The sequence below is a fragment of the Gymnodraco acuticeps genome, unplaced genomic scaffold (assembly GCF_902827175.1).
Source record: "Gymnodraco acuticeps unplaced genomic scaffold, fGymAcu1.1, whole genome shotgun sequence".
NCBI classification, from domain to species: Eukaryota; Metazoa; Chordata; class Actinopteri; order Perciformes; family Bathydraconidae; genus Gymnodraco; species Gymnodraco acuticeps.
Genome location: NW_022989800.1, coordinates 1 through 56,983, shown reverse-complemented (window position 1 = coordinate 56,983; position 56,983 = coordinate 1). Strand labels below are relative to the sequence as shown.

Here is a 56,983-nt window from a genome sequence, read left to right as displayed (position 1 = left end):
CGCGTCATTCTCACACGCAATGAGTGGTGGGAGGGAGGAGGAGGAAGAGGAGGGTGCAAACACTCATACTGTGAATGGTTTCAGATACACTACTGGAAAATGGCTCTTTAGACATTTGGTTGATTGCTCATTGACTTACTGAAATAATGGTTAAACTAAACACTATACAATTGATTGCATTCTTTTTTAAAGGTTACAATTCCATTCATTTCCCTATAATTTAATTGTCGCTCCTAAATATGAATGTAAAAATGTATAAAGAAAGTTGAAGGGGGTGGTTAGAAAATGTATGCCATAGATGTAAGGAGATTCAGGAGAGTCATTTTATAAACTGAACCTCATTTTCCTTTTTTACTGCATGCTTGAATGCCAATTAAAGCATAAACCCACATTATTATCTGTTATTCTGTTATTACATTTTCGTGTGAACTTATGTAGTTCCAACTACAAAAAGTAAGGATTTAGACGAAGTGATACATATGATTTTGTTACGTTTTAGGGGGTTTAGCCCCTAAACATGGCAGATCCACCCCCATATATCAAGAGGTATAGTATTGTCAATTACAGTAATGTCATTTAAATACATTTCTGTTAAGTCATTTCATTTTCAAGATGTTAAGTCAGCAGATTTTAAAGTGTTATACCACTTTAAGAGAGCAAACAATACTGTCGGCATAATGTTATAGTAACCTTTAATTATAATCCATTTGTTTTATATTCATAATGAATACATAAAAGATGCTTCATTCGAGGTATGGTCCTACAACACCCACAATGCACTCTTGATGAACCATTTATTTTCTCAGTGTGCTATGTTGGCGTGAGCGCGCATCTGAACGGTGAGTGGAGCCCCCCATTCTCAAATGAGAGCTGCGCGCTCCCGCCGCAGGAGAAGTGAACGCGCTTGAGGGGCTGCGGTCCCATTGACGGTTCTGTCTCCCTGACAGCAGCATCAGCATCAGCGGCGGCTGCACAACCAGAAGAGTCCGCCTCGCCCAGCAGCCAGCAGCAGACTCAGCCGGGCCCCCCCTCTCTGCCCGACCTGAAGGAAGGAAGCGACATCCCACTCCCGTGTGCCATCATCCCGACCGACTGCTGGAGATATGTACTCCCCGTGAAACCGAGGTGGTGGAGGGGAGAGGCGGGCGGTGGGGAGGGGGTGGGGGGCGAAGACAGCGGAGCAGCGAGAGGGAGAAGGAGAGGCTGAAAACCGGGAACCGAAGTGCTACAATCACCGTCACCGCTGCTACTACTACTACCGCAGCTAGCAGCGACACATTGCTGCTCCCGCCGCCGCCCTGGGTGCCCCCCGCCGCCGCCATGGGAACTCCGCATCAGTCGCTCCAACCGCCGCTTTGTCCGTGGGCCATGTCGTGATCCGTGGGCTCCGCAAGCGGGTTTTCTCTCCGTGATCCCGACCGAGGCGAGGAGGCGAAAGGGAGGAAGAGGAGGAGGAGGGAGGGGAGGAAAGTGGTGGTGGGGAAGATGTTCGCCTCGGTGGGGCCTCGGGGCGCCCCTCGCCCACCCGTCGCCCCGGCCATCCCGGAACCGGACCTGAGCCATCTGACGGAGGACGAGAGGAAGATCATCATGGCTGTGCTGGCTCGGCAACGGGAGGAGGAGGCGAAGGAGGATGCCATGTTAAAGTAAGAGAAAGAGAGAGAGAGAGAGAGAGAGAGAGAGAGAGAGAGAGAGAGAGAGAGAGAGAGAGAGAGAGAGAGAGAGAGAAGAGAGCCTCTCTCTCTCTCTCTCTCCGTCTCTCTTGCTCTCTCTCGCTCTCTCTCTCTCTCTCTCTCCTGCTCTCTCTCTCTCTCTCTCAAAGAGAAGAGACTTGGCTTGATTTCCTATTATTTCCGTTGTCAACCTCAGGGTCCCTTCTTCATTGTTTTTCAGCATGTGGCAAGCATTGTTGTGTGTGTGTGATGGTTTGTGTGGTGTGTGTGGGAGTGTGTGTGTGTGTGTGTGTGTGATTGTGTGTACGTGTGTTGTGTGTTTGTGTTGTGTTTGTTCCTACATCATCTGGGTCCCTCCACTCCTCACTCAGCCCTGTAGTTGTTTGGGGGGGGGGGGTGTGGGGGGCATGTGTAACTTTGCTCAGGAGAGAGAAGAAGAGTTGGTGGGAGGATGAAGGGGTGTGTCACCACACCATCATCATCAGCAGCATCATGCTCCACTCAGATGAAAAAACAAGGTCTTATTTCTCATGAGAACTTGTCTCCCTAACATCAAGTGGCTGATTGACTTTTATTTCATTTATAGATGCAGCAGGAAATGGCAGAAGCCTCCCTGGCGTTGAGTGTAGTAAAAGTAAAAGCCCCTCTCTGTTGGTTTTCTCTGTGAGCATCCATCTCAACAGCTGCTGTTCCCAGCTCTGGGGTGCGGTTGAGCCTTTCCCAGCCGTATGCACTGTATGTAGGCCAGTGCTCTTGCAACACACACATTGCACAGGCTGTTATAGAACCAGTAGGGCCTGTAACAGTGTGAGGAAAGGTGCCTGTGTAATGTCATTCTGAATCAGGAGTGACTTACTGTATGTTCACTGTGTGCACCCCCCCCCCCCTCCTTCTCCTTTTTCTCTACCATCACTGTAATCGGTGTAGAAATCCACCCCCCCCCCCCCCCCAAGTTAAAACGATGCCTTTTCTCACGTTTTCGGCATGGTGTGCGTGAAGCTGCACGAGAAAGATAGACCGACCCACCTAAGCGAGGCGCTCCTCAAGCTTTACGTCCCTGTTCTATTTTAAGCCCTCTGTGCGGACTGGTAGCCCAGCGCTGGAACGGAAGATCGATTCATTGCATCTAAAGAAGGAAATGTCCAATACATGGCTCCGGCTATATATTCCGGCTAAGTGGCTATGCATCATTTTCAGTAGTTTATCAGCAGTCGTGGATTCATTCATATCAGCGGCTGCACAGAAGGCAGGCTGTCAGCACATACATGTCTTAACCTATATTTGCTTCAGCATCGTTTCCCCTCATCACTACTTGGATTGAGATCGCTGTAGCAGAGCAGTGTGTGTGTGTGTGTGTGTGTGTGTGTGTGTGTGTGCCTTTACGAACTGCACTGAAAAGCTTTGCACTGGTTGACTAATACATTCATGGTGAGTGTACTAGCAGTAGGGCAGTGTGGGTTGTAATGCAGAGAGGCAGGGAATAAACTACTCTTATGAGCATTTTTAAATACACTTACCGTCAGATGTGTTGCTTTTCATAGCCACTTCTTACTTCACTGATTAAACTATTAGCTCAATGGAAGTGAATTCTGGCATTGTCTTACAATCACCTCATGTCAGCATTAGCCTTAATAAGTCAAATGTATAATTTATTTAGATTTCACTGTGATAGTAAATGTCAGCACCCTCTTTTTGAAGGTAATATCATGTGCTGAATGTGTCTCAGTCCGTGATAAATACACAGGAAACACATTGATATCCATTGTTAAAGCTTAAGTGGATGAAAAATGTAAGGTGCGTGGTGTTTTTCGCATCTATTGACTATAGATGTGCAATTATACTCCCTATATTTCCTATATTTTAGATATTTTAGCTAATCTATCTACAATGCATAGCAAGGATTCAACAATATCAGTATTGTTTCAGAAGTAACATTACGGTATGCAAAATCCTGCTGGAAAAACCTATACCTGTGCTATCTGTACAATACATCTTTGTGTGATTGGGATATTTGTGTATACAAGGTAACAGAAGCCAAGGAATTGGTCATACACAGCGGACCCTTACGGCCCGTCCACACAGCGGCGTTGGAAGAAGCTTCCAACGCTTCTGCCCATTCACTTTGAATGGGGTGACGTCACTTTTCGCCGAACTGCATTGTGGGAAGCAGAGCGGAGCTTTCCTGGCGTTTCAGGCTGCAAAAGTTGAGCAATGTTCAACTTTTGAAGCTTCTGAAGCTTTCGGTGGAAGCGTCAGCCAATCAAATCATATGCCAGTACAAGCTCTAGCCAATCAAACCGCTGCTTGTGTGTCAGGGGCGGGAGATTCATGTGATTGGTTGTTGGTTGAGCTTCAGACACGCCCAGCTCCAAGCTTTTCTTGAAGCTGTAGTGTGGACGGGGCCGTTACCCTAACCTAACCCTAACCTGATATGAATGACTGGGACTGATAACGGAAACACAATTGTATTTAAAGATAGTGTATAAAACATGCTTGTTTTTGTTGAGGCCAGTATTGGTGCTGTTAGCAATCCGAAGAATATAAATGGTGCGTCTGTGGTCATTTTGTCAACCATGCTGTAGTATTTAAGAAATGTGAATGTATTTTATTCTGTCTTTCATTGGCTTCCTTTCATTTTCATTCAATTCAAGAAAGTAAATGAAAACCAATGGATCCTTAAATGTTGGAACACATACATGAATCACAATATAAGTATGCAATTTGGAAATAGGCAGCGCACTTTCCCAGAGTAATCCGAGGACGTCCCATCTACCTCAATCACTACTTATTTTAAAAATAGCATAACAATGCAGCGGGTGGTGAGAATCCTTAAGAAGCAAAGAGATATCACCGGTCCTGTTGCGCATAAAGTGTCTCACAATCAGAGGGGCACCTACAGTGTTGACGATGAAAAGACATGTATGCTTTAGAAAGCGTGGGTGTTGGCGGGGATTTTTCTCTCGAGTTTCCTCTGTGATCTGACGGATCAGAGAACACTGTTCATGTTTATGGATGAGATGGTTTGGAATCACATCGTGAATGTGTGAGCGGACATATTGAAAGCGTGTCATTGTTGTCAAAAGCTGGCCATCGACGCCTTTAGGTATATCTTTGGCGCGGCAATAAGATTTTTTTTTTTTTTTGGGTTTGTTTGGTTGGAACTCAGAAAACTATCTGTACTAGGCTGCTATGCGTTTCTAACCGAATGACACAATTCATAATAAGTAATGTCTTCCTCATTTCCTGTGTTTCAGAGAAGAGAAGCCTATCCAAGCAAGAACGGTGAACCTGGTTGGGCAGAAGAAACCTCCGCAACAAAATGATGTCCGGTGAGTGGCAACAGATATTTTTCGACCAATTTTTTTGTTTACTTGGACTTTAAAAAGAAATGAAATAGATGCTTTTGCGTCACTTTTACTTACTTCTGCCTGAGTGGTCCAAAAACAGCCGGCAATCAGGAGCTGGCAGTCTGTTTTTTTTTTGCCTCACATTCATGTTTTGTTGTGAAAGCTATTTTACACCTTGGATGAGTCAACAGTATAAAAGACAAACTGTTGTTCTGATGCTTTCTTATGCAAGCGTGAGTTAAGCCTTTATGATGGCATTTGTATGGTCGTTGAATGGCATTGCAAAGGCACCTCACCTACACTTTTTGATATTTACCAACTTTCTTGCCCTAGTTTGTTCCTACATGATCACAACAAAAGAAGAAAAAAGTAACATTTATGCATCAGATCTTCTGTAGGGTTAATATTTGGATTAAGGCAAACATTCAGTTAATATAGTAGTTTGACGTTAGCTTGTATAAAAAGTGGCAAGTGTGACGCATCACATAAGGCTAAACAAAAGCTTGGTTTTTCCACATGGGGGTGGAGACTTAACCCTAACCCTACTCACAATCGCTCTGTAAGCTAGTTTGCTGGCTGTTGGCTGAATTGGTCGCCTACCAGACTAGTCACGTTTTCCACCCCTTTGCATCAGATTACAATAATAGCCTGTTAGGACTAGACCGTTTTTGACAGTAGGAGGGATTATATCTATCACCTAGGGGTTTTTAAAGTAACTAAACTTGTGAAAAGATAGTGTAAGTGGACAAGCTATAGGAAAGTTTTCAGTATATGAAAGGTAAATCCAAACAGGATGGATAAAAAACCTAAGGTCGGCGTTAAGTAAGCGCTGCAAGCTAGCTCTTATTACAAAAGTCAACATGGTGGTTTGTAACCAGTTGTTCCAACAAACCAATCTGAATCTGCTAATCCTCCAGATGTTGTAGCAATAATATTTTAACTATGGCTACTTAGAATCTTGAGTACTGTAGTATTCCATGGTAGATGACAGACCAAACAGAAAATCTGTAACTTCTCAGAAACATTTGAATATTGGTTAAACTATACCAATAATATCGATAACGCATCATGAGGTTATCGAAGCAACCCGTGATGTTGACTGACATTGAAGTTGTTATAAAAAAGTGTACTCTAATTTGCAAGTTCACATTGGGAAATATACTTTCAGCTTCAGAGATGCCAACCTCTTTTCTCCTGTAAACATGCAAATCATGGATCTTTTCTATCGAAGCCTTCCAACTAGCATCATACTGAGGCAGGTGGTTAGCGGTTAGCTTACACTGAAATATTGACTCCCACCTTGTCTCAAATTAGTGGGGATGGATGCTTGATGGGTTGATCAGGAGCCCTTCTTTGTAACAGCTCAGCTTGGTCCCTCTCGCTTTGTATAAAGCCTGGTTATTTTGTTGGTGTTTTCTGAATTGGAGCCTTTTTTGAACAAGACGTCTCTTTCCCTCTTTGATGTTATGGGAGCATCCCTGTCCCCACTGGCTTACAAAATGCGAGTTTCCGCGCGTTTATGCTCGCAGTGACCTCTGCAGCCAGTAATGTCTTTTTTCCTGCCGCACAATGATCAAAGGATAAAGCTTGTTTATGTCTGCACTTAATGTGTGTTGGAGTGTGTGTGTGGTGTGTGTGTGTGTGTGTGTGTGTGTGTGTGTGTGTGTGTGTGTGTGTGTGTTTTGTTGGATCAGAGTAGAGTGAGGTGGGATTACAGAGTAAGTCAGCTGGAGCACATCTGCTTCTCTGAGGAATCCCACAATATGGCCCCCGTTTGTAACATTATATGCCTTTTCGGTGAGTATTCCCCACATTATTCACAGTCAGTATTTTATCACTGTGCCTTTTGCAGGGTCCATTCACAATATAATGTCATGACAGATATTTAAATGAAAACCACAATAAAACAGGAGAACTGTTTGAGGCTATTTTATGATTTCTAATGTTTTGTTTTGGACAGAAACTATGGTGTGTTAAAAAGTGTTAGCTTGGGTTTTCACTGGAACTTTCTGCATTGGTTCCCCCACATTGCTAACACTACGGTCTGTCTATCTTAAATAGGGAGAACTGATACTATGATATCAAGTCAAAGCTAAATATCTTTTAAATACATGACCATTCTTGTTTTTCACAAGTCCCCTTAGATTTGTCAGGACTCCAGACCAACCAGCGTCATATCATCCAATAGAAAAAGGGCCACATTGGACTCACTTTCAACTCTTCCACACCCAATTTTTTCTGCTAATTCTACATTCGAATAACAAATCCGATTTGAAATCGACAGGAGAGCTAATTAACTTTAGATGTAAGCAGCCAATACAAATAGGTTAATTATGGTTAGGGTTAGGGTTAAGGGGGTTTGATTCACACTAGAAATCATTTATGGTACATTAGATTACATTATATGTTATCGTGCTGACACTTTTATCCAATGAAAAAATCATAAATACAGTTTGAAAGAGATTTTTTCACCCAAATATAAAATAAATATGAGAGAGAATTATGACCTGTTTATTATTCTCACAATTACCAGAATGCAAACAATAATAAAAGAGAGTGTATCTTGAATGACATGGAATTCTAAATTTAAATTAAACATGTTAAGGTATCAAATGAGAATTTTTGGAGTCTTTTCTGGAATTTGTGTAAACTACTAATGAGATTTTACTTATTGTGTGTACATTTGACAGCTAATTTAAATGCAATGTATATTTCTGTTATTGTGACATCCCCAGTCTGAACACAGCTTTACAATGTTGGTTTAGAGTTATCTTATTGAACTGAATTTTTCATTCTCTCACACAGTATAACCAGTGAGTGAAAGGAACATAGAGTTAGCCTTCTTATTTTATTTCAATAGAGAAACCGTTGCAATTTGTCAGTAAGTTTAAGCTGGAAGTAAGCTGGAAAGCTGACAACAAGATACATGCAAATGTAATTCAAGATCGATTGCTTTCTTTTAAACTAGAGATTTAAGATTATTTGGCATCCTTGGAATTGACTTGTTCTAGCTGATAAAATACCAACGTGGTAATTTTATGAGCATGTATGGTTAGCATTCATAGCTGGGACTTAATTAACCCAATCCACATTTCTTAACGTCACTGGTCATTCCTGAACTAATTTTAGTAAGTGAAATGCAACAAAGCGCAGGGAAACTCTGGAAGGCAGACATGAGCTGATCGTTGTGTATTTCTCAAGGCATAATATTTATTCACAGATGTCTGAAGGAAATAAAGTGGGCAGGGAGAGCTGGCAGGTGATGGTCACTTCCTGCTAAGTGTTTGCCAGGTTGTTCGGCAGAATGGACTTCTGGTGATCTGTCGATGTAAACGCTCAAGAGAAAAGGCCTTGTTCTAAACATGACCCATTGTACTATTGAGTTCATCATCCGAGAGTTTTAAATAAGCCCAATAGTTGTAGAGGTTTCTGAGCCTGTAGGGGAACATGTAATCCTTTAGCTGTAGTTAATCATTATATGCAAGGCTTTCAAATGATAATATCACTGTGTTATTATCGAGCGTGCGTACCTGAATGCACTCTTATATGTTCTCTTGAAGGTCCACCATTCAATATATCAGTGTCACATGGAGTTTAATCAACTCATTTAGACCCCATTTACACGGGAACGTTTGCGTTTACGCACCGTATGCGTTTTCAAAAAAGTCTTCCGTTCACACGCATTTGATTCATTTAACATGTCCGTTCACACGAGACCGCTCGACCCGCTGGAAACGCTGTAGTACATATGCCGGGCCTGTATGTGGCGCTGCTGCCGCCACAAAATACACCAAAAGCAGCGAAGAAGACCCCGGAGCATGGTTGCCATGGTTGCCCTTCTGTTTATTCTGCGGGGTGAACGCATGGATGTATAATAAGAACTGGATACAGCGTGGGAGGCGGGGCCTCATTCATTCCTATGAGAGTTGCTCATTGGCGCATGATGATAAAATGGCCCAACTTTTGAGAGAGCGAAACGTCACAGATTACCCGACATGCCTGAGAAGTACCCGTATGTGAGCTCATAGCGCATGCGCACCTGTAACGTTGAGGTGACGTGCAACAACATTAACCTTTCTGTTGGTCGCTTGTTAGCAGACCCTTCACGCGATGGCAGAGCGAACAGGTACAGGCAGGGCCCATAATGATAGCCCTATAGTTTAAATCTACTACCCACACATGAACATATGGAAATGGATTACTATTTTAAAAAATAAATGTATTTATAAATGTATTTAGGAACCTATCCATGTGATTTTTAGTGGGGGTCGACCTCAAATCCTATAGGGGGGTCCAGGGGCATGCCCCCCCCCGGTAAGATTTTATTTTTTATTTTGGAGTTAAATGCATCAATCTGGTGCATTTTGAGGGGAAAATAAAGAGACTAGATATATGGAAACACCTATATTAAACAGAACTGTATACATTTCAATAATCATAAAATCATGGCCATAACCAATAACATACCATTTCCAATATGAAAAAAAACACTGAAACTTGTTTATTAATTTATTTTTGGTTCATTTATAGTTGTGAGTGTGTCTGTGCTCCTGAATCAGCCTCTCCTGTCTCCCTCCTCTCCCCCTGCTCCTCTTTGAGGCAGCAGCAAAGACTAGTTTTCTCTCAACAAGTTTTAAAAGTGTATATTACCTTTTTTCACCTAGTTAACTTTTTATTTATTTATTCATGTATATTTTACTAATCACATTACATTTCATTTAGCTGACGCTTTTATCCAAAGCGACTTATAATGACCGATTACAGGGACATTCTCCCTGGAGTAACTAAGGGCTAAGTGCCTTACTCAAGGGCACACTAGTGGTGGTGTTCCTGGCGGGATTTGAACTCACAGCATTCCGATCTTCAGCCCACCTCACTATCCATATTAGACCAATCACTACCCTCTCAAATGGAAATATGTGTTTACATAAATGATGACCACACCGTTTGAGAACCACTGAGAACTTAGACTAAGTTAACTATCTAAACACTCAGAGAGTCCTTTACCTCACCTGAGCTGAGGTTATCCCGAGCTTAAATGACACACAGAGACCAATCAAGGGCTTTGATTTATGATCTGTATGACAGTGGCCATGTCGGCAGGCCACATCATGTGGACAGCCAGTCACCCTGTGTGAGGCAGGCCACTTAACAGGCCAGAAGGAGGCAAGATCAGAGCAAGGGAGCGAGGGATCATTGTCCACAAGTTAAAAATAGAAAAGAAAAAAAAAAACCTAAACGGGTCGCGAAATATACTTGGGCGGCCGTTAATATACCTGGGCGGCCCGCCCAAGTATAGTCTATGTGTGGGAAACCCTGATATACAGTGCAATAAGCTTCTTAGTGCAATACGAAGCTACAGGGACGTTAATAACGTCGGTAATATTAACTTTATTTAATACAACATTTACGGTAAAAGATTTAATCATACAGCCCATGTAGTATAATAATGAATTACAGTAAACATGTGCAATATATCCATTATTACAGCTCCGTGGGATGGCAGTAAGACGATATGGGTCCGTTCTTATTGTGCATCCATGGGTAAAGATAAACGCAACTCACATTGGTTTCTCAAACAGCATCTCTGTAAACTACGTGTATTCACTGAATTTCACTCTCTGCCTTTAACGGCTCGTTGTAGCTCCAATAGCTCCAGCCCCCACCCTCCCTGTGAGCACAGTGTGCTCTGATTGGTCGGAACCATGCTGAACACGTAACTTGAACGTGCCGGGCGGCGCGGTCCCATGGGTTAGATGCGCGTTCATAATGCAGAGGGAAATAACTCTCAGAATAACGTTATTAGCACATTTTTACAACTTGAGGAACGAATGTTTTTAATAAGGGCTATACAAGTGTTCATACCGGGTAGTTTATTTAGTTTAAAAAAAATTATCCAACGATTTACAGACCACTCTTTCCCCATGTAAGTCAATGGGAAAAAGTGTTTCCGGGCCTGGCAACCAAACGGAAGTGTAGTACCGCCGTTTGGCCACCACAAATATTTTCATCTGAGTCCGGCGCACTTCCTGGGGGCTTGGGTGGACGGCGTGTGCTCCGGCTGTAAATCTCTCCGGTAGTCCACCAGCAGATGAAAAACATCCACCTCTCCGCCTCTTCCAAGGGACGAGGGGACCATGTGGCAGAGTTTCCGTTAAAAAAAATTGTCTGTTAAAGTTGAAATCTTCCGGACAAAATTTGAAAAGTGCCGGTCAGAGGTCTTCTTTGTTATTTATTGAGCTTTAAAACAAATCGATAACGACTCTTTATAATAATATAAGAATAATAAACGGAGCCTCTCTTTTCCTCCCCCTCTTCTGACAGCCCAGCAGCAGATCTCTGAGCAGGAGACGTGGGGAGAGGGAGACGTGGGGAGAGGGAGGCGGGGCTATTTCATCGTTATCAGAAAATGATCGTATAGATAGAGGCTTACACACGGAGCCGTTTGACCCCCCAGAGCGTTCCGTTTGCAGATCTATCCACCTTTGGACCCGTTATAGTTTGCGGGGTCTGTTTCTATCGTTTTGTTACGGCCTCGTGTTAACGAAAGGGCTATACGCAAGAGAAACTATGCAGATACAACCCGTATCGTCCTCGCGTAAACGGGGTCTAAGTCCCACTTCCTCCATTACTATTTATTTTTTGGGACACCAACCAATAACTTACAGCTTGACATAAATGTAGCAGTAGCAGGGTGTTTTTCTTTCTGGAAGAAATTGGTGCAGTTCAATATGTCCCGGTCAAGACAATTATCCTAACCCTAACCCCCTGGAGAAATGAGAGAAATAATCTGTGTTTATCAGGTTTACCACAATTGATAGGCAGGTAGATTTCAAAAGCGGCTGCTACAATTCCAATTCAATGATTGAAAGGCATGATCTGCTTTTCCTGCTTTTCTTTTACACCAAAATGTTTGTCTTCTGGGTTTTTAAAGATGTTTTCAAATGAGCTACCAATGTACAAGAAGTGACTTAATGACCTGCTAATGAGTGTATTTGCCACCAACTGTTATATGAAAGTAATGCGGACCATTCACGTGGAATGGTCTTCAAATGCGCTAAACAGGATGTTATTTAAATGTTGAAATGATTTTCCTGGTAAAAAAATATTGTAAACTGTAATTAACCGATAACAGAAACCAAGCAGAAACAGAAACCCTATTGATTTAGATGTGCTTGCCTTTAGCACCACAACACCTGACTGGTAGGTTTGGTCAAATTTTGTGTCAATACTTCTCACAAGCGTACATTATACTCCTGTCCGTCTTGTCCGTCCCCATGTATGCACAGTGAACCCCATGCTCCTGTCCAGGCAGCACAGATGTACAGCAGTGTAAAGGTGTTTACACTTCACATCACTAAATAGGATTGGCCAGGTGTCTCCTGAAAGCAGGGTTCCATGGCGATGGCCCAGAAGCCCCGTAGTAACCTCAGTGACCCCTGGGATTGGCAAGTAGTCATTTCCTTATTTCCTTCAGGGATGCACTGTTATCCTGGTCCTCCAATGGGTCTCGGCTCCAGCTGGGACCAGGGGAGGGACTTGACTGACTCTCACTTACATTTCTGTATGCTTGAGAGAGTTCCATCTTTACTGGATGGGGCGTAATGCTTATTTATTAACTGTGGTAATGGGTCATTTTTTACTTGACTTTGATATGAACCAAGCGTTTTATGATCACACTTTGGAGTATACAGCATGGATGTATAAGGAGTACTGGATACAGCGTTGGGGGCGGGGCTATTATAATTTCTATTAAAGGTCCCATGTCTTGGCCATTTCTACTGATCATAATTCCATTGTTGAGGTCTACTAGAATAGATTTACATTGTTCAATGTTCCAAAATCACATTGGTTTCTCATACAGCATCTTTGTATACAGTAGTATGTGTATACACGCCTTGTTGGAGCTCCTGCCCCCCCCCCCCCCTTCCTATGAGCCCACTGTGCTCTGATTGGTCAGCTCACCCACTCTGTTCTGATTAGTCAACCACCTTTACAGCTGAACATCAGTGTTTATGTTTTACAATGGCGTTTGTTAGCAACCAGAAAATGACACCAGTAAGGACAAACAGATGAGGATGCTGCGTGGGGTCTGGGTGCCGTGTTGGCGGGACGTTGCAGGGCTCGCTGGTCCGCCCTGTGGGGCTCGAGGAGCGGACAGTGTGAGGTGGATTACTGGTGTAGTTTCCTGGTTGCTGCGTGGGTTAGTGGTCCGCGGTGTCGCGCTGGTCTATATCCAGCATCCAGGGGAACACAGCGGGAAATCCACCTCATACTTTCCGCTCCGGGAGCCTTGCGGGGCGGACTCGTGAGCTCCGTAATGTCCCGCTAACGATGGCACTTATGGCGCATTTCCACTGCAACGGGGTAGCCCCGTTTAAGCGTCCCTAAGCGTCCTCGCTCAGGCCTCGGGCTGCCTCGCTGGCCGTCCGAGGCCGTGGCGCATTGCCATTACAGTTTAGGACCTGAGGTAGCAACGCAGTGTAGGCGGGGCAATCGGCTTTGTTTTTGTTCACATTTCGAGTTGTTCCGTCGAGCTCCCGCTGGATTTGATCATCCCCAATGAGATGTAGGAACGTCGTCACCTCCTCGGTCGACCACGGTGTGCTTTTCTTATTAGACGTAGCCATTTTTGTAGCTCATCCGTTTACAAAATGCTGTGTATAAAAATGCTGCAAGCTTGCTTTTAAATATATATGCGACGCTAGGGATGAACTCGCGCGCGATCTTGTGATGATTCTCTCTGACCAATCAGCAGTCGAGAGTGTTGACGTCACTAGTTCAGCCCTGGTCCTGGTCTGAGGGAACCACGATTTTATGAGGCCGGAAAAAGAGGGAAAAAGTACCCGCTAGCCGGTACTAGGCTATATGGAAAGGCCACCAAAAACTGGCCTGGCCGCTTGAGGACGGTTAAGGACGCTTAAACGGGGCTACCCGCTGCAGTGGAAATGCGCCATTAGTCTATATCCGGCATCCAGGGAAACACAGCGGGAAATCCACCTCACACTGTCCACTCCGGGAGCCTCGTGGGGTGGACTCCTGAGCTGCTCGGGAGTCCACCCTGGCAGAGGGTGTGCCTATTGTTCGATAGCTGTGTGTCAATTGGTATATTTGGACTTAGTGACGTCAATAGGCCCCGGAAGAAAAAAATGGAACAAGAAAAATCTCCAACGAGGCGTTCTGGGGCAGCATAGACACGTCTTTTCTGTGTTAGAGTTCTACTCGCTACAGGGTGTACTTTGAGGGTTTCTGATTCTGCAGACCGTTTACATGCAGAAAAAGCTACATAACACACAAGGGGACGGGTAATAACCAGAAAACCATATGATGGGACCTTTAAAGTTGTTAGCGGTGCATGAAGCAAAAAAAGGAGCGACTGTAGATTCAAAAAGCACCTGGATCTTGCGGGACTAGGGCCAATAGAGCATGCGTTCTTGTGTTCCCTAAGCCCCATGTTGGTTCCGCTGGCCACGGCTCAGTGTCCACTCCAATGAATGGAGAGGAAAAATAACTCTGAATTTGGCTTTTAGCGAATATTACAATTGTTAGACCCTAATGATTTAAAAAAGGACTATAAGTGTTCGTGCGGGGTAGTTGATTGAGCATTAAAAACAATTACTGATTTACAGACGTCTATTTTTGGTCCCAATGACGTCACGGACTGAAACGGTCCCAATGACGTCACGGACTGAAACGAAAGAGGTATAAATCTCCCCGCATGTATAAAACTGAAGTCAAGCAAAATAACCGCTCCTCTTCCACTACTAGTTGGAAATACATTGAGTCACTGCAGCTTCTAAAGTTAGTCCAGTCTCTGCCGCAACAACAAGCCACTGACATATTGTTGCAACACAACAATTTGATATATTTCTACAGTAAATGTCACAATTCAAAATTAAAAAAGGGGGGAAACCATTTTCATATTGGATATTCTTGACTTGGCAACTATAGCTGCAAAGATTAGTCAACATAATCAGTATCTATTTGGATAATCGATTTAATATTTGAAGGGAATTCTCTTGCAAAACATTTTACATACCCAATGATTCATCTAGAAAAGAGTCAGCAGATAAATGGATAATGAATTTTTTTTTGTGGCAACCCCATCAGATCAAACCTTCTATATGTATGGCTACATAGCAATGCTTCATGTAATTGTTTGTGTGGAGGAGTATTCGGGTATCTGTGTGCGTATACATGCTGTGTATGTCAGTGTGTGTATGCTGTGTATGTATAGGTTTGTTTGTGCTGCCTGGCTGTGTATGGCGTTGCCAGGCCATATGGAGCTCTGTCTGGGGAGCACACTACCCACTTAGCTCTGCTGTTGGCTCTGGTGCTCTCTCCATCTGTCCCTCTTCTCTCTCTCATCCCGCCCAACATCCCACCCTCTGTCTATCTCTTCCCCGGTTTTTCTCTGTATCTTTATCTACTGTATTGTTCTATTTATCTTTCTTTTTGTATTTCTTGGAGGCTTGTCTTTGTTGTATTTCCTTTATGTAAGTCTCTTCTTCAGTCTTCTAAACTGTGTGCTTAACCCTTCCTTAATTATTTGACCAAAAACAAGTGTGTGTGTTTGTATGTTAATGTGTGGGTGTGGGTGACAGACGCACTCTTCTTGGCACATTTGATTTTATTTTGGGGAAAATGCTATTGTTTTGCTCTGCTCTTGAACATTCACTGAGTTGAGAATGGTGAAGAGGTTCAGAGTTTGTGGCTGTTGCTGGTCAATTTTTCCAAATGACAGGTTGGGATTGTCGTAGCAGCTTTAAAATCAGCTATGGTCTAGAGACAGGGTTCATACACTTTTTCACCAATGATTTTCAATGACTTCTCCATGACTTTTCCATGACCTTTACCTAATTTTCCATGACCAAAAAAACGACTCTTTCTCAGCGGTACCACTGAAAATGGTTTATTTGAACATGGAACAGGAAAATAAGGCCTGCATCTGAAACATGTGGTGCCTATCTAAAACAAATCGGCTTACTAGCTTCTACACGCTAAAGCAACTCAAATCTCTCACCAGCAAAACACCTCGTCAGTTAAATGCCATTTTACGTTTCATTACTATACAGTCTTTATTATAATTATAGTATTACTATTTCGGTGATTAGATAACATATACATTATATTTGATGCAACTTTAGTTACATTTCCATGACTTTTCCAAAACTTTGGGAACATTTTTGTTTTCCATAACTTTTCCAGGGCCGGGAATTAGCATTTTTAATTTCCATGACTTTTCCAGGTTTTTAATGACCGTAAGAACCCTGTAGAGAGAATAATCAGTAACAGGTGTGGGGGGGGGGGGTCTATTGTTGTCAGCTCATTGACAACAAGTGTTAACACAGTACATGTTACGGAATCCTCCCTAATATACCCCAGCCTTCCCACATCGAGCTGACATTAAAAAGTCCAGAGACTTCATTAAGAGTAATACGATTATTATGTTTCTTGCGTCATTATTATTATTTTTAATTAGTTTGAAGCAGTATTTATAAGACATCGGGCATGCAGTAGCACATGGTATGCTCATTACATTTACCTGAAGTGCATTGGGATCAATTATAAGCGGATTATAAGCATGGGTGCACATAACTTTTTTGCCCTGGTTCTCAAAGGAGCACCTGGAGATGTTGCTTGGTGCTCATCCTTAAAATGAAATAAACCGTAACTTTTGAGGGGGTCTTGACTTTATTTGCCAGACACACGGCACTGAACACACATGCAGAGGTGAACACAGAACACACATGCAGAGGTGAACACAAGACAACATTAGCACGACCAGTAATCCTACAAGCTGTCATCACTACCCTCCTGACTGTTCTCCTCACTGTCTTCCTCTCTGTCAGACATGGTAGCTGATGATAGGCCTACTACTTTCTCTCTGGTTGAGTCTGCGATTAGCTGCTTGCATCCACAAGTCAACAGCTGGGTTTGGGTCGAAAGTCTCTGTTGTCATCTTAGACAAGTGGATGTAATCAAATAAGTATGTGAACATAACCAATAACCTACCATAGCCAATAACAAATGAATGTAACTTATTTTATTTGTGTTGTTCATTCATATCTTATTTTACCTTAACATTTATTTATTTATGCATTTTTTTTATCTCTCCAGTTTTAAAGGATATTTTTGGTTACTGTCCTATAGTATACATTGGAATGATTTAAAACCTGTTTATCCCAATAATTATAAAGGAGAGCCTTGGAAATATGTGTTTACATAAATTGTGACCAAACCGTTTGAGACCCACTGAGATAACTTAGACCAAAGGGAACTATCTAAACACTCAAGATTACTTTACCTCACTGAGCTGTAGTTATCAGCCTCTCAGTCTGACTGGAGAGGACTCTCCCTCCACATTATTGTAGAAACATCTTCTTCTAATATCCGTTAGAGCAGCTAGCACCAGATTCTAATAACAACAGCGCCGGTACCGGTGCACCCTCCCTCTCTCCCTCGCTCACTCGCATTTTGGCTGTGAGCTGCGGGTGCCAGATAAGCCAACATCCCCCATTTTCATCACTTACAGCGCCCATCGTACAGGGCAAATTAATCGTGTAACCGGGGTGAAAAGGGTGTTACATTTACTTAATTACAGGGGCGGATCTAGAAAAATATTCATGGGGTGGCAAGAGGGTGGCAGGAGAATTTCAGGGGTGGCATCCCCTGGCAGAAGTATGCTGATTTAATCGCAGTCATATCAATTAATGTTAACTTGGAATGTGGCACATCAGTAAAGCCTTACATATAAATATATAAGGTGGCAGACATAATTGAATGAATTTTAACTGAACAATAACTGAATGAGTTTGACTCTTAGACCAGCAGGGGTACTCAGTGGCGACTGGTCATTAGGGGCAGCCCCACCTAGTGTCAGCAGAAAGTATTACAAATAATGATTACAAAAAAATTAGCTATCAGCAAAAGTCTAGCCTTGGGATTTGCGATCTGCTCCAAAATATAACAAGTTCATCTTTGGCCCAATGCTTCACTATTTAAGTAATGTACCACAGTTGTATTTGTTGAAATCAAGCCACCATTCATTCTCTAGAATTAATTGCGCAGTCTGCAATTATTTGGTACTGTGAAAAATGTTAGCTAGCTAGCTAACAGCAGTGAGTGATCCGGTGATCGCACAGCAGCCGTGTGCGATTTAAAACAATACTACACTCAATATTAATAAGTAATTTGTTTATAAAAATATCCATTAGCCAATAACCAACCAAGGTAACACCCGTCCACCTTAATCCCCTCCTATTCCCATCTACCACCAGAGCATTACCACTCTTTTCCAGAGAGCAGTGGTTCATTGTTTGCACATTTGGATTAGTGGCATTTACCGACCGCTGCAGTGATACTTTGCTTGTCTATCGTTTAGGACATGGCAGGGTCCACTGGATAGTAGTAATTCACTGTCTGACTGTCACACAAGCAACTGATGCATATCCCCCATCCCCATAATTGAATGGGTTTTAGTCTGAATTGACACTGTTTGGCATTATTAAAGTTTCTCTGGAATTAAAAGGGCGATGTTAGCATAGCAAACGAGGCTCATCTGACTCTCTTGACTATTTGTTGATATCATATTGTTGCATAAGTTGTTCATATTATTCATTATGATCTAACTTGTGATAGACTGACATGGAAACCTGTGTAGCCCTTGTATTGATTCCACTTGATAGTTGCTATAATGAAAACAACAGGAAAACCTATGCAGCTCAAACTGTGTGCTGTTCTTCAAAAAGGGAAATAACAGATGGTCATTAAATGTAAGGTAAAAATAAACAGCATCACACTATGCCTGGTTAGTGTTGCCTGACTTTGTTTAGGTGTGGCGTTCTTAATCGGGCACCAGCTCCGAAGCGGCCCGGGAAGCGCTTTGGTGGGAAAGGGTTACTAGAGCACCATTGGGTGTTTGTTTTTTTAAACCAATCACTTCGCAGAGGAGCGTGGGGAGTGGCAGCTCAGTTGCATTTAAAGCTACAGACACAGAATCAGCACTTTTGAAACAGGGCTGAAACAGAGGGGTATATGGCATGCTACAACGCACAATCTGTTTGGTAATTCGAGCCAAACACTTCAGAAACATGTTTAGTATATAACTGAGAACTATAATATATATTTGAGAAAAAGAGTATAATAGGGGACCTTTAAAAGACACTTTTCCTGTTGAAAGATCAGCACCATTTTAAAGGAATATGGAGAGTTAGAGAGAAAAGTGTTAAAACGAAAAAACAAACCAAGAGCTAGAATAAAGAGTGAAGTGTATCCAGAGAAAGAGGAGGAAGGGAGAGGTGAGAAGAGTAGAGGGAGGGAAGGAGAAACTATCACAGAGAGAGTTGGTTTGGCGAGCCACCATCAGAAGCATCACATATTCTCATACTTCATTAAAACACCATTTTGGATTGCATCAACACTTTTCTTCTCTTTTGGATTTTGGGAACACTTCTCCATTGTCCTTGAGTGAATTTATAACCAAACCTTTCAAACCTCTCCTAAATAAATTCTAAATTCAATCAAAATCCCAAAAAGATAGAGCTATATATATATATATGAAAGGGATGGGTGGATAGATAGAGGGGGGGGGGGGGGTGGAGAGAGAGTACATCCAAGCGGCTCAGCATGGTGAGTTCTCTGACGGAAGTGAGGGAGGGGAAGGGATGGAGGAGGAACAACAGAGCTTGGCAGAGATGAAGAATACTAGAGGGCGAGAGATTCTCCATGTCCCCGCTGCCATATGGTGAGCCGCCAGGATGCAGCACTCATCATATAGCAGAGAAACATCATATCCATCACATCTCTCTCTCTGTTTTAAGCCGAATAAACATTTTAAGTAGAATTATCGTGTATTAGATTCAAACAAAAATAATAATTAAAAAAAAAGGATTATTAAAATATATTCTCTGAAGTGGACAAAATTACAACCTAAGCTAAATTCTGCTGCTACAAATTAGCCTTGCCCTATAAGGGAGCTATTGGTCACCGGGTTATTCTTGAGCCTGTGTTTCTTTCTTTTACAGCTTTTAAAAAGGCTTTCCAAAGTTGAAAATAAACATACTATAAGGCATCAGCGGTCAGAATTAGCTAAATTAGTCTTGAGTCAAGCTGGAATGAGTCCTAAAACACAGAGTTAGCATTTGCCACTTCCTGTTCCCTGGTCACGTAGTCAGCATTTTTTTAAAACATACTTTTTGTTGGTTCCCTAAATAAGATCTTTGGTTAACACAAGCTTGAGATTGTAGCCTCTATACATCATAACGTTGCTAACAAGTGGCTAAATGAGACTACTAAACATCCTCACGCTGAGCATTTGTAGCCTTATGTTAGCTTTGATACTTCTTGACATTGTGGCATTACTATACTAGCGGTATCTTGACCTAAAATGTTATCTTTAACAAATATTGCGCCTCCTGAGATTTGGATATTACTCTTGTTCAGCATTTCTTTATATATTCAGCACCAACAGTTTCAGATCGTTAACAATTTCAATTTCAAAATAAAACAGTTCCTCAAAAGCCAGTCTTTTTATATGAGCATTTGTCAGGGGCTGAACCACAGTCCATGACCCGAGTCTCATATTGATATGACTCCTTCTGGTAAATAATAAGGTGTTAAAGTGAGTGTAGGTGGATCTCTTAAGCATGCAAACAAATGCATTCTTCATATGCACGCACCCGCACACACAATTGATGCAAACCGGAAACCCATTTCCAATTCTGGCATGCATTCTACTTTCCATTCAATTTCACAAATAGCATGAGGGAGGAAACTTTAATACTCGTCTATTATAGGACACAGAATGAGTTCCAATCAATCTTATAGATGGCTCCTCTACAGTAAGCACATATGTGTGTGTGTGTGTGTGTGTGTTTAAACATCACACAACAAAACTGGGAAACAAGAGACCAAAGTTACTTAAAAAGAATACGTTTTGCAGAGCAAAGAGACAGAGTGCTTAATTTCTAAATGGCTGCGAGCCGTTCGAGGTGATTGTCTCCGACACTGACTCATTGTTATTTGATTCATGTCTGCCTGCTCTTTGAATATCGATCCAGGAACTGGAGGAATGACTCATACTCGGCCATAGAGGCACTGAGTCACTACAGAGAGAGAGAGTGGAAGCTTGCTCCCGATCTCATCCTGATGCCACCCTGCTTTATGAAAGCCCAGGGGCGGGGAGGCCGAGCCAACGTTTGGCTTAGCAGCAGTAATGACGCTCAAGGCCTCAGCTACTTTATCTACCTTATTTTTGGACACATCCACACTGTATGCCAAGCCGGGGGTCTTTAACTTTTTTGGATTTGTTTGACTGGAACTTTAAGCTTTGATTTAGGATTCAGGCTCTGGGAGAGAGTTGTCCAAAAATCATTTTGGGAAGCAATTGTGAAAATTAAAGGGAAACTTTGACCAAAATAAATGGGAGGACATCAAAAGTGGCAATGAATGGAGATTATGTTTGGATTTAATTTGAGAATATCCTCATTAAAACCAAATATTTGCTGAGTATGGTCAGTCAAAGTGTGCAGAGAGGATCATCAAATCAAATCAAGTTTTGTTATGTTATGTTAAAACGATTTTTGGTCGAGCCAAAGTGCAGTACAAGCAATACAAACACTTTACTACAATAGCAAAACAGAAAACAACAAATTACAACAGGAAAAATGAAAATCACACACAGGGAAATGTCAGGAGTCGTGCTCCGCTCTGACTAGAAGGCCAGAGAGAAGAATTGAGTTTTAAGTGTAGATTTAAAAACCCCTAGGGTCATCATCCCCACTAATTGGGACGTGGATTTATGAAATGTGTTTTTAAGGCTGGTGTTATTTCGTATTCCGTAACTAAGAATGCCTAAAAGTGCTATGGTGTATGGCAGTGGTTTTCAAACTGTGGGGCGCGACCCCTGGTGGGTCGCGGAGGTACTGCAGGGGGGTCGCGGGAAGATTTTTTTATTTTATTATTTTCTCCTTTTAGCTTTGTGAAGCACCTTGAGATGACGTTGTTTTTAAAGTGCACCTATATAAATCAAATGCATTGTTATTATTATTATTCAATTGTAAACAAACACTGCTCGAAAATATCTCATTGGTCAGAGAGCTGTGGGCATAATGCTGCCTTTTGCAACATCCTACTTGTGTGAGATAGGCTTTTCTTGCTGCCATCAACACGAAATACAGATCAAAGCTGAACATTGAGAATGAACTGAGGGGCAGTCTCAAAACAACAGCCCCGCTTTGAGAAGATCTGTGAGGGAAAGCAAGCACACACAAGTCATTGATAGGCTAGTGTGGAATAGGAATGGTAAAGTGATGTGATTGTTTGCAACCTGCAGTAGAAATAGTAGTTAATTCATATATTTTCCTTAAAGAAATTTGAATTTAAAAATCTACTACTCAGGGAAGAAGGCCAACCAGTTTTAATTAGGCCAAATTAATTCACAGTATCTATTACAAGCACTTTTGTTCATGTGTAATCCATAATAAAATATAAAATGATAGTTGGATCTTTGTATCTTCTTATTATTAGCAGAGAAAATGTAATGTTTTTACAACAATATACAATTAATCCTACCAATATAGATGGGAACCGGGTTGGGGGGTCCCGAAAATATTTCCAATACCCAAGGGGGTCCCGACTGAAAAGGTTTGGGAACCACTGGTGTATGGTCTTCGATGCCAGTTACGTTATCCCCCATGTCCGTTAGGGTCGTAGACTGTCCGCATGTATCCGATAATTTGAGATTGCCAAACTGTTGGCTTGGCATTCCTGGTGACAAACCATACTCCTTTTTCATTCCCTAATCCAGTTTAACTGGTGACTATGCACCTCTAACTGGTTTGCCAAGAAGAAGATAGCACTGAGGAGATTTGACGTTACTACTTTTCCTGTCGTTACAGCTCTTACTGCAGTTACTGCACTTACCACAATTAATATGATCCATCTTTAAATGGCCAAAAAAGACATCCAATTGGCCCTGCAACATCATTTTCAGTGGATAGTCAATATAAAAGCATGGAACGCCCAAACCTCCAGGAAGTGATCCTGGCGTTCAAGCACATTTTTTGCCAAACGTTTGTATTACGACTTCCATGTCAGTCTCTTTGGGCCCAAAAATACTTTTTCATTTTGACTAACACTGGGAGAGATATATCTGTTAATCACCCAGCTACCAACGGCCAGTACGAATGCTTGAATATCTAACATCTCCGTATTTTTGTACTTGGGAATCAAACCATATCGGCATTATGCGCTACTTAGCAGCTTCCATAGGAATGAACATGAACCTATGTATCCAGCTCTCTTTAGACACCCATTGGAATTCCAGGCAGATGCAGGGCCTCAATTATAGCCTAAATGGAACCGCATGGAAATCCGTGTTGCAGCAGTCCCCAGCAGAATGTGGAAAGACTGTAGGGGTCACAGCCTGTTGTGTCCCTTTGGCACAATAGTTTGATCTAACCCTGGTATGACCATCTCAAAGAAAGCTACCGTGTGCGTTCATAGTAATACAGATTTATAGACATCAGAGCAGAAGTGGCATACCGTGTTTTTTTGGTAGTTTAATGTCTGTGTGCGTGTTCGTGTTCGTGTGTATGTGTGTGTTTATTCACAGAATGTGTTTGTATGCCAGTCTCTGCATGGGGCTTGATTAGGGGGTCTTGAGAGACGTACAGCTTAATTGAATGGCTAACTTTAGTCCATACAACACACACACACACACACACACACACACACACACACACACACACACACACACACACACACACACACACACACACACACACACACACACACACACACACACACACACACACACACACACACACACACACACACACACACACACACACACACACACACACAGGAGAGCGGGCATAAAGGTCAGCGACCTTCATGAACACCTTTAAAGAGCCTCCATCAAACTGTAATGACCTGTGTTATAGAAAGGAGATTTGATATAATAGAGTCACGACGACTCGTCTTGCTGTTACTTTATACTAATATCTTAATTCAGGTGCATTATTCAAAATGTAGACTGTATTTTCGGCTTTAAAGGTAAAGGCCAAAAAGGGATATCCCCACAATAAAGATGGTTGTGTGTGTATGTGCGGCTGTCCTCTCTATTTGTCCTTGCCAGGGGAAGGTCCATGTGCTGTCCATCTTTGAGTTACGGTGCAACGTAATCTCTGTCACAGTGCCATAAAGTTAGCCCAGAAGCCACTCCACCCCCTCTAATCCTCTAACCTGTATTCTTACTTTCCCTTTCATACGCGTCTTTGCCCTCAAACTTTGCGACAAAACTATTAAAAACACACCAATTAGCCTTACTGTTGCACTGGCTGACAGGTGCCTTTATAGAGTGGTGCAGTGATGACGTGTTTTTGTAGGACCAACTGAAAGTTAGCCTTGCAAGGGGTTCCTTGTCAAATGCCAATGGGATTTTTCCAATGGCATTTTGTAATATTCCAGAAAATAAGCTCTGCCAACACATGTTTATGATAATTACACATTTTGTTCTTCAGAATAATCCACACTTATTAAAAACACTTTTACAACAGCTGAAGCATAAATCGCCAGAATTATATGGCTAACAATATAAACAAAATCAAGACTGTTCAATGACTTCTAGCTCGCTAACTAGCTCATTTTAAGCATATAACTCTTAAACTGAAACAGATTTTTACAACAATCAGTTTAAGAATTGTTAAACAATGTCTATAGTTGTAAGAAGATAGCTAACGTAAGAATACAGTATAAACAAACTATATGACGTAACATGACTTCACGTCACCACCGCTAAGCTAAAGGCAGCTAATGTCCGCCTTCATTAACATTAGCCTAATTTAGCCACTCGTTAGCAAATGTTGTTTTTATGATAGATAGAAACTTCGGACATTTATCATTAGGGTATTCACTGACACTAACTAATATTGGGTTAAGGACACATTCCTACACAGTTTCCTCAGCAATATTATACACACTTCTGACCCATTATTGAAAAGATTTACTTTAGAAAAAAAGCACTTTATTAAATAGAATCCTAATAACAGTTATATTGACTCATGGGAATGTTTCCTCTTTTAGTTAGAAAACTATGATTTGGGCGTCTCAGTACCTGAGACACATCATCAGGGAGTCATTGCAGCGTTTCTCTGGTATACAATACCATTTCATTCACATTGTCCTATAGACAAAGCTTCTCTCTTTATGTGGAGTCAATGCAGTGTTTAGTTCAAAAACATTTTATGTAAACGATGTTTTTGCATGTGGGCCATTTGTTTACAATGTGATGTATTCATCCACATAGACACACAAAGGGTCTATTTTTATCTATCTAACTGCATCTTCTGTTTTGATGAAAACTTTAGTGAAGCTTATGTGCTCACTTTGCTTTAACCTTGTTTCTTACTACATTTGAATATGGATATTTCCCAGCGTTTTCTTAATGAGCTCCTTCTCTGTTTCATTTCTCTCTGATTTCTCTCCCGGTCTTTATGCCTATCCTTCTCCTCCCTTCGCTGTAACCTCCTCCCTGTCTCCTTCTCATAATGATCTGCCAAAACCCTATTCCCGGCATTTCATGTGATAAAGATTTCTTTTTTCGTACCTGCAACGTTTCATTTGACGGCTTGTTGTGGTTTACTAATTAGCAGAGATGTACTTGATTTATTCCCTGTATATGATAACAGTTAAGCATGTAAATGATCATTAACATACTTTAGTGAGGACTTTTAGACTCCATACTGTTTAGCATGTGATGAAAGAATAACCTTCTCTTAGGGGGATGTTATGTCTTTGGACCAGTTGACGCTCTTAGCAAATACATTCAATATTATACACAATTTCTTAGCAGTGCCCATGTTCAACCAATCAGCTACTATTATTTATACAGCCCAATATCACAAAGTGTCCGTTCCTCCCTCTTAATTCCACTCATTTCATTTTAAATAAAATATGTGTGCTTTTTAATCTAAGCTTGTAACTTGCAATTCGACAGAACATTTATTTCCCCCGTCCATCAGCCATTCTCCCCTTGGCCTTCCTGCAGCTCTTCTTCCCTCCACTGAACCGTGAAATGACATGTTTGCTAGCATCCCGTTTGTTTTTATAATGTGTCCAAAGCACTGTCACTTTGGCCGTCTAGCCGTTTCCGTCAGCAGTTCGAGAAAACCCCGCCAGTGTCTGTATCTCCTGTTTCACAGAGTTGTTTGTAGGGTGCATTTCTCATGGCACCCCAAGGATCCTGCTGCAGCATCGCATTTCAAAGGCATCTACTCTCTTTTCCATGTTGGTGTTGTACATCCAGGTTTTGCAAGTAATGGGTTTGTCAGTTACATTTTTTGGGTAGGGTTGGAAATGTCCTCCATACCTTTTTAAGCTTCGTAAGCTGAGCTGTAGCAATGGCCAATGTTCTTCAAGTCTGAGGTGCACTGCTTGTTTAACATTTTCCCAGAATCAAAACCTTACTTATAATATCCATGTGGAATATGACCAAAATAAACAGATTCAACTCAGTTTAAAAGCTCCCATAAACAGCCAATGTAGTATTGATCAATAAACATTTAGTCAATGACACTAGCTCCAGTCATCAGTGTTACTCACTGATACGGGTTGGGACACACACAGTGAGAGCCAGTATCAGGAAGTGACGCCTGTGGTGCTGCAGCAGCAGGTGACCTCACCGTGACCTTTGGCTACTGCTCACCTAGAAGGCTGTGTGTGTGCACTTAACATATCAGCAGTGGGTTAGCATGATTGTTCGTGTGATTACAAAATAAAATGTGTGTGTGTGTGTGTGTGTGTGTGTGTGTGTGTGTGTTTGTGGGCAGGTATTAACATTTCCTGGGCGAGTAGTGTTTCACCCGCCGGGTCCTCTGAGTCTTTAAAGGCTCTTCTTCAGGCTGTATTTAGATGAACAGTTTGTCCCGTTACACACACAGGAGCAATGTCGGGTTGTCTATCAAACGACTGGATGTTGGACTTCCTTTTCTTGTGCCTCTACTGATGGGATTTGTAGTTTTTAACGGCTGGGCTGATGGGGGAGGAAGCTGCGCCGCTGACTCCCTGTCTGTGAGTACCTTGTGCAGCCGCAGCAGATGATATGAAAGGCTTTTAATATCACGTCAGGGTAAACAGCTTTATTGATCAGGGCAGGTTGACGGACCGGGCAGAGGTTTAATGTGAGAGTGACATTTTTGAACTCGTAGTCCAGTATTTTTTCGTCAATACTCTGTATTATGTTAGTTAAGGTCAAGAGTATTTTTTATTTTATTACTTGATTTTATTAACTTTGACCATTTTAGATTGATTGTCAAATGACTGTTGGCAGTTATATTTAATCTAAACTGACTCATATGTTTTATTTCATCACTTTTTTCATATTTAAAGGGGATCACTTTCTCTTCTAAACATCTCATACTTTATTATTTATTCTCCTTTTACCCTATCTACCTCTTCTTTCCTTTACTCCACCCTCCATTGGTTCCTCTGTCCTTAGTCCTGTAATGCAGTGTTACTGCAAGAACATTTTTAAAGCTTGTAAAGTGGGTTTATTTTTTATTTTATTTTGTTCTCACACCAATTGTTTCCTTTTCTCCTTTACTACTCTGTTCTTATTCCCTCCTCTCCTTGATTCCTTCCCTATTTTGTCTATTCGTCTCTACTTTTCCTCTTCTCACCACATCTCTGCTCCATATCCGGGTCATTCTCCACACCTCTCCATGTTTTTCTTCCTTTCTTATCACTTTCCCCTCACTCCTCTCCTCTTTCTTTACTCAGTATTGTCTCTTTGGTCTGTTTCCCCTCTATTTGCTCTCTCCTCAATCTCAACAGTGTGAAATCCAATAAATCAACATACTGTAGCAACTCAAATAAAACCAATACTCTTCCCCCTCTCTTTCTCTTATTGATTTGAAGAGTTCTGCAAAGCGGCCTGAAACAATAGCGCACACAAAAAACAAAACACACACAAATAGCACAGAGAACATTTTATCGACTGGCCTTAATGCAACAATTGTCTCCTTCGCTCTCTAGTTACGCTTCCCTCTCATTTATTTATTATTTACAATCAACATTCCTTTCTAGTTTTTCTCGCATGTGATCATCCTTTAACTTGTGGGATTCAAAGTTGATTACATTCCTATGGAATGCTTATACTATTGGATCAAAAGAGTCGTTTGGATTGGAACAATTTGTATTTCTAAACACATTTGTTTTTTATTTTAGTTTGTCAATTGGTTTGTCCACACCTTTCGGTCCAACAAAATGTATTAACAACTATTGGGTGGATTGCCATGACTTTTCTATACACTCGTAATCGGCATTACTTTTGTGATCCACTGACTATGATTTTGATATTTTTGGTTAGGACTAAAATGACTGCTACTTGCTGTAGATGAATTGCGATTAAATGTGGTACAGAATTACAGGTCCCCAGAGGATGAACCGTAATGACTATCTTGATTATCTGGAGTTTAGATGTTCCCTAACTTTCAATAATATATTTTTCCATTTTCACTGTTTGGGGCTGCTTTATTGTGTCGAGAAAATCATAATCAAAATGATTAATTGGCAATTTTTAGATCACGGTCATTTAACACAATTGCTCATTGACTTTAGAAACATCATACATTTTAAAAGCTGTTTTACTGTTTTTTACTGTCTGTTTTTAACTTGACATGCTATTTTGTCAATACATAAATAAAACAAATCAATAAAATATCACTATATATATCTACACACATATATTTAAATATAAAATACATTAAAAAAATATATGTTATGCATACTGTAAACTATTAAATGCAATATTCTGTTTGATTTATAACATAAGACATAACAAGAGCATAATGGTGTAACTAAATGCAAGTAAATAATAATTGTATCTCCATTATTCTGTATAAAAGACAGAGGCCAACATTTTAAATGTTAATAAAATGTAATTAAAAGCTCAGCCATAGTTTGGCTTACAACTAAACACCAGCAAAATTAAAGAAATTTCCCTCAGCCTCAGCTTAACTTCACTCTTGATGCTTATTACAGTATAGCTAGTGATGGGAATCATGGCTCTTTGAAGGGAGTCGGATCTTATGGCTACGTTCCTTTCCGAGAGCCGTTGAAAAGAGCCGTTGAAAAGAGCCGTTGAAAAGAGCAGTTTTTTTTATTTAAAGGACGGGGGTAATAGGTTTATCTGCTAAATAATCACCTGGATAATGATTGACTGTATTGCCAGAAAAAATGTATAACTTGCTACATCTCTCAGCCAGCCAAACTACTACTCAAGCAGCATGTGTTATGCCATCATCTACGGCACATTTGCATTCAGGGAAGCAAGTTCCTTTAAAGGCGAGTGGATTTATGGCAGGCAGTGAACCAACGATGAAAAGAACGGCTCTCACCAAGTACTGTACGACTCGGTTCCCTTCGTTCGTACCAAAGAGCCGTTCAAAAGAATCGGATCGTTCGCGAACGTCACATCACTAGTAGTAGCATTCTAACACCTAAATAAAGATGTGAACATGGTCAATGTCAATTATCAGTATGTTATTGTGAGCATGTTAGCATGTAGCATCTGGCTCAAATCATGGCGATGGTAAAGTAAAGCTTTACATGGTCACACCATGTTTGAAGTACGCTCATACTATGGCCATGTGATGAGTCGATGTTTCTCAACCAACAAGAAAACGTCAACTCGTAAAGACTGGCCACCGTCCTAATCGCAAGTGTTGACACGAAAAGTAGTAGTGTTAGCAAACGGGCTAACAGTACTGCTAGCTGCATTTAATTCTCTCAGCACTTGTACTCTGTGTGCATTGACAATAATGTTGAATCGTAATTAAAAAAAAAAGTAATTTAATCTACTCTAATGTAATTGTATCTAATGTGCATTGTCTGTTTAATGCTTATGGATCAACTGATTGTACAAAGTAGGGTTAGGGTTAGGGTTTCTATGAGTCGTGTTTGTGTATTTGCTCATTGGCTTAATACTAATGTGTTTCCTTCTACTTGTTCTGTCTTCTAGAGGTATCCAGCAGCAGTTGTCCAGCTACAGGGAGACGGTGATCCGGCAGGCCACGGTGGCGGCGGGCTCGACCGTTCACCGGGACGACGCCCCAACCTGCGGCATCTGCCACAAGACCAAGTTTGCAGACGGCTGCGGGAACCTGTGCTCGTACTGCCAGACCAAGTTCTGCGCCCGCTGCGGGGGCCGAGTGTCGCTGCGGTCCAACACGGTAAGAGAGGCCAGAGGTGGGGTGACGTTGGAGCACACTGTGTCAGCGTAATGGCTCCTGTGAAATCATAAATGATCATATCTTTATTCAAATGATATCATATAATCAATTTTTTGCGAATTTGGGGGGCTTAGATTTCCTCGTATTTTTGTGCCTATTTTATCCTCTTTTTTCTTAGCCTATGTACCATGTGTTGGAGTCCTAGCCAATAGAAGCGTGACTGTAATATAGTGATGTCATTATGTTAAATAATTAAACATCCAATGGAGGCGTTTAAGGCAGGGGGGGGGGGGAGTGTGTGGGAGAGAAACTCCCTCTGGATGGAACACGTGGATTTTAGCCTCTGTAGACCATTTACATGCACAAAAACCTATACAACACACTAAAGGAAAAGCAGAACCCCAAGAAGCATAATAGGGCCTCTTTAAACTAAAAGAAACATTGTAATACTGCTTGTGATCTTCATCCAAGGGAATACAGTAACTTTGCTTTTGTATCCTGATCACCTAATCCAGTTACATGTAATCCCTTACTCTCAAACCTTGTTAATAAACTTGTCACACATGCAACTGTGTCTGATTCCGCTATATGATGGTCTCAGGTGTAGGAACTCAGGTGGAGGTGATGAGCCACATATATGACACATACTCTAAGTGTGCCCTTACAGTATGTGTGAAAAAGCAAGTGTATAGTTTGCTCTTCATGTGTGTTGATATGTACTGTGTCAACACTGTGTGTGTTACTGTGTATTTATGTGTGCCTCCACCCATGTGTGTGAATGCGTGTACATGTGTGTGTGACCCAGGCAGGAGCTGGTAAAGGTTAATTGGGCATTACACTGAGTTGTGGACGGAGGGGGTGATCTCCCACTCTGCCTCTTTCTCCCAGGGGTCCGGAGGTGCCCTATACACACACAGCAGGGGGGAGGTGTGTGTGTTGGCATCGGTTGACAAGTCTTCCTCTGAAATAAGTGACGTCCCCCTATTACACCCATTCCCCACCCCTACATTGCCAGTTTGGCATTTAATGACCCACACACACACACACACACACACACACACACACACACACACACACACACACACACACACACACACACACACACACACACACACACACACACACTTCTGCCAAAGCCTTCCACTCTCTGTTCTACACTCTAACTTCTCATGCTTGTCATTTTTACATTTCTATGTGTTCATTATACTTAAAAAGAAACAACATTTTAATTAGTGAGATGTAGAGTTCTCCTGCTCACAGTGACCAACACATAGTGTAGTTGATGTGCACCTATACTTATGCAGGCACCAGTGGCGTTTTCTCCTGGAGGCCAAGGGAAGCCAGGCTTCCCCTGTTTTTTCGGATTGTAGTTATAATTTAAATAAATAAATAAAAACACTTTGTTTTGTTTAGATAATTCTCCTTTGCTGTGTGTTGCTGCCGGCCCGTCGCTCCCCCATTCTCATTGAGTATTTTACAAAGAGTGAAACAAACAGCGCCCCTCTAGATGTTATGGTGAAACAGTAGATTGCACTCACTGTTGTGAGAGGAGGCCAGCCGAATCTGGCTTCCCTTGGTGAAAAAAAATTGAGGGATTGACCAATCAGATGAGGCTCACGTGATGCCCCTGCCAACCTGTGATTGGTCAGGGCCATGCCAAGGGAAGCCAGAGGCGGCTGGCTTCCCTTGCCTCACAATCCAATCAAATCGCATCAATTTAGTGTTGCAGTGACGCGTCATAAAATCCGGAAGTAAGCTGCGCTCGGTTTCCCTCATGTTTCCCTCGACAAAAAAGCAATGGGATTTCTCCATAGGATTTAGGAAAATAGCTCGAAATAAGGTCAGTGGAAAACGAACCTGTTAGATAAATGCAAGTTTTGTTCAGTCGGATAATATCCACATGTCTACACTACTTTTATAATTTTCGAATCATAAATCTAATCGATAGAAGATAGATAGCGTCACTGCATCACTCTCACCGCCGTTAGAAAGTAGCAAGCAACTGAAGCAAGTGCAATTATAGAGGGTGGAGATTTGGAGTATTTCATCAAAAATAATTGTACTAAACTTCCGCTACAGCAGCAACAACAAATACAATCTGATGACAGGCCAATGCCCAAACTGGAGCTGTGTACAGCGAGGAAAAAAGGAGCGAGTCGGACGTAAAACGTTAAAGGTCTCCTGATTTAGTTTGTGAATGAATGCTTATTAGAGTTTCGGCTGGAGAGTGCGTGCGGACCTGTCGGTTAGATAACAGGCGTGTGTAAGTCCTGCATCTGTATGATACAAATGTGTGTAAAATGATACCGGGTGCTGTAATCACTCATCTGGTTACGTTATTACATTGACCACCACACCCCCGACCCAAAAGAAAGGACGTATTATTGGCTTCCCCTAATTCTTTCCCCACGCCACGCTACTGGCAGGCACTGTAATCCTTTACAGCTCGAAATTAACATGACAACAACGTCTTATTTTATTCCACATAGAGTGGTAAAGTAATGAGTCTTAAAACCTAAAAAGACTTAGCATTTTACCACATCCGGCTCCTGCGTCTCGTAGTCAATTTTTTTTAACGTGGTGATAAGATCTGTGATTACAGTAACACAAGCTTAAGAGATGTTCCCGTTTTGTCCTACGACATGAAATACGTCAGGATAAACACTCCACTGGTGAATGTCCACATGTTCTATGTGTCATAAAAACGATGGTTGCTAAGAAGTTTCTAAATAAACTAGGGCTGTCAAACGATTACAATTTTTAATCAGATTAATCACAGCTTAAAAATTAATTAATCATGATTAATCACCATTCGAACTATGTCCAAAATATGCCATTTCTTTATGTATATTGTTGTGGGAATGGAAAGATAAATGAAAGAAGGCGGATATATCCATTTAACATACGTTTATGTTTATTATAACATTGTTCTGTGTGTCAAAATGAAAGACAGCCCACACACCTATCAATCATCAAACCGTGGGGTCTTAATTCATTACGTGTTGATTTCTATCAACGGGGGAGTACTTTAGGAAAGTCGACGGTGGGGGGCTAGTGGAGTACTTCGTGACCACAGAGTGTGAACGTTGTGATCAGGGGCCTCATTTATAAAGGGTTATACGCTCAAAAAATGGCGTACGCCAGTTTCTACGCAATGTTTGCGATTTATAAAATACTAACTTGACGGGAAAACATGCGGTCCTCCACGCAAACTCTAACCCATGCGTACGCACTAAGCACAAAAACGGGAGAGACGAGAAACTGCAACACCGTTGGCAGAAGGAAGAATGGAGAGAAATATGTGGAAATAATACCATAAATAAAACGTTACCTCTCATTTATCATATATGAAGAATTCATTTTCAAACATTGATTAAAGCCAATCTTAAAATGATTAAACAAAACGCCTGTTTGAGACTCCTCAGTGCACACAAAAACATAACTTGGAGAAATAAATAAATACGGATATGCTATTTAAAACCACCTCGAATATGTTGTGTTAATATTATGAAATGTTTTCTCATAAATGATGCGGTAAGCAGGAGGACAGAATTACGTCTAAACTGACGCCGTTTTGCATTGAGCATGGTTTTATATAGGCCTACTATCATGTTTAATCGTGTTTTATGCCGTTTGCCAAGACTTGATAAGTCGCTCGTAAAACACAGGAGGTATGGAAACTAAGCCTAACGCAACACATTAGTTGTATTTCCTTTAACTGGTGGATATAGAGTTGCTGCCGGGAGGGGGGGGGTTGAGATGCACAGGCTGCAGCGCTGCGCACAGCTGATCGACAGCTGGAACACAAACCACCAAATACAAACAAATAATTCAGATCCAGTCGTCATGACTCCACTCCGGAGGGATTCCCCGATCATTTCTTACAGTTTCTCATCAAGGGGGTGTCTCCTGTCCCCGGTACAAATACATTGCCTGAGGAAGTGTATTTTTGTCATTAACCTTTTTCGCACCACTTATTTATTTATTTTGGTGACGATCCGACCTCCATGCTGCTACTCTGGTTCAAACTGCATCCATCAAACAATATGATTTATCTCCACCTCCCCAAAATAACCAAAATCTTGCACGGTGTTCTGTCGTCATTTCCTGCGATCTTCTTCATAAAGTCAGTCAAAATGAATGAATGGGCATTTCTTTGACTATTTATAGGTAAATATGGGCGTTACCTGAAGCCCGCAAAAGCTGCACCGCATTTCGAGTCGATTGTGATTTATAAAGGGAAACCGGCGTAGGAAGTGCTGTACGCACTTTCCTCGTCGGTACGCAATGTTTGGTGAATCGGAAAATGTCGGAAGATTTCTGTACCTATTTTTTGGATTTCTACTACATAAGCAACCTTCCCACGTGAATCCTACGCACGGCGTTATAAATGAGGCCCCAGCTGTTTTAGCGCAGTTCTCCAGTGAAGGGGGGGAGTCTCCCTCCGTAGCCGGTTGGCGTAGTTTTTTGGCACAATTCCGTTGTACAGACCGACGTTAACAGCAGCCCTGTCTGTGCACACGGAGACCGACTCTGTCGTCCGGTGATCTAACCGCCTTCTGGAAAAGCTTCACAAGTACGTCGGTACGCAAATGCGCTTTGTGACATAAGTGCTGGTACGCATTTCAGATTACGCACATAACCTGCGTACCAGTTATGTGCACCCCTGTACTACAGCAAAAGTATTCTCCGTCAGGACTTCCTGCAACAACACCACACCGTTATCTTGATTCTGATTGGCCAGAAGACATTATCAAAGATGTTCTATTGAGAAGACGATCACTACGTGACAAAAGTTTTCAAAACCGTTTATGGTCTTCGGTATTTCCAGACAAGTGGCTACTGAAATCAATCTTACTAACTGCTGTCTGTGCAATTTACTCCGCGCGAGTTGGCAGACTTTATTTTGCTTACTTTAACATCATTTTTCAAGGTGGGGCTAAGCCATTTCTTGGTATGGGTGTAGCCTACCCCAGCCATACCCTGGCGCTGCCACTGGTGGCACGTATGGGGCGGGCCATTCTGCACATGCGTTAAATATTTTAACGTAATTAATTCAAAAAATGAATTACCGCCGTTAACGCGATAATTTTGACAGCATTCAAATAAACTACTTAACATGCCGAAACAAGTAAGCCTTTAGCTTAGCGGTGGTGACGTGAAGTCATGTGACCGTGATGTAGTTTGCTCTTAGCATTACGTTTGCTTTGTACTTCTGCCGATTCCATTTAAGCTTCAAAAATCACAAAGTGGTGTTGATTAGTAAGATTAGCCCTGCTGGTTCTAGTTCAGTATCAGGATCCTGAAGAGAGTCTCCAGTACACCTTTGTTCGACTGCCGAGTAACAATGTAATACATAGGAATGCACACCAGCTTTCTGTCAGAAACAGCATCTAACCTAAAACAAAATGCTCACACTGACATTCGTTGCAGCAGAATGATTTAGTTTCTGTTGGCACTGGAGCACAATCTGAGCAGTGGCACCACCTGTCGGGGTTTGCTCTCGCAGATCAGGTTCTAAGGGTTCATCAGCCAAAACATTAGTGTATCCTTTTCCATAACATCCCCATCCTTCATATTTTGGTATGCCATTTTCAAAGGCAACGAGTTTGCAATACAAAAGAGAACAAAGAAATGCAGTTTTTGAGCGGCAGTCATCAAATGTGGATGTCCAATTAATGATCTTAGTGGTAGTTTTTTATTATTATTTAAAATTAAAATAGTTTATTAATAAAATTATTGAAAACTGAGATACAGTATCTATGTATTTAAAAAAAAAGAAGTATTTCACTTTACCTTCTTATATTTACATTAATATTCTATCTTTTATTGGACATTTTACTCTAATTTATTGTGTCTATATAAATATATTTATTTAATTTTATGTTTTTGTTGTAAATTCTTACTCTAATAGAGCATAAACCCATTTCACCCAGGATACATTTAGTTTTCTGATTCTGCTTATTACATTGTTCACTGTAGGGCTGTAGTATCATTGCCATGCTTTCAGATATCATCTTTGCTCACCTTCTCTCTGTCTTTCTTTTCATTTCACATGGATGGCTGACTGGGCTGCAGGAGGACAAAGTGGTGAGTTTCTTTTCAGTTTCTGGACTACTGCCTGCAACCTTTAAGACAATCCTTTTTAATGTGTCCAGACAGTGTGTATGTGTGTATCATTCTCTCTGTCCGTCCATGTGTCTATTATTTTCACAAGATGAATAAGAAGAGGCAATAGTAGGTAGCAAAAGCCTTAACAGTTTAAAACATAATTCCTTTAATAAATAAGGGACAAGACTTGTTCTGCAGATAGATATGACCCATATAGACCCTTGATTCTCCTGAGCAATTGTCTGTTCTCCTTAGCAGCGGTCTGTCAGCGAAAAATGAACAACCTTTGACATGTTAAAATTGACCAATCAGAATCGGGTATTCAACTAAGCCATGTAATTAGATACTTTAATCACTTCCAAATAAATCCATTCCCGAGACTAAAGTGATTCCGAGTATGCATTAGATGCAGGGAAACAATCTGGACCTCAGACATAGACAATCACATTCAACTAGCATTATTTTGGGGTAAGCTGTAGCTTGAATTTCAGCCGTTTTATACAGTCTATGATTTCTGCAAGCAGCTTGTTTTAATGGATCTGAAGACTATCCCATACCGTTGCCCTCGAGAAGAAATGATCTAATTTGCTGAGAATACTGATTTTTTTTTCATTCATCCATGACAGTCATACTCACAATCTTGGACGGTTGGCTTTGTTGCTAAAAGTGTTACCTTACTCAAAATATACAGTGGTCGAGTTCTTTAATGCCTCAACTATTAGAGAAAATAATTGAATGGAAATTAATGTCTGGTTCTCAAAGCTTTGAAAGACTTATGAAATCAAGTTTGCCTGCTAGGGCAGTGTTTCTCAAACATTTTCATACCAAGGACCACTTAACCAATAAAAAAACACTCGCAGACCACCTAACTCCCCAAATATCCAGAAACAATAGGCCTGCTTATCACTCCAACAGTTTATAACAAAATGCAAAATACACCGCATGTAGTACGACACAAACCTTCGCTGTGGATTTTCAAAACAAAATACAGTAAAACTGTGGTCGCAGGCCCAAGTTTAACTCTATGAGGTCTAAGCCATATTTTCACATGTTAGGCTCGCCTGGGCTTTTTTTGTAAAAATGCTATTTAAACATGAACCTTGGTGACCATCGGGCTGGCCTGCATGGTCTGCCTACAAAACAAAAACGTTTATGCAGCCCCAACAACAGCCTCTGATCATCAACAGACTTCATACGATGAAGCTTCATTGGATGCATATATATATTATATATATATATATAATCTCTATATAACTCCTAAAACATCTAAATCTAATTTAAGCATGGATAAATGTTCTTAACATACATCCATTGTTTGTTCTATATGCTTCTTGAAATACAAATAAAAAACAGTTTTTCTAGAACAGATTACAAATCGCCTTGAAATGGTACAAACAAGTGGCAACATGTGTGACGAAGGTGTTGCACTGGGCTATATCATGCAATCGAAAGTCAGGCTCGCTCCATTGCGGAGATATTCCCGCGAGAGTGCGGACAATTTAAATGTATTTCAAATGTGAAATTTTACTAATATACTCACAGACCACTAGGGGGCGCTCACGGACCACCAGTGGTCCGCGGACCACACTTTGAGAAACACTGTGCTAGGGTAATGCAATGAACACTTAAATGTACAGTAATAATAAGGTTGGACCATTTCCGGAACTTTTGAATAAATTGGAAGTTTATTATCAAACACACGATTGTTCGCTTTCTTGCAGAGAGTTAGATCAGAAGATTGATACTATTCTATGTTAGCTTGGCTTAATAAAATGACTGGAAACGGGGAGAAACCGCTTGTCTAAATCAGTAAAAACGTTGGTAAAATAACCACAATCCAAACGTAACATCTCATTTGTGTCATATGTTAAAAAAAAAGAACTGTAAAAACATATAATGTGTATTGTGCTGTTGTTTACGACAACAAGAAATATTGCTGTGCCTGCTGGTTGTATGCATTAAAACCAGACCCCAGCACCAAAGCATACCCTTATGTAACCTGTTTCATGGTAGCACATACAGTTACCAGGAAGATGTTCTGATGGAGGACACATGTTAAATGAACCCTATCTGTCCTGTTTCTTTGGGTTTTGTCACGCCTACGTTTTTTGGTGTGTTGGCCTGCTTCATCATCGTGGAAAATATGTCCTGTGGCCTGGTTAAACGAGAGTTAATCGTAATCATCCGATATGATACTGCTGGAGAAGCGCTCCCAGCGGACATGCCTTTAACACCTTCCTCTGCTTGTGTAGTTTTGTCAGGTTTAGAACCTTACTTGGCCTTGGCGGCCTTCCCTCAGGGCAGCTGCCAAACCGGCACTTTGATGATACTTGGCTGGGCTTGAACGCCATGGCTGACCAAGAGTGCTTTGGTGTGCTGTACATAGCAGCATCACTCCCTTGCTACAGTTCGGTACAACAATCGCTGGCTCTTAAGAGGAAGGCTTTGGCAGAAGGGATGCCCTATGTATCACTGGCTGTATAGCTGGACATGGATTAATTTAATTAGTTGAGGATTGATTCATGTTTTCTGGCACAGCGGTGCAAAAGTGCAAAGTTATCCTGCCCACTTTCTCCACTCAAACTAACCACTTCAGTTAAAGTGAAAGTGTTTGGCCTGTGTGAAGCCTCAGTCTGTTTCGTCTTGTGCAGTTTTTTGGGGACAGTAACTGGGAAGATGTAGCACAAAATGCTATAGTGTAAGTTGTACCTCATTCTAATAACCACCCTGAGGCATTTTACATGGTGATCTATAATCTAAAAGTAAACATTTAGGGGTCATACAAATGCTTAATGCTTAATATACACAGTATATATACACACATGAACAGAACCTACACACATTAGGTCTGAATACACACATGTAAAGACACATGCATTTTTTTTGGAGAGATGCCATTAGGGAAGAAGCAACAAGATTTTGCCATAGAGAGCTGAAGTCTTCATATCACCTTTTTCTAACTGTTAGCATGTGAGTAAGTGTAACGGTTTTTCTGGGGTTTACAGTACAAATATATTTTAGAGGTGGAACATTTAGCAATTTTTTAAGTAACTACAGCTCACATTTTTACTAGTTCAGCAGTGTGTAAAATAGTTAATACAGTATTGGTTTCTTTCTTGTCCGTTACATCCACCCATACTGTCTTCGAAGGTCACATCATCTAATGTAATTTATTTTCCCTAAATACGTTTGTGTAGTTTGACGCTTCCTGTTCTCCTATACATCCATGTCTAGACTAGCTGTGGCTAATTCCCATGGCAGAACTCCCTATTATAATAAACTAATTAAATGTAGTTGGGTTTTTTTTTGTATCGTTCCGAGGACATACAGAGTTTACTACACAGTATTGTCCAAGGCTATGTTCCTAGATTTCATTTATTTATAACAAAAGTTCCAGCACATTGAAAAAAAGAATGAGTTGATTGTCTGCCATATTTTCCTTCACTAAAATGATCTTGTCTGAATGAACTCTAAACAGTGAGCTGTCTTGCTCTTCCCAGAACATTTTTGAAAGTCGATGACAGAGAGATAGATGAATGCAGTTTTAACAAGCATAATAAACCGTGTGGAGCATGCAGCCCATACTGTGTTCTGATAATGATATTCAGGGCTCATTATCCGCAGTGTGTTTCTTCCCCACTGTACCTCAATGTGAAGCCAAGTGTTTCTCCCAGAAATGGTTTGAAGTCATGATAGGAGACTATAAAAGAGTGTTGTGTGTTAATTTCACCAGCACACACACACGCACAGACCACACACACACACACCACACACACACACACACACACACACACACACACACCACACACACACACACACACACACACACACACACACACACACACACACACACACACACACACACACACACACACACACACACACACACACACACACACACACACACACACACACACACAACACCACACACACACACACACACCCCCCTTTACTCTCTAATTGTTATGTCCAGGGCTGTATTTCTGTGAGGGTTCTGCTTTAATGTGGCTATAACTCTGCTGCTCAGCACGGGCCAATAGCTGTTTTTAGACCAGGTCTGATTCTGAATTCATTTCATTTCATTTCAAACCTTTATTTATACAGATAAATCCCATTGAGATCATTGATCTCTTTTTCAAGGGAGACCTGCTCAAGTAGTTCCACATGAAACATAAAAACATAAATAGAACAACAAAAGGACATCATACAGCATCATTTACATAATTATCCACATAAACAGGTACCAATAGCTTCCGATTGACTAGCATCCAACCGAGCTTTAAAAACATTTAGTGGCACCAGATTGTTCAGTTTCCATTTAATTTGCAGACTATTCCAAGACAGAGGAGCTGCGCATCTAAAAGCTGTCTTCCCTAAGACAGTCCTAGCAGTTGGCACATTTAATAAAACCACAGCATTCGATCTCAGGCAGTAGCCACTTACAATTTTCCGTGAGATCAGGGAGCAGATATAAGATGGAAGTTTCCCTAACATGGCTTTGTATATAAAAATGTACCAGTGACTGAGCCTCCGTACAGTTAGTGAAAGCAAACCAGCCCTTGCATACAGGGTACAGTGATGGGTTAATGCTTTACAGTTTATCACAAATCTCAGTGCACTGTGATACGCAGCATCTAACTTGACCAGGCAATTGGCAGGTGCATTCATATACATCAAATCACCATAGTCCAGCACAGGTAAAAAGATCACAGTGACTAGCCTTTTCTTGGCCTCAAGCGAGAAACAGGACTTGTTCCTGTAGAAGAAACCTAGCCTAACCCTCAGCTTTTTAAGCAGGTTATTGACATGAAGTTTAAAAGCGAGACAATCATCAAGCCAGATACCAAGGTATTTGTAACAGGTAACCACTTCAAGTTTTGTTCCTTGCGTAGTTACAATATCTAAAACAGGCTCTGGTGTCTTTTTAGCTTTAGAAAAGAGCATTACCTTGGTTTTCTCAACATTTAAAAGAAGCTTTAGTTCAGAGAGCTGAGTCTGAATAATGTTAAAAACAGCCTGTAATTTAACACCAGCCTCCTTAATGGAGGGACCTGCACAGTATCACGGTATCATCCGCATAAAAATGTAAAGTAGCTTCATCCACATTTTCACCTAAACTGTTGATGTAGATGGAGAATAAAAGTGGACCTAAAACAGAACCTTGGGGAACACCATTTGTAATGTTCAACCACTCAGAAGACAGCCCATCAAAATGAACACATTAGGACCTTTCAGAGAGGTAGTTTACAAACCACCCTACTGCATGGCTGGACATGCCTATACTGGCTAGCCTCTGCTTTAAAATGTGATGATCGACGGTATCAAACGCGTTTGAAAGGTCAATAAATAGGGCTGCACAACTCCGCTTATTATCTAAAATACTCGCCACATCATTCACCACTTTCATTGTGGCAGTGATGGTGCTGTGTTGCTTTCTGAAGCCTGACTGATGTTTAGACAGGATGTCATTTGTACATAAAAACACCTTTACCTGTTCACTCACTAAGCGTTCAAGAACCTTAGCCAGAAATGACAACTTAGAGATTGGCCTATAGTTATTTAATAAGGTGGCCTCCCCTCCTTTTAGCAAAGGCAGGACATACGCTGACTTCCACAATTTTGGAATTGTGTTTGAGCTGAGGGAGAGGTTAAAAAGAGTAGTGAGATGTGGAGCAATAAAATCTGCAGCTATCTTTAAAAAGAAAGGTTCTACGTTGTCCGGGCCAGCCGGTTTCTTAGGATCTAACTTGGTTAAAGCTTCACGAACAACATCAACAGTAAAAGGGGTAAAACTAAAAGGTTTTTCCAACACACGTTTTTCAGAGTCACATACTGTAGTGTTCACAGAAGCAGAGTTAGTGACATAATCAAATAGAGAACCACAGGACACAAAATGCTCATTAAAGCAATTTAGCATAGTAGCCCTGTCCGATATAGTGCCAGATGCTGTGGTAATGCACGGAGGTAGCTCATTACGGATATCGCCGGTGGATAACAATTTAATGGCTTTCCAAAATCTTCCAGCATTATTCAGATTCTTTGTGGTTACTGACAGATAGTACTTTGATTTAGCACTTTTGATATGTGAAGTGAAGCTATTTCTTAGCTGCCTAAAATACAGCCATTCTACCTCTGAGCCTGATTTTCTAGCCTTTTCCCAGGCCTTGTTTCTCTCATGAAGGAGACTGGACAGATTAGCAGAAAACCAAGGAATGTCTCGTCCCTTTACTCTAAATTTACGCAGGGGTGCATGTCTATCAATGATCTCCATAAAACCAAGATAAAGATAAGACCATGCGGTTTCTACATCAGCACACAGATCGATTTTACCCCAATCAGAATCAAACAGATCATGCACAAAACCCTGCTCAACAAAATGTTTTTTATCTCTCTTAATGATAATGCAAGGTTTAACCTTTTGGACCTTAGTGTTCCTAATTGTGGCTACCACACAGTGATCACTCAGATCATTTGCAAATACTCCCACAGATGAATATTTATGGGGAACATTAGTTAAAATGAGATCAATTAGGGAGGATTTATTAGGGGACTTAATGTTAGGGCGAGTAGGACTGTAAACAATCTGAGTAACATTTAAAGAGATACAAAGGTTTTTAAAATCCTCTGACACTGCAGTTAACCAGTCCCAGTTAAAATCTCCAAGTAGCACTATTTCCTTGTAGTCTAGTTGTGATAAAATATTTGCTAGTGAAGACAAGGAGTCTTTGACAGCTGAGGGGGTCTGTAACAACTCACTACCATGACCTGTTGACCCTTTGCCACTTCTATATTTATGGCTAAAAATTCAAATTGCTTACTGATCGATTTGGAAACTAATGTGGTTACACTGAACTTATTCTTAACATAAATGGCAACGCCACCACCTTTATTAGGCCGGTCGGTACGATACACATTAAAACCATTTAAGGCAATGTCAGAGGCCAAAATAGATTTGTTTAGCCATGTTTCTGATAAAACAATGACGTCAGCGTCAGTGGAGCTCGCCCAGATACGGACAAAATCTAGTTTACCTAACAAACTGCGCACATTCAAGTGGATGAAACCCAACCCAGACCTAGCTTTAAAATCAGCAGGAGTAGCGATCTGACTACTACTACTGGGCGGACCAGGGTTAGGTTGTACATTTCCTGACAGTAATAACAACAACAAAAAACAGGCATCTTTTCCTCTTAAACGACACACATACATTGTCATCTAATTTAGAAACACCGGAAAAGTCTGCGAGAGTGTGATTGAGCTTAAGAAGCAGTCCTGAAGAACCATCATCGCAGGAAAACAAAAAAGACAAACATATTTTGTCGAGCAGATTGTCTGTGACAAGGCAACCGGTAATTGTTTGAGCAACACATCCGAACCTTTGCAGGGGATGCCCACTGCGGGTGGCAGAACAGACCTGAATCCAGTAGACTTCTCAGAATGACTAGAGATCTTCTCATAGTCCAAAACAGTTAACAGGCACAGCAGAATCCCGATATGGGCCATTTTCCCAGACCAGCACACAGTATCCGCGATGTTCCTGGAGCAAAATCAGCACAGCAGCAAAGGACAGGCGAAAACAGCAGCATGGAAGCGCTCCGGTCCCTCCGTGGTATCTCCGGGGTGAAAGCAGGCCTCTGCAACAGCAGAACCAGGACAGGTGGAAAGCAGGCCCCAACGGTGGTAAAATCCTCCTCCGCACAGCAGCACACGCCCAGTGGAAGCAGGCCAAGCCCGAAGCGTGGATCCACTCCGTCTCTCCGCGACGACTCCGGGGTAAAAACCTCTCCAGTACAGCCGTATTCTACAGGTGGGAGCAGGCCTCCGTAGATCGCAGATCGCAGATCGTAGATCGCAGGCAGCAACAGGTGTAGCCTCTCCGTCTCTTCGCGACGAGCAGGCCTCCGTAAATCGCAGATCGCATGCAGCAACAGGTGGAGCCGCTCCGTCTCTTCGCGACGTCTCCGGAGGAAAAACACCTCAGTACAGCCGTACTTGACAGGTGGGAGTAGGCCTCCGCAGATCGCAGACAACTAAAACTACTACTTGTATAAGCAGGGATGGCTAAAAGTTTGTAAGCAGGAGAGCTAGATGCTAACAGATGCTAGATGCTAACAGATGCCAGCTGCTAACAGGTAAGTGTGAGCCTGTAGAAATTGCGACTGCCTCCAATAACAGCGTAGAATTACTGACCTGACTGACAGAGCCTTTTCCTTTGAAAGGATATGTTAAAGTGAATCCCAGTAGTTGTTTGGTAAAAATGATGTCTCAAGTATTGTAATAACAGTAATTATAGTTGACTTAATAACTGTTACGATATCAACATGCTATATTGGGTACTACTTTACAATAAGACTACCCTTATAAAGGATTCATAAAGGGTTTATAATTAGGTTATTAATTAGTTTGTAAACACTTTATTAATCATTAAGAGCCATTTATAAACCAGTTCTAACATAGTTTTCATACATCACCTATGGCTAACTATTTGGCAAAATGACTAAGCCTTATATTGGCACTAGCTTACTTCGTCTTCTTCATCAGCCAGCATCCTTGGTATCTGTCGTTCACTGAGTTGATTCTCCCCCCATCCATCTTGATGTTTATTGGCATCTCTTTATGACCATTTATTTATGAGTTACTAACATTTGTAACCGCCAAAAGGGAGCCTTGTAAAGTGTTAAACAAATCACCATTTATTAATGAGTTACTACCATTTATAATTAGTTTAAGTTATATTAAGCCTTAAAGTTATGCATAAATTAGGGCGTGGTCACATTGAGTTACAGGTCTGTCCAGTGACTGCTGCTGTTAGCTTTCTGCTCTGCTAGCAGCTCCGTGATGCTACAGGGACTTAGCCTGCTCAGCTCATCCGGGGAACATAACTTGAACTCGGCCGTGTTTGTTGTGCTGGTGCCTTGTGGACTATTCTTCATGCTTATATCTGACTATTGTGACTCGCTCCGCGTTTAAAACAGACGGTGCATGAATGCGGTTTTGCGGTAAGTGACATTTTGAGTACTTTATTTATGTGTTGCTTATGTTTTGAGTCAGCTAACGTTAATGAATGTTAAGCCTTGGGTTAGCATGTAAGCAAGTGGTAGCTACATCTGTGCTAACGATGCTAATCGTTAACTCCAAGTTAAAATCTATTAGACACGTGTTAAGCATTAAGTGGGATAATATTGTAGAATAAATGGCTTCTGTTTGAGGTTGTTAAAATAAGGTCATCCTTGTAACTTAGATAGATATTTTATTAGGTATGAATTAGGTATTAGGTAACTTTATGCATCGCTAAGGTTAATTTAAATTTGCTATGATCGATTATGTAGACAAGCTAACGTCAAAGTAGTGTTGAAGAGCGGCGTAGTGTATGTGAAATTAACTTCACAATAAGATGTGTGTATATTACAAATAATGTCATATTTCAAGATGATTACTTAGATATTACAATATGGTTGGTTGAGCTGGAGTTCCTTATTGAGGTTACACGTTAATGTCACAGTCTGAAGAACGAACCCAAAACTTGTTATTTGTATTAATTGTATTACCAAATTGGTATCAAATAAATAGTAAGCATTGGTAATACCAATGCTGATAAAGTAAACTATTTTATTTGAGTATTTGTGTCTGGGAGAAGGTACTGTACCCAGTATATGTTTGGCAGTTACAGGCTGGGCTTTCTTGTACAAGAGAATTAGAAACAAAAATCAATATGGACCATTACTGTATAATTATCCTTAAATGATGTTAAAAATTAGTGGCAAGTATGGCATTTTGAAACATGAAGTGCAACAATTTGTACTGTAATTTGTGTGCATTTTGTTGTTAACTAAAATTATGTTATGATTTATTTTGTGTTAGTATGCACGTGGACGCTTTGGACATACCTGGAGAAGGAAGAAATGGGTCTTCGGAATGATGGGAGTTAAAGACAAAAGGCGGAGACTAGTGTTGAAACTAGTGGAGAAACGATCAAGATGCCACCTTGTCCCTCTGATTAGACGGCATGTTAAGTCAGGAAGTAGCTTTATTAGTGATGAGTGGAGGGCATACAGGAGAGTGCTGAGTAACATGGGGTACAACCACTACACCATAAACCACAGCAGGTGGTTTGTGAACCTCCAGACTGGCAGTCATACCCAACATAATTAAAGACCTTGGTCGTCCGTTAAAGGACCATACAGAGAGTTTGTTGGAGGAACACCTCAAGGTTCTTGAATGGTCATCTTGGCTTGGCTCTGCTCACCCTGATGGACTGCTTGGATGCTTGTTCAAGGATATACACAAAGCCTTTCCAGTCTGAGTACCATTATTTCTTACCAAGTCTTTCATTTATGTCTGAGAATAGCTTTCATGTTTAAATATGTGTATCAGTCATACTAAATAGTCATTATTTTGAGTCCTGATTTTCTTCATGTGTGAATACAATGTTTTGCTTGGTTCTGTTGCATCTGACTTTGCATTTCATGTGAAAAATGTGTTTTAGGTCAGCGTGAATGTTATAACTCATTCATAAATTGACATGTGTATTAAACTTAAAAACAACACACCCTTTCAGTAGTTATTGTCAGGATCTCGACACAAACTGATGAACCCATTTTAATATCACAGATCAGGTAATCCCTCTTAACAGAGTAGGTACTGGAAATAACAAAAGGCGCTCACAAGGAGGAAAAAACTAGGCATAACAAAAAGAGAACTTAAGAAAAACTTAAGCCTACAAAATTAACAAAAGAAACAAAACCAGACACAGGACCGGGGAGAGACAGGACTATTTAAACATGAGGTGAGTGGGAACAGGTGGAAACAATCAGGGGGGGCAGACACTGATGATGGCGGGAAAAACACACAAGGGGAGGAAGAAACAGGGCCTGAAATGAAAGACAAGAGGTAAGTACAAAATAAAACAGGAAATGACAGACAAAATACATAAACATAACTAACACATTTGACGAGACACAGTTATAAATGCCAGTGACTCATCAATAGATGGTGATGTGTTTCACACTTTACAATAAGGCTCCCTTTTACATTACATTTAGCTGACGCTTTTATCCAAAGCGACTTGTAATAAGTAATTTTACCAATTATAAATGGTAGTAACTCATTAATAAATGGGAATGGGTTTTACACTTTACAATAAGGCTCCCTTTTGGCAGTTATAAATGTTAATAACTCATTCATAGATGGTCATAAGAGATGCCAAGAAACATCAAGATGGAAGGGGGGGAATCAACTCAGTGAGCAACAGATACCAAGGATGCTGGCTGATGAAGAAGACGAAGTAAGCTAAGTAGCCAACATAAGGCTTAGTAGTACAGATAAATGTGGGCTCACTATTTGGCAAGCAACCGGTCATAGTTGCCCTGTTTATCTCATGTCTTATAAAAGCTTATTAATGATTTATAAAGTGTTCACAACCCAATTAATAAATGAATTACTAACTATTTGCAAACCCTTTATAAGGGTAGTCTTATTGTAAAGTTTTTTTTTGACTAGATGAGAAAAAACATGCCCAGACTTTTAATCAACTAAAAACATTGACTACACTTTGACCAACAGGGGGTTTGTGTTCAAATGAAGCCCATGATGAAGCCTCATGAGATGAACCCTTTTGCGAACCAATTGGCTGGAAAGCTTCAAAGCTTCATAAGGCTTCATCTCGCCATTCTACATAAAAACAACTTAAAACTGTTATTCCTACCTTTGTGAGAGGGAGAAGACCAGTGACCGTGCAGCCAAGAGAGACTTTCTTGAACTGACGGCAAACTTTTTATGACTTCCTGTTTACCCGGTCACCGGTCATGTGACCGCATCATGTGACACCGTCAGGTGACAATGACGTCAGATTCCCACACTAGCATTAAGTGTTAATGTTTGTAGCATGGAGAGTGTGTCGTTTTGGAGCAATTGGCCATGTTTTACAGGCTAAACAATTGTCTTTAGTTCAAATGAGCCCTGAGTATGTTGGGTAGGGGAGGGAGTGGGGGGTGGGGAATCCTTAGAGAAATGTTTGTTGGGGTTAGGTTGGGTGGCTGGGAGCTGAGCTGGGGTTCCGGAATTGTTTTTTTTGGAGATAGGGAATAACTGCGGGGCTGGTTCACCGTTGGTCATTACTTCCTTTATATAACTTCTTTGATATAACTTCTTTTATCCAAGTTTGGATCTCTGCGGGTTTTTCTTAAAAACCTTAGAACCCCCTTTTTGGGCTTAGTCCCTCCCCTCTCCCTCTGCGGATATAGGTCCGGTAGAGGGGGAAGGGGTACAGAGTCGCTTATCCAGGCGGGGGAGTACATTCTGACGAAGAGATAGGTTGGTGTGCTCTCTATCTCTGTTTCTTGTCCTACAATTTCACCCTGGTCTAGAGGGAAAGCGTTCTCGGACGCCTTTTCAGCTCTGTTTCCTGCTATATTCTTCCTACCCCATTTACGTTGAACTATTTTAGGAGAGTGTGTTGACGTTGACTCGTTGGGCCTTTCCTCCTGTACTTTTTTGTTCCCCAGTTCTTTCCTTTAAACTTAATCTAGGAGGGTTCTTAGGCCTTCCCATTTCCTACTTTTGATTAGTTTAGTTTTTCACCCCTGTTCCTTTGTACGAATTTAAACGGGGGAGTGCATTTACGTAGTTTCGTTGTGCCTCTCGGCGTATACTTTGATTTTCTGTCTCTTTGGAGAGTGCTTATACGTTTAGTAAATTGGGCCTTTTCACTTTTATCCCTCTTCACTAGTATCCCATATCCCCTCTTCATAATCTACACCCGATTCTAGGGTAAGCACAAGGAGGCCTGTTCATTTCAATTTCTGCCTTTGTGTTTCTTCATCTCTTACTCGTTTAATATTTAGGAGAGTGCATTTACGTAGTTTCGTTGTGCCTCTTTTCCTCTGTTTCTGGCTGATCTTTTCGTACCCTTGTTTCTCAGAGAAGAGAATAAATACTATTCTAATAAGGAGCTGGCACATGTGTCTCTTCACTGATACATTGGGGGGTCAAAGGTCATATGACAAGGGATTCCATTGGCGGCATGCGCCGGCCTGTGCCTTTAACCGTGTACTTCTGGTAGAACTGCTCGGGTCTTGATAGATTGAGTGGGGAAGTTCATGAGATATTTCTCACTGTTACTCAACAATATAATAAGATTAATCATACTGTTCCAGGGTAGGCCTACGCCTCTTTTCGTCACTTCTCCTTCACAGCATCTTCCTTAGGTAAAGGACACTCAGCATTCATTAGTTCCATTTTCTTGCCATCATGTGAACGTAATATCAGGGCTGCCAACATTTGAGTTCAGCTTGGAGTGAGATCTTTTTGGTGAACCGAAAAAAGAAACGTTCATGTGTACAGTGTTACAAATGTATTGAACATGTACAAACTAGGGTTTCCCATTAATGTACCGGGCTCTACAGTGGAATACGCACACACACAGTGTACCCGCGACTCTTACAATCAAGTGCTATATAAGTGGGGGGGGGGTCCTCACCTCCTGTAGGGGGGTCCGGGGGCATGCTCTCCCGGGAAGATTTTTTTTTAAATATTGAAGTTAAATGCATCAACCTGGTGCACTTTGAGAGCAACATGAATTTATGGTAAACAGATTTTCTTTTTCTTTATGGATATTTTACAAATCACTCCCCTTTTAAAATGTATTCTTGTTTTACTGTCATATAGTATTTCATGTATTCTCATAAATGGTGACCAAAGCGTTTGAGACCCACTGAGATAACTAGACTAAAGTGAACTATCTGAACCAAGTCCCTTACCTCACTGAGCTGTAGTTATCTCTCAGTCTGACAGGACAGAGCTCTCCCTCTCCTTGTTTTAGAAACAGCTTCTAATATCCGTTAGCGCAGCTAGCTAACCAGATGCTAACAACAACAATGCAAATAGTGGGTTTGGTAGAAATATACTGTATAAAAGTAAAGTTATTTTAGATGATGCCATATTTATTGAAGATTTTACATTATAAATATTCCCCAAAATTATTCAAAAGCATATTCTTCCAAACTCCTTGCTGTAGTATGACACACAGGAGACTATTGATGTGTGTAGTGAGTTTTGTAGTAATAAGCTGTATAATAGTGATTGAATATTATTGTATTCTCTTTTTTCGGAGTTGCACTTTGCAGACGGTCCCTGAGCACTCGTTTCTTCTCCGGCTGCGGATAGAGACCAATGTAATGTGTCCAGCTCGGAGGACGGCGTGTATTGGCTTTTTTTGATCAACATGTGATTGTAGTTCGTTGTCCACCTTACCACGGTACTTAGGAAACGTCATTCGTGTCTAAATAACGTTTTGTTCATGAGTTATTGATCCGTGAAATCAGAATCTCCCAATATCGTTCCAACTTTACTGAACTAAGGCAGTTGACCGTCTCATTTCGTAGACCGCTCGGTTTGCTGTTCCTTCTCTTTATTTTTATATTTATATACATTTATTTTGGACGAAAACTTAGCGTGAGGAAAGGCAAGTGTGGCGTGAGTGCGTGAGATATGGGTTAATTGCGTGACTCTCACGCTCAATGCGTGAGTGTTGGCAGCCCTGGTAATATTCCTGTATCACAGCGTGCCCTTTGAGCTCAGAGACAATTCTGTGTCTTGGTTGCGCAGATTTATAAAGCAAGCCACTCTCACTTATTTTTGTCTTGCTCAAAATGCCACTGACACAGTTTTGTTGGTTGAAGAAACAACCATCATGTAAGTCGACACAACTCCCATTGCTTGCCAAAAAAGTTATTCCTGCACCCTAAGATAAATGACCTATCAAACAAAGGCAAAAATATCCCAAAAAACAATCTTACTATGCGTCTGATACTTGTGCAAGTGTGTATCTATTGATCTAAGCCCGCAACGAATTATGGCTTTGTGCTGCTTTGTGTCGGGGTGCAGCGCACTAGAAAAGCCTGAGCGATGTGTCATCTGCTGTTAACGCCACATCGCCTCATGATTACTATTGATCTTCAGTCTCGCTAGCTGCGTCCGTCTCCACGTCCATCTCTCATTGACTGGTCTTAAGGGGGCCATCTTTCTCCTGGTTGTTGCTGTACTACCGTGTGAAAGCAGGCTCTGACACATACACACTACACTGTATCATTTTCACCTGCACATACAAGAACACATAGGGCACTTTTTGGATGTGGAGCACTGTTGTACACACAGGACAGAGACACCTTCACATGCTCCTCTACATAAATACATATACACTGATCCACAGAGACAGCTTGATTTACCTTGAAGTCTTTGTAGCTTTTATCAGTGTAATGTTGTTAGGGATTGAGAAAAAAGGTTACAAGAATCAGGTTTATTGCATGGAATTTACTCTTTCAGGGCGCATACATATACACAGTAAAAGTTGTAAACAAATGTGCAGAACATTCAGAAAAGGTTTACTGTAAATACAAATGTACAAAAAGTAAGTAGGCTACAATAAGAACATGGCAATTTAATCCACTACCAATGGGTCACTCAAATCAAGTAGGTCAAACAAATGAGCGTCACACAAGTGGACTTTGAAAAGTATACATTCCCACTACTATGATCGCTTCAAAAGCAACACAAATAATCGCGTCAGATATACTTGTGGTGCAAACAGCGAGCAAAAGCTGGCTAACCCCCATAGTCTAAAAATAAAAGTGTATCAAACACACACCATTTCCTCCATTGATTTATTTTTCTCTCACACATTCACACTTGAAACACTCGCATACTCAGACAGATTCCAGGTGCTGTGTTTGCTAACTAGAGGCATTTAGTGGTGAAAAAGGGGTGTGTGTGTGTGTGTGTGTGTGTGTGTGTGTGTGTGTGTGTGTGTGTGTGTGTGTGTGTGTGTGTGTGTGTGTGTGTGTGTGTGTGTGTGTGTGTGTGTGTGTGTGTGTGTGTGTGTGTGTGTGTGTGGTTGCCGGTGTGGGAGGTGGGTATCCGACAGATGCAATATAAACACATTTCTACTGGAGGAGTGTGTGTTCATACCTGTTATAGCTCTCACACACACTCGCTACATCCATGCATGTATAAAAAGTTGTCATCCAGAGAATAGGAAGTGTGTGGTGTGTGTGTGTGTGTGTTTGTATGTGGGTGTGTGTCAGGGAAACATTGGTCACATAATGGTCTAATGACACTTTTGTAACATCTGTTGGAAGTCAAAGCATTATTTATCAACTACTGCTGATATTGCCTCTGTGCATGTATTTTTACATGTATGTGTGTGTATACCCTGTGTGTGTAAGAGAAAGTGTTTTGTTACCCATAATGAATTATTTGTGCTTGTAGGACTCATGTTCCATGTGTTATTTTACAAATAAAAAGCATTCAGGTGTCTTATTTGTATATGAGTGTTTTGTAGGCGTTCACTCAATGTGTGTGTGGCAGGCGGTGGGAAGTAGGGGTGCTGAGGGTTCTGCAGCACCCCCTGGTGGAGGACAGGGGATCTGCACTTCCACAAGATTAAATACAAATATAATACAAAAATTATAACAAAATAATATGATAATACAAAAACTGTTTCATTCAAATGTGTTGGTTATGTTCATATACTGACAATATTTAAATTATAGGATGTGGTTTAAAGACAAAGATCTTATTTTACACATTTTGAGTCTGGTCGGAAATGACGTCAAGCACATACAGACAAGTACAGTACAAGTACAGTAACAGGACATACTATAATGGCGGCACAAAAGCGAATATTAGATTTATTTTTGAATCTTTCAAAAAGATGTAAAATTGATTGCAACAAAACCTCGGACAGCATACCTGGCAATAGCTCAAGCCCAAGTACCTCGGGAAACTCTTTGCCAAAAGAGAACGTGCCTAACGCTGTTGAAGTCGTTGACAGTTGTCAAAAAGAGGATGAAGCTAGTGCTAGAAGCCAAGTGCAAAGAGGAGAGGGGGGAGCTAATGCCAACGGCTCCAAACCAAGTGAGGCTGCAACTTTAACGCATCCGTGCCAGCCTCGTAACCACGTTTTCCCTGGTAGGCATTTCGGAAAGGAAAACTTTTCCCGTTCTTTTCAACCCGGCTGGTTTGATAAGTGTAGATGGCTTACCTACAGTATAGAGACTGACAGCGTTTTTTGTTTTGCATGCCTCCAGGCTGTGCAGAAAAAACTAATATCTTCAGAGTCAGACCATGGATTTTCCAACTGGCAAAAAGCAACTGCTAAATTCAGTTTGCACGAGAAATCGCCTATACACACAGAGGCAATCAGGAAACTTTCTGGATTACAGCAAACGCCAATAACTGCACTTCTTTCAGATGGTGTAGTTAAAAGACAACAGACGGCAAGAAATGTCCTGGAGATTTTGTTCAGTTCGATTTCCTTTCTTGGAAGAAAGGGATTGCCATTTAGAGGAAACACAATATGCGACGGTATTCTCTACGAATTGATGTCGGAAAGGACGTATAATTTACCCAAAGAAAGAGAATGGGTTATGGGGCGAGACAACTGGGTCAGCAACACCATACAAAATGAGATTATCTCCCAATTTGCACATTCTGTTCAAAGGACAATAGTTTCCCGTGCCTCTGGCTTTGACTTTTATGGACTAACAGTTGATGGTACAACAGACATCAGCGCTGACGAGCAGTTTTCCTGCTGCCTTCAGTATGTGGACAAGGATCTGGAGACGCACTGTGAGTTTTGGGAATTTTACAACTGCCCAGACATTACAGCAGAGACACTTTTCACCTGTTTGAAAGACATTCTACTGAGACTGAACATTCATATTGCTCATCTACAGGGGTATTGCTTTGATGGTGCCTCAAATATGTCAGGCCGTTTATCCGGTGTTCAGGCCCGGCGGAAAGAAGCGAGCCCACACTCACTGTATGTACACTGTTGCAATCTGGATCTTGTACTCCAGGAAGTCGCACGCGAGGTAAACCTGATGGCAGAAGGACTCCATTTTGTGTAGAGTGTTGCTGTCATTATTATTGGGGGCGGTTTTGGCGCAGTGGTTCATCAGATCAAGGGGCGTTGGTGAACTCCAGTTTGAATCCCGCCTCGGCCGCCACTGCGTCAGACCGTTGTGTCCTTGGGCAAAACACTTTACCCGCATTTGCTCCTGTGGGTAATGTCCGCAGTAATGACTCTTACATGTCTAATATGTGTAATGTGTACTTGTAAAGCGCTTTGAGCACCTGTAAAAGCGCTCTAATAAAAAAATGTAATGCATTATTATTATTATTATTATTATCAAAGATTTGGCGAAACGCAAGCAATTGTTTGAATCACTATTTGGCTGTGAAGAGGTCATTGTTAACATTCTGGGTTTATGCCCAACGCGATGGTGTGTGCGCTCCAAAGCAATTCAACGCTGTTGCGCATACTCTGTCTTACTGGCAACACTGGAGAGTTTGAAGGAGGACAGAAGTGTGAGAGGGGATACCAGGGCCAAAGTAGCCGGACTTCATAAACAGCCCTTCAAAGGCAAAACTCTTTTCAGCCTCCGTGCATGTGAAGCGTTATTTGGCCCTTGTGAGGCTGTCGCGAAAACCCTGCAGAGCAAAAAGGCAAGTGCACTCGGTGCCATTGAGTGTGTTAACCTTTTGATGGAGCGCATTAGTGCCCTGCGAGTTGATGATGGTGTGGCCGGTATGATCAACGAAGTGAAAGAGAGTGCTACCCGGAACGGCCTAAAGATGCCTGACGAAAATAAATACTGGGTAAGCAAAACACCTGCCCGGTATCTTCAAACCAGAGAGGCTGAATCTCTGCAACAGGCAACGTATGATGTCAGATGGAGGACTGCATTTTACGAGGTTGTGGATCTGGTTCACTCTGAACTCAGCAGGAGATTCGACCAGGATAGGATGAGAGTAGCAGCATTCAGGGAGAAGATCGCAATTGACGCAGCAAACGGAAAACCGGTTGCGGTACTGGATGCAGAGGCTTTGAAATTACCCACGGGGTTTGACCTACAGTAGGCCGACTGCAACTGCTGTTGGGAGATGTCTTTTAAAGAGACTTTTCACAAGACAGTACAAGAGGTTGCATCACATCTGTCAGAACTTCATCCTCAGACAAGATCTCTTTTTGGAGAAGCTAGTGAAACTCTGCATGTGCCTTCCTATATCAGTTGCATCTTCTGAGAGAAGTTTATCCACACTCAGACGCCTTAAAACCTGGTTGAGGAGCAGCATGTCCCAGAAAAGACTTACACACCTTACACTCATGCATGTGCACGGAGACATCGTTGAACAAATGGATATACAGGACATGATGAAAAGTTTCATCAGTATGAATCCCGAGCGCAAGAAGACCTTCGGAGCATTAGCATAAAGTAAGACATTTTTTTCATGCACGACCGCCATGTACAGTGCCTACTATTGCTATTTTTAGTATTAAGATCTGATGCCGTTGTTTTTCCTGTGTCAGTGGTTATTTTGCAATATGTCAGTTTGCAATATGTCAGTGGTCGATGTGTTTATTATTTTGTGGCATTGTGTTTGCCCGTGTTTGGGAGGGAGTTACAGTTCGTGTATCCAATCATCATTTGCCTGTGTCTGTAGTCGCTATTTTATCATCAACGTTTGGCTTCGGAGGAAGTACCCAGCCGCTGTTGCTGCTCATAATCATTAAGTATATATTTTAAACGAAAAAGAAAAGAAAAAAGAACATGCAACCAAATGTGCAGCATATACAATTTAGGTTTTTTCTTACGTGTTAAGAGTAGGATTCCGCCCCCCCCCCTTTTCTTGCAAAAATACAATATTGGTTAACCATGAATTTAGTGATGGATTTCATTTTTACTTCTAAAAATATTTTTGGCTTTTCAGATGTATATATATGATATTTCAAAGAGGGTCCATTATTAAAATAAGTTAACAAACAGTGAGAGTTGGTTACACTTACTTAAATTCTGCATATTAACATAGTGTATTCGATACAGATATACTGTTAATATTCTATTTTATTTCATTTTTAATTCATGTGCAATGCCTTTTTTACATTCTGCCGCAAAAAAAAAAAAATCCCAAATTGGGATCAAGAAATTATGTCTAGTCTAATCAAAATGTTCAGCAATAGAGAGGCGAAGTCCCTCCCCTTCCGGTGGACCTCCATGGGACCTTATTTCGAAAAAATTATGTATTGAAGTCAATGGAGAGAGAAAGATTATCTTTCGATCCCGTTTGAATTGTGCCACAAATTACACATATGATGTTTTGTCATACTGTTGTTACAAGTCAAAAAATGATGTTACAAGTCAACAAAAAAAAAAAAGTGTCGTAAAACTGAAGTAACACATTTGTTTGTGTGAAACGCTCAATGAACTACATCTCTGGTCTCGCAGAACACACGTCACCAAGATGGCCATCACTACTGTCTTGTCAACAAAACGATTGACTACCCTCACTATCACCACAATAAAACACGTCCAGAAGATTGTCATGCAAAGCTGCCTGCCTGCCTTCCTTTGATTCTCTCTGAACTGCCTGGTCTTTTTAATGTTTAATGTCAACCATTTGTGCAGATAGCAGGAAGTAGAAAAGATCGGCGATCGCCGATGCTAGCGTTAGCATTTCTCCCCCGGGCTTAAATTGTGTATTATAGAATGATCACTCCGGTGACAGCACTCTTCAAAGGGTTCACGAAATATGACTACTACTCTTACTGTTTAACATT

General features: G+C 41.3%; 1 protein-coding gene across 1 annotated transcript; it reads left to right on the top strand.

Annotated features, from left to right (window-relative positions):
* Positions 1-820: 820 nt before the first annotated feature.
* On the top strand, positions 821-36,480 carry LOC117551492 (regulating synaptic membrane exocytosis protein 1-like). Its single transcript, XM_034224410.1, has 4 exons — positions 821-1,646; positions 4,928-5,002; positions 30,045-30,255; positions 36,334-36,480. The coding sequence occupies exons 1-4, from the start codon at positions 1,486-1,488 to the stop codon at positions 36,478-36,480; spliced, it is 594 nt and encodes a 197-aa protein (XP_034080301.1). The 5' UTR covers positions 821-1,485.
* Positions 36,481-56,983: the final 20,503 nt, after the last annotated feature.

Excerpts from the sequence above, each read along its gene's own strand:
- LOC117551492 (XM_034224410.1), top strand. The coding sequence starts at position 1,486 with ATGTTCGCCTCGGTGGGGCCTCGGGGCGCCCCTCGCCCACCCGTCGCC. Across the intron at positions 1,647-4,927 it reads AAGGAGGATGCCATGTTAAA|AGAAGAGAAGCCTATCCAAG; the intron begins GTAAGAGAAAGA and ends CCTGTGTTTCAG. Across the intron at positions 5,003-30,044 it reads CCGCAACAAAATGATGTCCG|AGGTATCCAGCAGCAGTTGT; the intron begins GTGAGTGGCAAC and ends TCTGTCTTCTAG.